Source organism: Theropithecus gelada, chromosome 5 (assembly GCF_003255815.1).
Source record: "Theropithecus gelada isolate Dixy chromosome 5, Tgel_1.0, whole genome shotgun sequence".
Taxonomy (NCBI): Eukaryota; Metazoa; Chordata; class Mammalia; order Primates; family Cercopithecidae; genus Theropithecus; species Theropithecus gelada.
In genome coordinates this window covers 74,245,188-74,304,693 of record NC_037672.1, presented here as the reverse complement: position 1 = coordinate 74,304,693, position 59,506 = coordinate 74,245,188, and the positions used below count along the sequence as shown (strand labels likewise).

At 38.1% G+C, this 59,506-nt stretch overlaps 1 protein-coding gene across 2 annotated transcripts; it reads left to right on the top strand.

The window, feature by feature from the left end:
• Positions 1–7,526: 7,526 nt before the first annotated feature.
• STAP1 (signal transducing adaptor family member 1) lies at positions 7,527–57,490 on the top strand. Of its 2 annotated transcripts, XM_025385983.1 has the most exons (10): positions 7,527–7,759; positions 20,561–20,632; positions 24,846–24,959; positions 26,656–26,712; positions 30,718–30,884; positions 32,977–33,105; positions 40,632–40,701; positions 43,023–43,119; positions 56,442–56,535; positions 57,344–57,486. In XM_025385983.1, the coding sequence occupies exons 1-9, from the start codon at positions 7,640–7,642 to the stop codon at positions 56,501–56,503; spliced, it is 888 nt and encodes a 295-aa protein (XP_025241768.1). In that variant the 5' UTR covers positions 7,527–7,639; the 3' UTR covers positions 56,504–56,535; positions 57,344–57,486. The 2 variants fall into 2 exon arrangements, with proteins under 2 accessions (XP_025241768.1, XP_025241767.1); XM_025385982.1 differs by having other exon boundaries at positions 56,442–57,490.
• The last annotated feature ends 2,016 nt before the right edge of the window (positions 57,491–59,506 follow it).

Genomic DNA, 59,506 nt, shown 5'->3' with positions numbered 1-59,506 from the left:
AAGGCAGCAGGATCACTTGAGGCCAGGAGTTCACAACCAGCCTGGGCAACACAGTGAGACCCAGTCTCAACAAAAAATCAAAAATTTAAAAATTTAGCTAGGTGTGATTGCATGTGACTAGTTTCAGCTACTCAGGAGGCTGAGGTGGGAGGATTGCTTGGGCCCAGGAGTTTGCACCATGGCACTCTGCCTAGGCAATAGAGCAAGACTCCTTCTCTTAAACTAACAATAAACATTTTAAAAGTGTTCATGTTGACACAATGGAACTAGATTATGTGGCAACTTCAATGTCAGGATAACTTTTCACTTATCCTATAGACTATGGGGAACTGTGGTCATCAGGGTTCAATTACATAGAAGAAAATTTGTAGCCAGGCGCGGTGGCTCACGCCTGTAATTCCAGCACTTTGGGAGGCCGAGACGGGCAGATCACCTGAGGTCGGGAGTTTGAGACCAGCCTGACCAACGTGGAGAAACCCCGTCTCTACTAAAAACACAAAAACAATTAGCCAGGCATGGTGGCATATGCCTGTAATTCCAGTTATTCAGGAGGTTGAGGCAGAAGAATCACCTGAACCTGGGAGACGGAGGCTGCAGTGAACCAAGATTGCACCACTGCACTCTAGACAAGGCAACAGAGTGAGATTCCATCTCAAAAAAAAAAAAAAGAGACAATTTGTGATGGCTAGTTTTGGCAAAAAGGGATCTGCTACCTGCATTTAACAGCTCATAAAATTCTTGAGAGGATGAAGAAACCATGTATTTTGGACTTTCAGGAATAATTCCCAAACGCACATTAAAGAACTAAGCCATTAAGAGGCAGCTGATGTTTCTACAGTCATAAAACAAATAGAAAAATTGAGAAGCTGACATTCATGCTTATGTCTCCAAGATCATACTGACATTATGCAATCAGGAAGCCACCACAATTACAAAGCTGCCATGTCATGGAAATCACTGTAAGAATTAAAGAAAGAGGAAAGAAACACAAAAAGTGACTTGACAGTCAAAGACAGGTTTATTTTAGAGAAAACCCAAGAGGGCTTCTGGCCAAGTTAGCTCAGAGGCACACTCTCTTACAGACTAAGGGTTTTGAAGGATTCAGGGTGGGAGAGTTTATCAGAGGCTTGTACTGCTTCTGTCTCTTTGCTGTGATTATCTGGGAGGAAGATTTGTGTGTCTTCCCATACATCTTTCTGTACTGCAGGTATACTCCCCAGAGTCTGCTTTTAGCTTCCCTATCTTAGTGCACCTGAAGGGAAAGGAATGTGCTTATTAAGGCCCACTGTTTTACTGGGCCTATTGTATGAGGGTGAAGTCTGGCAGTTACCCAAGAGACTTTCCCCCCACCTCCCTCTGTGCCCAAGCTGTCTTATCTGTTTTACTGTCTGCTCTTCCTGGCTGCTTGTAGTTAGAAGAGAAGTGATTTCCTTGAAATGCATGAGGCTAGAAAGGGAGCTGGAACTTAAAGTGGCAGTGTTTGAGATGACGGTATTCCTGCTCTATCAGTCACCACAAATAAGAATTATCCAATGAGTCCGGGTATGGCGACTCATGTTTAATTCCAGCACTTTGGGAGGCTGAGATAGGCAAATTTCTTGAGTCCAGGAGTTGGAGACCAGCCTGGCCAATATGGTGAAACCTCATCTCTACTAAAAATACAAAAATTAGCAAGGCAATCATTGTTACAGAAGTGATATTAGTAGCTCTGTCAGAACAGTTTAATTTGCTAACCCTTATAATTTTCAATACAAAGAGTTGTATCTGGGATGATAAGAGCCTTTCCTAGTTATGAATCTTCAAACTATTTCTGTAGTGGAAAATATCACTTCTGTTACTGAGAAGTAGTTTTTGGATGCCAGGTAAATACAGGACACTGGTTTTCATACTAGGTAACTCACAGAATAATGGTAGCTTGTTCTATACTTACACAGTAGTGGTGGCACACTATAATCCCAGCCACTCTGGTGGCTGAGGCATGAGACTCGAACTCAGGAGGCGGAGGTTACAGTGAGCCAAGATGGTGCCACTGCACTCCAGCCTGCAGGACCCAGCTAGACTTTGTCTCAAAAAAAAAAAAAAAAAGAATCCTCTCATGAGCAGAAAGCCTCCTTACTGCTTCTGGCTCCAGAGTCACACCTTACCTAAAATGATATGATGATATGCACCAGCCAACTGATGCCTGTGACTTGACTATCAATGACTTGACCCATGAAGTTAGTGATCAGACATTGGGACTTCTGATAACATTGCCACAGGAAAGTTAGATGCCTACAGGCCACACATACCTTTTTACTGGTTAGAAAACCAAAGGTTGCCTGGTGCAGTAGCTCACATCTGTTAATTCCAGCTACTCAGAAGGCTGAGGTGGGACAATCACTTAAGCCCGGGAGTTTGAGACCAGCCTGGGCAACATAGCCAGACTCCCTCTCAATGGAGTTTAAAAAACAAACAAACAAACAAAAACAAAGGCAGCATAACAATAAACACTGCCTCCCTTCTGCCTTGTCAATCATGTTGAATGCTTTTCAATCTTAGCTGCAAAGAAGTCTGAGAAATGTAGATTTTATCTTTTTAGCCTCTGCAATAAAGAAAAGCACACTAGAAGGGTTTGGAATGATGGTAAGCACCAATCCACCTTATTCCCTAAGGAAGCCATGAAGGATGAGAAATAAAAGAGAAAACATAGACTTAACCTTTGTATACATTGAGTTTGAAATGGTTAAAACTGAATTCATTATCCCTCTACCCCCCAAACTATCTCCCCACTCTGAATTTCTAGTTTCCATTAAAGTTACCATTATTCTGTGAGTTACCTAGTACGAAAACCAGTGTCCTGTATTTACCTGGCATCCAAAAACTACTTCTCAGTAATAAAAGTGATATTTTCCACTACAAAAGTAGTTTGAAAATACATAACTAGGAAAGGCTCTTATCATCCCAGTTGCAACTCTTTGCACTGAAAATTATAAGGGTTAGTAAATTAAACTGTTCTGACATCACTTCTGTAACAATGATTGCCCACCTTTTTTTTCTGTTTCAAAAGACTTAAGGGAAACATTTTCTGAGTAACAATGGCTCCCTATGTCTCAAGCAAAGGAGTAGGAAACTCCATATTGTATGTCTGATAATCTCTGGAGTTGTGGTATTACAGTGTGCATTTTCTCCACTGAAAATGCTGCTTGTCTGGGTGTGGTGGCTAATGCCTATAAATCCCAGCGCTTTGGGAGGCCAAGGCGGATGGATCATTTAAGGTCAGGAGTTCGAGACTAGCCTGCCTGACCAACATGGTGAAACCTCGTATCTACTAAAAATACAAAAAATTAGCCAGGTGTGGTGGTGAGCACCTGTAGTCCCAGCTACTCAGGAGCTGAGGCAGGAGAATGGTGTGAATCCGGGGGGCAGAGGTGGCAATGAGCTGAGATTGTGCCACTGCACTCCAGCCTGGGTGACAGAGCAAGACTCAGTCTCAAAAAAAGAAAAGAAAAGAAAAAGAAAATGTGGCTTAATTCTATCAATAGTAATAAAAAATTTACTCATAATAAAGATGGTATTGGATTCATACCAGCCATTGATAAGCTATAAGCATTTCATGCAGTGGTTAAAATTAAAGCTGTATTCTTCAGGTATGAGTTATAAAAATAAATGCATTCAATTAAAATATCTTCGAAATATACTAACGCAAATTATAATGCATATGGCAATAAATCATCAATAAATATTAAGTAAAACAAAGGTCAGAAATGTGGAAATACTAGAGCAGAGTTGGAGCCTCCTATTCAGACTTGATTGATTCAGTAGTAATAAATGGATAGAAAAGTATTTTAGAGATCCTCAATTATTGTAAAAAATGTGGATTTTTACTCAAATGACATTATAACATAGAGGACTCAATAGATCACTGACATTTTGGTTTATATGAGTTAACTGTTATACTTTACCCAAAGTCGTTAAGTTATATTTGCCATAAAACCTGATTTATAACAATCTTCTGTGACACAGATGCTACCGATGGCTGTAATATTGGGCTCCAATAGTTTAATAGTAACATGATTATTCTACAAGGCAACACAAGAATCATATGTCAACCAATAGTCACATATATCAGAAAAAAGGAAACTCCTGTCACGATGGAAGCTAATAATTCTCCAAACTAGAATCATATTTTTTATCTGGAAGCTATTCAGTAAATAAATGATATTGCAATCTACTTATAACCAACCCCTACTTCAACACAATCTTTCCCTTGGAAAAACTGTTTCTTATTGATACTGAATGTATACAAATAACTACAACAGGACAAATGCTATAAAAAAGAAATCATACAAAGTGCGTTGGGAAAGCAGAAATGAGAGTAATAACCTTTTTTTGTGTGTGGGGGGAGGGTGAAGAAAGATTCAGGAAATTAGGAAATCTTCAGAATTAAGGATAGATTCAGCCTGGGTCTTGAAGGATGAGTAGGACATTACCATATAAACAAAGGGAAGGAGGGGCATCTAAGCAGAGTACAGTGACTGAAAAGGCATGAGGAGATAGGGAAGATCATAGGGTATTCAGGCAACTGAGAATAAATGAAATTACCAGAGCAAAGGGTATTTTGAGGAGTTATTATTTAAAAGGGCCCTGCTATGAAGGACCAGTGTGCCATGCTGGAGCCCATTGTTGGTATTCAATAAATATTCAATGTTCAATGAAAAAATTTTAAAAAGAAATCTCAAAAGCAATGAAAATCCATTAAAGTCTTTTCAGTAGGGGAGTATCTTGATTAGGCTGAATTTTAAATGAATTGGAGAAGAAAAAGAGTGGAAACTAGGAGACCACTTAAAAGCCTTTTGCAGCTCTTCAGACAATAAGTCATGTAGTCCATCGCCTCATTGTATAGGTGAGGAAGCTATGATACTAGAGAAGTCAAGTGGTTTGTTCAAGGTCTCAAGAGCCAGTTAGTGCAAAATTAGCTTCAGCCCTATGTCCAAACATATTTTCTACTGTATTTCCTTACCTACAAATTTATTATTCACTGCCTAAGACTTGAGATATCTGTAAGAGGATTTCCATTGTAATGGTGCAGTGGTACAATGATACTAGTAATTGCAGACAAGACTAACCGGTTAATATTGTTTAAGAAAGATTTTTGCATTTTGTAGTCTTTTTTAGGGAGATTCTTGGTATATTAAAAATGAATTTGATGTATAAATCAGTAGACCAAAGTAACTTACCGCGTCTGATTAGCTGTTTTTAAATTGTTGCTTATTTTTTTAAAGGCAAAAAAACATAACCAAGTGTTTATTTGACAACAAGAAAAAAAACTCCTCTTTACATTTTTCTAGAGGTATTATTTTCTCTTGCCTATGAAACTTTCTGGCCATAAAGTCAGTATCTAATCACTGATGATCCCCAGCATTCTATCTTTCTCTGTCCTTGCTGCTTCTTTTCATTTTTCAATTCTTAATCCTTCCTTTCACTTCCCCCCTGTATTACAACAACTAACAGCTGCCAAGAAAGTGGATTAGATCATATATTCAATCAGGAGGTTTTCCCGTTACTCAAGTCACTTTCTTAGTATACTGAAACTAAAAAAATAGTTATGGTTTTTGTCTCAAAAAATTAAGTTGGACTTATATTTTATTATTTGAAGGTTGGGTAGCAAGAAGCAGGTCTAAACTTATAAAAGCAAAGCAGTAATTTTGGATCTTCAACTCCCTATGTCTGTCTCTAGCTGTTTTCATTTTGATAATACATCTGAACACTCTCCTCTAACTTACTGATAATCAGTCTGTATTGTTCTACCTTACTTTGTAGACAATTTGGCATCTCATATCCCACTGCAGGATCAGTGGGACCCACACTGGTGGAGAAAACCATGCAGTCTCTCCATTAGGAAAGGAGAATCAGACTGAAGACTCCTGGCTTGCTCTGATTTCTAATAATAGGCTGGTCTCACTGGGCCCAGGCTGTTCTAAATCTAGAGTAGTTCTGAAATACTGAGTGTGAAATAGGCAATGGTAGAAATTTGTAGGACCCCTGTAAGACAAATCAAAATTCCTTCTAATATTCTTTTCTCCCATCATTTCCTGCACTGTGCTAGGTCAAATCCAATCTCTTAAGGGCCATTTCCTACATGCAACCATTGAGTGCACTTTGACCCCAGTATAGCTTTATAAATCTCACTAGATAACTGTGGGAACTCCATCCATGAATCATAGTATCAATAGTATTCATGAACTCCATCCATGAATCAATGGTCTGCAGCTCAGAAAGCAAAAAGAACAAAATAAAAGTTTGAAAACTTACAGCTTTCTCTGCCAGATATTTTTTGCCAAATATCTTAGACTCCTTTGTGTTGCTGTAACAGAACACCCACAGACTGGTAACTTATAATGAACAGAAATGTATTTGGCTCATGGTTCTGGAGGCTGGAAGCCAACATCTGATGAGGACCTTCACGCGGCATCATTCCATGGCAGAAGATAGAAGAGCAAGAGAGGGTGATAGCATGCCAGAAAGTGCCAAACTTGATTTTATAAAAAACCCACTTCCAGGCCAGGTGCAATGGCTCACACCTGTAATCCCAGCACTTTGGGAGGCCACAGCAGGAGAATCGCTTGAGCCCAAGAGTTTGAGACCAACCTGGGCAACATAGGGAGATACTGTCTATACAAAAAATGAAAAAGTTAGCTAGGAGTGGTGGCACTTGCCCTGTAGTCCCAGCTACTTGGGAGGCTGATATGTGAGGATTGTTTGAGCCTGAGAGGTCAAGGCTGCAGTGAGCTGTGATTGCATCAGTGTATTCCAGCCTGGGCAACACAGCAAGACCCTGCCTCTGAAAAAAAGAGAAAGAAACCCACTCCCACAGCATTAATTCATTAATTCATTCATGAGGGCAGATGCCTCATGACTTAACCCCCTTCTAAAGGTCCTATTTCTAAACACTGTTGCATTGGGGATTAAGTTTCTAACACACAAACTTTGGAGGACACATTCAAAACATAGTACTAAATATTCATTGTGAACTCATGTACTTGGAATACCTACTGGCAAAAATAAAAAAAGAAAAAAATTCCATATTCCATGTTCCCATAACTGTGGTTTATATTTAGGGAAGCATCAAACGGGCATGAGATAGAACTATTTTTTTTTATTTACACAAAACTTGGCCCTGAAATATTTAACCAACAGAAATAGTACTAATAAAATTATTCTATGAAGCAATTTTTAATGAAGCAGAGTTTATTCAAGTCATGTCTTCTGCAAATAAAAATGGACAGCAATAAACAAAAACAAAGGTAGAAAGAATAACTATGTTCTTGATGTCTCCCCTAAAGTTCACAATCTCTACACCTGTTTCTTTCATCTTCGGTGATGTTAATCTTCTGTTTATTTTGCTGCTTTAAATCTGAGCACATGTAGATTACCCAGAGATTGCTCTCTAAAAGTCAGATTACACCTGTTCTTTCTTACCTCACAAAAAGTAATGGAAAAAAAAGTGTGTGTGTGTGTGTGTGTGTGTCTGTGTGTGTCCTGTTGGTGGTTAAAAAGCAATTTTGGACTTCCTCTTTGAACAGTTGCCTTTTCCTCTCACACAAGGAGGATTTCATTTTGTTTGAGACGAGAAACCAAACCACACACCAAAGAGAGGGGTATGATGGCTAAGAAGCCCCCAAAACCAGCCCCTCGCAGGATCTTCCAGGAAAGGTTAAAGATTACTGCTCTACCTTTGTACTTTGAAGGTTTTTTGTTAGTCAAGCGGTCAGGATACCGGGTGAGTCTATACATGATAATGTTAAACCTAAGACTTCTCTTTTAATTTAATATTTATTTCATGGTGATGTGATGTGTTGAGACCCCCTTGTTTCTGTTGAAATTAAATCATCTTCTCTTCTTTGAGCTCAGAAATGATTCCAATTTTTCATAATTTAAATACAATGTCTGGCTTAAACCTGTATGTCTATGAATATATAATATGTATAATAACACAGGTTGTAATATTAAGGCACTAATATAAAAAATTCAATAAGCTAAATTTACAAAGAATTCCAAAGAATTTAAATATCACAGAAGACTTTGGCTTGGGAGATAAAATGTTTCCTGTATTTTCTCCACAATTTATTGCTATGCTTCAATGATGAGATGTACCATTAAGATAAAATATCATTATTGAAATTAAACCTGCTCCTGTTCTCAGTCATTTGAAGTTTATAATGATCAAATTATTAAAAATGGCTTTTGTAAAAATTGTTAAAATGACAACGTTCGTACTGTTTAACATTATATAGTGTTATGTGTTCTAAAATACTATTCAAGATAGTGGCTTTTAATTTTTGGGGTACTACTGTGGATATTAAGTACACTAAGCTACACAAATACCTTTGCTCTAAGAAAATCCATGAAGCATTCTGTATTTTTAAATGTAATAATTAAAACTTATAGTTAGTTAAAATCATTACTTTTAAAATGGTAATTATGGATGACTTGAAATTAATTAGAGAAATGAGCCCAAAATTGCCTGTTATTAAAGAAAAAATCATTAACTTAGGTCAAATTTTATGAAATTGTATATTGACTAAAACTAGAAAAATTTTAAGGTTTTCAGAAATTCCATCAGAAATGTTTAATGACGATAAAACATATTTTCTGAGGATTTATGAATACTTATGGAAAAATTATATATATGAAAAATCTGTAATAGCATATTCATATTTCTTACATATATAATCAGACCATTTACTATTTGAGAGTAAGGACATGGTAATTTGTATTCTGTTATGGATGTTAAACATGCATAAATAATTATCTTTCAGTTATATTAGAATATTTTCAGGTTGTTCCTACATGCTTTTAATGTAAATTCAATCTTGTCACCACAGGTAAGCCACATAGTCACACTTTGCCAGGAAAGGGAAGTTGAGAAAAAAAAAAAAAAATTCTAATTTGTAATTTAAATTTGGTTGTTCACTGAATGTTTTCCAAGGTGTTTGTAATAACTGTTTATGATAGCAGTTCTTTAAAAAACGCTTAAAGAAGGCACGTCATTGGTATGGTTAGCAGAAAGAATAAGAATTTTAGAGTGTCTTTATCTGATGGTTTTGCCACTTACTGCTCGTTATCTTGTGCAAGTTGCTCAATCTCCTTGAGACTGTTTCTTCAACTATAAGACAGAGAGTACACTACTTGCTACTTGGCCTCCTAAGGCACATTCTGGGACACAGTAGGTGTTCAAGCAATTTATTCACTCAGCATTTATTGTGTGCCTTCTATGCACCAAGCATCACTTTTATTTCTGGAGAATATGAAAAAAACACAAAGATTTTATTTTCAAGAGGCTTAATATAGTAGGAATGATGTCTTCCTTACTGAATTTCTACTCTTTACCTTCTCTTAGAAAGCATTATTTGAAGCAGAATGAATAACCATAGGCATAAATATTTCCAATGAAATTAACTTGTGTTTCTATTTGAATTTATAATAAAGTACCTGTGTGTGTGTGTGTGTGTGTGTGTGTGTGTGTGGCAGTGTCTCCTCTGTTGCCCAAGCTGGAGTGCTGTGGTGCAATCACTAGTCATGCAGCCTCAACATCCCCGGCTCTGGTGATTCTCCTGCCTCAGCCTCCTGAGTACCTGGGACTACAAGTGCGTACCACACCCAGCTAATGTTGGTATTGTTTATAGAGGCAGGGTTTCATCACGTTGTTCAGGTTGGTCTCAAACTCCTGGACTCAAGCGACCTGCCCACCTTGGCCTCCCAACATGCTAGAATTACAGGTGTGGGCCACTGAGTTAGGCTACAAAGTACCTTTTACTTGTATGTCAGGGAGAAGAGAGCAAGAGGATGACAATAATGCCTACTTATGTTGTGGTTTCAGGGATAGCATATGTAAAACACCTGGCTCACACTAAAGGTTAGATTCATTCTCTTACCCTTTCATCACTTACCATATTCTTATTGATGTGCTAAAATTAGTTTGAGGTCTACAAGTAATATGGCTCAAAGGAGAGTGAGCATGGTGATAATTAGAGTACTTGGAAATAGTACCTATGAGAAAAATCTAAGGAAAATAAGTGGAATTTCCAAGCAATTGGCAGCAAAGTGCCAGGGAATCTTTGAACAGAAGGTGAGCCAAAGGTATATAGCCAAATAATTTTCGGAACTGACTGGCTGGAGGAAGTTGAGAGGCTCTGCAGAATGTAAAGTTGGGTCTCTGCCAAAGTCATTCAGAACATTTAAACTAGAAAAAATATAACTGAAGAGTAACCTGTTCTATAAAGGCATTAAATGTTGAGAGGTGTTTCTTAGCCATTTTTTTGTGGGGCACTTTTAAGTATTTAAAGAGCTTTTCCCCAGGAAAATGTACCAACGTATACCACTTTGCATGCAATTCTAGAAGGTTTCTAAATCTGAGGTCAAGAACCCATGAAAAACACATAATCTTTATGGAAAAGATAATGTGGGAAGATTTATTTAAACCACATCACTAGGATTCTGGATTAACCAGGAAGATGTATTTGATAATAAAAACTATTAAATGCCACAGTGGAATACCAATGGCCTCGCAGTTCTTACAAACGGGAAAATTGCTCATTTTTTTCTGGGACCGTTTGAAAATAAGAGAGAGTTTGGGTGGGCCAGGCGCCATGGCTCATGCCTGTAATCCCAGCACTCTGGTAGGCCCAGGTGGGCAGATCACGAGGTCAGGAGATCGTGACCAACCTGGTCAACATGGTGAAACCTCGTCTCTACTAAAAGTACAAAAATTAGCTGGCCGTGGCGGCACATGCCTGTGGTTCCAGCTACTAGGGAGGCTGAGGCAGGAGAATCACTTGAAACCCGGGAGGCAGAGGTTGCAGTGAGCCGAGATCGCACCACTGCACTCTAGTCTGGCAACAAAGCGAGACTCTATCTTTAAAAAAAAAAGAAAAAGAAAAGAAAGAAAAAAGAAAAAGAAAATAAGAGAGAGTTTGGGCAATGTCTCGTAATTCCTTCAATCTGTGATGTGCTAAAGTTAAAAAAAAAACTGTGTGTGTTGACCAGGCGCGGTGGCTCACGCCTGTAATCACAGCACTTTGGGAGGCTGAGGCGGGCGGATCACGAGGTCAGGAGACCGAGACCATCGTGGCTAACACGGTGAAACCCCATCTCTACTAAAAATCCAAAAAAAAAAAAAAAAAAAAAAAATTAGCTGGGCGTGGCGGTGGGAGCCTGTAGTCCCAGCTGCTGGGGAGGCTGAGGCAGGAGAATGGCGTGAACCTGGGAGGCGGAGCTTGCAGTAAGCCGAGATCGCGCCACTGCACTCCAGCCTGGACTACAGAGTGAGACTCCGTCACAAAACAACAACAAAGACAGCGTGTGTAATATGACTTATTAACCTGAACATAAGCATGGGATCATCATCACTATATCAAAATCGTATTCCTCTGATTAATCTTCTACTCACCTCTAATTCATTTAGTGAAACTCTGTCTCTACTAAAAACACAAAAATTAACTGGGCGTGGTGGCACACGCCTGTAATTCCAGCTATTGGGAAGGCTGAGGCAGGAGAATCGCTTGAACCCGGGAGGCAGAGGTTGCAGTGAGCCAAGATCGTGCCACTGCACTCCAGCCTGGGTGACAGAGCGAAACTCCGTCTGGAAAAAAAAAAGGAAATTTTTTAGGGCTGTCTAAGTTGTGCTCACACACAGTTCTCTATGGCAGTAATCTCCGAATTTTAAAATAACACACTCCTTTCAGGGAAATATTTTGAGCACAGATCCTTAACATAAGAATATTGATTCATTTAGAAATTATAAACACATATAGTCCCATACTATTACTCCATGTAAATTAAGATATATAAAAAATGAATTAAGAAACATAAAATATAATTAAATATTCTAAAATTTTCTCTCCCAATGAATCATCTTGCACACCTTTGGAATTTATGCATCCCATTTTGGAGACCACTACACAACGTTCTTCCTTAGGTAAATGTACTTTATTTGCTCACAAAAAAAGAAAGAATGAGAGCTTTTTATTGGGGAGAGGGGAAGAGAAACTTAACTGGAGCTTGCATTGTGATTCATTTTTGCTAGTTAATTCATTTTTGCTAGTTATATTAATGAGAAAAGAGCACTGGGGAGTCAAGAGATAAAAGTATCAGTCCAATTCTAGAATTTGGGCTATTCCTTCACATTTTAAAATCTGTTCCCTCCTTTCTGAAAAGAATAATTACTCTCTTGCATAGCTGAATAGGTTGCTCCAATGACTAAGTGGACTATATAATAATGAGTACAACCTTTTGAGGTATAACATACAATGGATACCATTCTAGGCTCTTAGTGTTCTGTCACTCTGATCCTTACAGTAACTCTTCTGGGTAGAAATTATTTTATTCACTTCACAAATGAGTGAGTAGGTGGGGCATGCTGGCTCATGCTTGTAATCCCAGCACTTATGAAGGCCAAGGCAGGAGGATTGCTTGAGGCCAGGAGTTGGAGATCAGCCTAGGCAACATAGCAAAACCCCATTTCTACAAAACCAAAAAATTAGCCAGGTGTGGTGGCACACCCTGTATTCCCAACTACTCGGGAGGCTGAAGTGGTAGGATCACTTGAGCCCTGGAGTTCGAGGCTGCAGTGAGCTATGATTGCACCACTGCACCCCAGCCTGAGCAACAGAGCGAGACCCTGTTTCTCTAAAACAACCCCAAATAAACAAATGAGTGAGTTCTGGCCACAGAGTTTATTCAAGGTTCCTCTTCCATTAAGGAGGCTAGCTTGGATTTGATTGTGATGCACTTGACTATGCTGCTTCTGAAACTCAAGTTCTAATTCCATTTGATTGTAGGTTTCCTAGTTAAGCTAGTGATAAATTCAGAAGCCTTATTTTAGTCTCTTTTCTTATGTCAGTAATTTAACACAAAACGATTGTTTAAAAAGTTTGTGCTTCATTCCAAAGATATGTCCTTCCAAATTAATTTTTTTAATTTTTAAGTATTTCTCTAGATATGAATAGGTACCTAGATGTTTTTTATTGAGATTGATATTTATAAATGACTCAGCTTATACGTGTATTTATTACATCTTATCAGAAATGAAATCAAGACTGTGACCTGTAAGTCTCTGCATACTGAATACCAGTTTGGTCTGTCCTTAGGTTTGCAGCTGTGTTTGCAGTTCACAGAGTCTAATGCTATTTGTAACCTTACTTTTCCTAAAGGGCTGTCATTGCTTTCAACTCAGTGCTTTTATACTTGTTTTTCCTCCCATTTAATAAATCCTTAATCCTTTCCACAACTATGTATGTTTGCTTACCCATAAAACTCCCATTTTTCCCTATTTAACTCTACCCAATTCATATTGTTCTTTTGAGATTGAACACCTCTACAATTTTTTTCAGTAGTACAATGGAGGTCTGCATGTACATACAGAGGGAATTCAATAAACCTTTACTGGTTATCAGTAATGCTAGTTTTTATACCTTATGGCAGGGTAATACTGTACTTATGAGGCTGATTAGGAAGATGAACAGAGTGGTACGCTTTGACTTCAGGGTTTTCTTTTGTATTTTTTTCCTCCAGGAATCATACAGTCCTGGAGGTGGACTAAACCTTAGAAGCCATACTTTAGTAAAATTACACAAATGACACTTTGGGAGGCTGAGGCGGGCAGATCATGTGAGGTCAGGAGTTCGAGACCAGCCTGGCTAACACGGTGAAATTGTCTCTATTAAAAACACAAAAATTAGCCAGGGATGGTGGTATGTGCCTGTAATCCCAGCTACTTGGGAGGCTGAGGTGGGAGAATGGCTTCAACCTGGGAGGCGGAGGTTTCAGTGAGCAGAGATCGAAATCACACCACTGCATTCCACCCTGGGCCACAGAAGACAGAAGGAGACTCCATCTCAAAACAAACAAACTACACAGATGATAAAGTTCTCGGAACAATATGCATTCTCTACATTCCCATCTCCTCCTGCACTCTTCCTCACCTGCTTCCTAGCTCCAAAAAACAGGATAGCCTTGATTTACTCCTTTCATTGCAGAGATTTACCATTAACGCAGGGTGGGGAAGCCTTAAAAAGAGTTGGTCTGATAAGCAAAGAAACAAACCAACTTGCAAGACAAATTTTAATTGTTTTGTTATGTAATTATAAGTCAGATCTGAGAAAGTTCAAGTATTTTTTAATAGAGTGAAACAAACTAGTCACTCCCGTATGGTTTTTACAGAACGGCTGTCTGATCATAGTGCTAGTATATATTAGCAACTTCTCAAGCCAGATTTCTCAATGGATTCTTAAATCTCTTTATTTGAGAAAACACGAAAGGGTGATTTTACATAGGAATGACAACAGGTTTCATTATTCTGGTTTACAAAATATTTCCTCCTTCTCATACATATTGTCATTGAAAGAGACCTATGTTAGAAATTTTTAGATACTGCTATCACACCCACACATACAAAGCACCACATGGAAGAAGTATTATGTGACTAATAAAAAATGCAAAGTTCTTGCCAATAATGTGAGTGTTGAGGCAATGCTCTTCTTTTTCTTTTCTTTTCTTTTTTTAAAGTGCCTAACATTTATTAAATACTTGCTATGTCTCAGGTGTTAGGTGCTTTACATACATACATTATTAGTCCATTCAATTATTTAACAACCCTATGGAGCAATAGCAGGAGGTGGGGTTGTGTTTATGGGGTACTCCTATTTTTGGTCCCTTAAAGTGAACTCTCATATAGGAGACACAATAATTATTATTATTATTCAGTGTCTTTTGATATATTCACAAACTTATACAACTATCACCAGTATCTAATTTCACAACATTTTCATAATTTTAAAAAGAAGCGCCATAGGCAGTCACACCCACTTTTCTTCCACCAACCCCAACTGCTTTTTTATTCTTTTTTTTTTTTTTTTCCGAGACAGAGTCTTGCTCTGTCGCCCAGGCTAGAGTGCCGTGGCGCGATCTCTGCTCACTGCAAACTCCACCTCCTGGGTTCAAGAGAGCCTCCTGTCTCAGCCTCCCGAGTAGCTAGGATTACAGGTGTCTACCACTACTCCGGCTAATTTTCATATTTTTATAGATACAGGGTTTCACCATGTTGGCAAGGCTGGCCTCAAACTCCTGACTTCAGGTGATCTGCCCGCCTCAACCTCCTAAAGTGCTGGGATGACAGGCATGAGCCACCGCACCTGGCTCTCTTTCCTCTCTTTCCATTTTTTATATACTCTTTTATTAGAATTTTTCTTCTCCCAAGTTTGAAGCCAGCCAGACACAGAAATCACACAAATGAAGATCAGTTAGTTACTTTTATTACTGACAAATTATCAATGTGTAGTTTAGAATTAAGGCCAAAGCTGTGCTAATATATTACTCCAGATTTGGGTATCCTTGAGCTACATCAAGTCACTGACTCAGATTAAGAACCACAAGCCTGAACCTCTTGGAGGCCCTTTACCACATGGCAGGGAACACAGCAGTATACTCTCTCTCTCCTGGTAGACGGAGTTGAGAGAGAACAGGAAGGGGCTGAGTTGAGCTTGCTGCCTCCCAAACACACCTATTACATACTCAGTCATACTCTCTGCAAAGGAGATAATTCACCCTGGCCGCACTGAGCAGAATAGATAAGAAAGTAGGCTGGACATGGTGGCTCATGCCTGTAATCCCAGCACTTTGGGAGTTTGAAGTGGGCAGATCACTTGAGGTCAGGTGTTAGAGACCAGCCTGCCCAACATGGTGAAACTCCATCTCTACTAAAAATATAAAAATTAGCCGGGCATGATGGCACATGCCTGTAGTCCTAGCTACTGGGGAGGCTGAGGTAGGAGAATTGCTTGAACCCAGAGGGGAGCAGGTTGCAGTGAGCCAAGATCATGTCACTGCACTCTAGCCTGGGCAACAGAGTAAGTGAGACTTCCATCAAAAAATAAAATGAAATAAAAATAGAGTAGATTAATGGATTAGAAAGTATAAGAAGGTGGTAGAAAGACAGGTAAAGGGATACTGTTTTAGCAATAACACTTTACATCCTATGTAAAAAGAAGGAAAGAAAAGACTTTGGATGGGGTTGAAATTAAGATGTGTTTTCTTGTCCTATTCAACTTCTTGGCTCTGAGATGTGTCAGGTATATATTGGGCATCTCAATTTCAGACAAGAGAGAGAATCCCGTTGCCTAGTTTTATAACTGCTTCTTTGAGGACCATTTATTGGCTGATCCTCCAATCATATGCCCTTTTGAACTGTTCTTTTCAATGGTAATTTGTTCGTGGTTCAAGAGGCATCAGCAGGTTCATTACATGTTATAAGCAGTTCTCAACCTGCGGGAGGACAGAGTGAAAACACAGCAGGGCTTGAACAAAGATATATTGTCCCAAATTCCAATGTGCCCCTGAGGTTGACTGCTGCAGTCACACTACCAATTTGTTCAAGTCTTAACCGTATGTACCTCTCTTTGAAATATGACTTTTCTGCTCATCCTACAAAGAGGCTGAATCTATTTCTCTAATCTTTATTCTATTTTTTAAAAATTGAACTTATAGCAAACAATAAATTTCTACCCTTTGAATCTGGATTGGGTTATGTGACATGTGTTGGTAAATGTGACACAAGCAGAGGCTTAGAATAAGCTTGCCCATTGGGTTCTGCTCTCTCTTTTTCCTGGGAATCCTTTTGCCAGCCTGTGTCAAGTCTAGGCTAGCTGACTGGATAAGAGAGCAGATAGAGTGAGACTCCAGTGGTCCGTCTCTTCCCCGTCATTCCTGCCTTCCCAGCTAAGACCCTAGACAAGTAAGTGAGGCCACCTTAGACCATTCAGCCATAGCCAAGCAAGCCCAGAGCAGAAAGGTCATCAGCCAACCATAGAATGATGAGAAAGAGAAATAATTTGCTTTATTTTAGTCCACTAAATTACAGGGTGACTTGTTACATGGGAGAAGCTAACTGATATACTATCTTATTAGCCATGAAGACAAAGAAAGAAAAGAATTCTACCAAAAACATAAGAAAAAAAAGGTGATTGTAGTTCAAAATGAATTTAATCTTGAGCTTCCTGGTAGCCAGGGAATTAAAAGCAAGATTGACTTATAGAGTTGTCACTATTTGAGAAAATAAGCATATAAATTCTGAAGAGCTGACAAACATACTGGTTAAAAAACATAAAGGATATGTCAATATTGAAGAAACACAAAATACCATAAAACAAAGTATCTTCACATGCACAATAAAAGAAAACCCTTCATATAACTTTCTTATATTAATCGCCAATATATGTCATGATGGTTCAATAAGTTGTAAAACATCAGCTTATCAAACCATAAAGGAAGGAATGATTAACATGTTTATTAAAATAATTGGAATTTTTAAAAACACGCTTTTGGAAAAAGTCGCATATGAAGGTAAATCTTTAGATGTGAAAGGATTTTATTTTTAAAACTTACTTGCCATTCTTTTGTAATATAGTCACTCTTTGTATTTATTTAAATAAATTCACTTGAATGAAATGGGAGTTTGACTAGGTTATTTACGTACTTTAAACTTCAAAAGTCATATTTCTGTAGAATCCAGAGTAATATGAATGTATTAATAATTAAATATTCACCACATGAATAAGATTTGGATTTTAAAGTTCAGCTTTGATGGTGTTAAATTATCAATTTCTCACATTTTCTTTATCTGTCAATAATATGTACTATTTATTGAACCCCAACTATGAGCCATGTACTCTGCTAAGTGCTTTACATGTATTAATTCATTAAATTCTTTCATCTGTCCTAGAAGGTAGATACTATATGCTTTTCCTATCCTGGGCCCTTCATTGGTCCATCTGACACGTGTAAGCTTCCACTGAAATTGCATAAAAAGTCCTAAATCAATGAGGAAAGTTTTAGAAAATGAACTATTTAAACACAAATCAAATTACAGTCATGAGTCACTTAACAATGGGGACACATTCTCAGAAATGCATTGTTAGGCGATTTCATCATTGTGTGAACATCACAGAGTATACTTATGCAACCATAGATGGTATAGCCTATTACACACCTAGGCTATATGATATAGCCTATTGCTTCTTGGCTACAAACCTGTATAGCATGCTATTGTATTAAATACTGTAGGCAGTTGTAAAATAAAGGTAAGTATTTGTTTATCTAAACATAGCAAAAGAGAGTAAAAATGTGGTATAAAAGAAAAAATGGTATACCTGTATAGGGCACTTACAACAAATGGAGCTTGCAGGACTGGTAGTCTCTCTGGGTAAGTCAGTGAGTGAGTGGTGAGTAAATGTGAAGGCCTAGAATATCACCAGGTACTACTGTAGACTTTATGAACACTATACACTCAAGCTACACTAAGTTTATAAAAAAGTTTTTCTTTCTTCATTAACAAATTCATCTTAGCTTACGGTAACTATTTTACTTTATAAACTTTTGTCACTTTTTGACTCTTTTGTAGTAACATTACCTTAAAACAAAAACACATTGTACAGCTCTACAAAAATATTTTCTTTCTTTATATCCGTACTCTATTAGCTTTTTATATTTTTAAAATTCTTTATTTTATTTTTTTACTTTTTAAGCTTTTTGTTTAAAACTAAGACACAAACACATACATTAGCCTAGGCCTACACAGGGTCAAGATTATCAATATCATTGTCTTCCACCTTCGTATATTATTCCTTTTTTTTTTTTTTTTTTTTTGTGATAGAGTCTCGCTCTGTCATCCAGGCTGGAGTGCAGTTGCATGATCTCGGCTCATTGCAACCTCTGCCTCCTGGGTTCAAGTGATTCTCCTGCCTCAGTCTCCTGAGTAGTTGGGATTACAGGTGCACATCACAATGCCTGGCTAATTTTTGTATTTTTAGATACAGACGGGGTTTTGCCATGTTGTTCAGGCTGGTCTGGAACTCCTGGCGTCAAGGGAGTCGCCCACCTCAGCCTCCCAAAGTGTTGGGATTATGGCGTGAGCCACCATGCCCAGCCCCAGTGGATGGCCTTTGGGGTAATAACACGTATGGAGCTGTCATCTCTATAATAGCAATGTCCTCTTTAGGAATACCTCCTGAAGAATGCACTTGAGGCTGCTTCATAGTTATGTTTTTTCAAAGTAGAAGTAGTACACTCTAAAACAATGATTAAAAGTATAGTGTAGTAAGTACCTAAACCAGTAATATAGTCATTTATTAATCATTAACAAGTATTATTTACTGTACATAATTATATGTCCTATATTTCTGTTTGACTGGAAATGCAGTAGGTTTGTTTGCCATCATCACCACAAACACCTGAGTCATGCATTGCGCTACAACATCATGACAATTGATAGGAATTTTTCAGTGCCATTGTATCTTATGGGACCACTGTCATATAGGCAATTTGTCATTGACTAAAAGATCTTTTTGTGGCACATGATTGTATATCCTTATCTGAAACTTTATACTAAAATAAATTTGAGAATGATTTAATCAAGTGGTGGCATGGGCCTGTAGTCCTAGCTACTCTGGAGGTTGTAGTGGGAGAATTGCTTGAGCCCAGGAGTTCAAGGCTGCAGTGAGCCATGATTGTACCACTACACTCCAGCGTGGGTGACAGAGCCAGACTCAGAAAAAAGAAAGAAAAGAAAAGAAAAAGAGAGGAAAGAAAGAAAGAAAGGAAAGAAAGAAAGAAAGAAAGGAAAGAAAGAAAGAAAGAAAGAAAGAAAGAAAGAAAGAAAGAAAGAAAGAGAAAGAAAGAAAGAAAGAAAGAAAGAGAAAGAAAGAAAGAAAGAAAGAAAGAAAGAAAGAAAGAAAGAAAGAAAGAAAGAAAGAAAGAAAGAGGAAAGAGGAAAAGAGAAAAAGGAAAGAAAGAAAGAAAGGAAAGGAAAGGAAAGGAAAGGAAAGGAAAGAAAAGGAAAGAAAAGAAAAGGAAGGAGGGAGGGAGGAAGGAAGGAAATTAAATGTTAAGCCTAAGCCAGGCATGGTGGCATATGCCTGTAGTCCCAGCTACTTGGAGGGGAAGCTGAGGTAGAAGAATTCCTTGAGCCCAGGAGTTGGAGAGTCCACCCTGGGTGACATATTGAGACCACAGAACCTACCTCAAAAAACGAGAAGAATTAAATGTAAAATTAAGCTATAAAAATTAGAATTATCCAGGATAAAGAAGTCGTCTTATATCACACAAGCAATTAAGAAAGTTACAAAGAGTAATATTATTATTATTATTATTATTATTATTATTATTTTTTTTTTTTTTGAGACGGAGTCTCACTGTGTCTCCCAGGCTGGAGTGCAGTGGCGCGATCTCGGCTCACTGCAAGCTCCGCCCCCCGGGTTCACGCCATTCTCCCGCCTCAGCCTCCCAAGTAGCTGGGACTACAGGCGCCCGCTACCGCGCCCGGCTAGTTTTTTGTATTTTTAGTAGAGACGGGGTTTCACCGTGTTAGCCAGGATAGTCTCGATCTCCTGACCTTGTGATCCACCCGCCTCGGCCTCCCAAAGTGCTGGGATTACAGGCTTGAGCCACCGCGCCCGGCCAAGAGTAATATTATTAGAAAAATAGTTGAATATACACTAATGAAATAAGGCTTATGATTTCTTTCCCACAGGAGTATGAGCATTACTGGACAGAGTTGAGAGGAACTACACTTTTCTTTTATACCGACAAAAAGAGTACAATAGTAAGTAAACACGTCAGTTGATTCCATTGTTTCCCAATACAACCTTGTCACATAGCATATTATTCATTTTGCATTTTCTGTCATCCAAGAATAAAGATGCTCTGGTAAAATTAATTCAAAAAAGAAAGTTTAAATCTGTGAAGGCCATCAATGATGACAGGAACAATGGCAAATTTTCCTGGGCAATTCAGAAGAAGATATTGACTCATGTTTTTTACTTTTCATTATTTTCTTTCTGATTCTGATAGCTAAACTTAGTTACAAAGTAAAAATTTTTAACAAGACATATGCACATATATTGCTTAATACCAAGTGATAGCTTCAATTTCTCCCATTTTTTATCTTGCTATAGCATGCATTTATAATTGGAAAGGAAGGAAACGATCTTCAGAGCATGCAAAGCCACTATTTAAGTTTTCTGAAAAGACAAAAACATATTTCACAAAGCAGGACTTCTAAGGGCTTAAACATGAGAATAACAATAAAGGGATTCTGAGATTTATTTATTCATATTAATTTCAAATTCTGATTGTATGTTTCAGTTCTTCCAGGAATAAGACATAGCATTTTAGTGGCAAATGCTTACCTACCTTGGAACACTATATTTATAAGAGATTTTCTGAGCCAGTAACTTGATTAAATATAAACATTCTGGATCTGGATATAGTAGCCCATACTTCTTAGAACATCATTATTAGAAGCCAACATCTAATGAAAGAGACAGAAAAATAACCCGTGTAATGTAGAATGTTTTCAAATGCCATAATAAATTTTACAAAATTAATTCCTCTTTTGTGCATTCCAATTTCCCACTGATGTCCGTAAATATAAAAAAGCTTTCATTCTAACCTTTTCTAATGCACAGTAAGTGAGAGAGCTAACAATTGTTGCTCACTTACTACATGGCAAGAGGCAGTAAAGCTTAGTAATCAAGAGCCTGGTCTCTTCCGACAGCCTGCCTGGGTGTTTGTCCTAGCCCTGCCACTGTTAACTGAAGAATCTTGGGCCAGTTACCGACCTCTCTGTGTCTCAGTGTTATCAGACAGGAAACTGGTAGAAAACAGAAGACATCTCAAATTGGGCAATTTGAAGAGAATTTAATAAAGTTTTAATAAATATGCAAAGCAGTGAGCAGGGTGTAGGAAAATTACAAAGATAGTACAAAACCCTGAGGCTAGCAACAGTGTCCATTACCACATCTAGGATTGAGAGCAAAGAGTGGGAAAGTAGTGAGAATTGTATGGAGATGACTGCCTTGAGGAGAGTATGATCTTTGATTGAGGGAGCAACTGCGCAGGGTAATAAATATCCACCCTCACTCTTCTGATCTCCTGCCACTGTTCTCCAGTGGTCCAACCCAATAGGAACTCAAAGGGTACGGAGCTCCTTGATGTTATCCATACAGGTCTCTCTCCAGATGCAGAGTGTTGGGTGGTGAAGGAATAAAAGTGAATCTAAAAGGGCAAACAAAAGATCTCCAACACAGTCTTCAAATCTCTAAAATTAGAATAAAAATAGTAGTCTATTTTATAAGGTTCTCAAAATAACTAAATGAGATAGCACATGTAAGGACCTAAGACAGTAGCTGGCACATAGTAAGCATTCAGGCATTTTACATGCATTGTCTAATTTAATCCTCACAACTCTGCAGAATGGGTGCTATTTTAATTCTGGCTTTATAGATGAGATTAGTGAAGTTTAAAGATTAAGAAATTGTACAAGGTCAGACAGGAAATATGAAAGGTACAGTCCAGGTCTTCTCCTAAGCCAGCCTTCTTCATCACCATGCCATGAAGAGATTGTTATAATGAAATGACTCAGAATTGCCCATCTACCAATTTTTGTTAAGAGTATACAGACCTTTTGGGAACTTCTTAAAGTGATAGTCTCAGAAGAAAGCACTGGGATAGACAAGGTTAGAAGTGTAGATTTTTATCTTACAAAAGGGAAGAATTTAAAGCTGCCTTTAAATATTTGAAAGGCTGTCAGGAAGTCGTGTGAAAGGGTCACTGAATTTGTTTCATGTTACTCCAGAAAGAAGAGATTAGGAGCAATGGATGAAAATTGGAGGAAAGCTGTGGCTTAATACAAGAAAAAACTGGCTAGTAGCCAGAGGTGCTCAGGAGGCATGAGTTCCATGTTAGAGATGTTTGAACACAGACTGGATGACTAATAAAAGGATACCCTGGCAGAGATGCCATCAGATGTCAGTGAGGTTAGACAGATGACGTTTAAGCCTCTTCACAAGATACAAATAACAACAAAAAGATATGACTTCCTTTCTTCTAATCAATGGATCAGGCTACCGCACTCCATCTAACTGCTTCCTCTTCCTCTGTTGCTTCCTCCTTCGTTGCAGCAAAACTCACTGAGTTTGATCTAGACAATCCCTCAGAAAAAATATTTGTTTAATTTTAGATTCTTTCTTCCCTTGTGCCACTCCTTCCATATTTTAAAAATTTATTTATTTTTAAAATTGGCATATAAAATTGTTTATTATGTACAACATGATGTTTTAAAGTATATATACATTGTGGAATGGTTAAATTGAAAATAACTAGGCCAACTCAAACTTACTCTCAACCTCATCAATATAGAAATAGCTTTGGAAAAAAATTACATATCTATTTTTATGTCCTACTTCACTCAGAAAAGTAAGACTTACAAATATACAGTAAAATAAGTTATATTGGGCACAGTTGAAAGAAATGTAAAAAGATAAAAAGAACTCAAGAATGAGGCTAATTTAGTAAAAATATATATATCATAAAAACCCTACTATACTTACTACAGGTGGTTCTTTCTACTACTAGAAGGCAAGCCTGTTGCATATAGAGAATGGAAATTGACCAGTTTCTCAGAACAAATATTTTTATTATCTTGGATAGGATAGGAATTTCTTAATAGGAATGCCATAATCAGTGGTGTGTAGTAAATGTTGAATAGTTTTCTGGAAAACAGTATGAATATATGTACATAAACTTGTTATAAATATTACTGATATGAACAATGTATAGTACACAATTAGAAAAATACACAATAGTCTTTACTGTAATGTCCATACAGACAATTCATTCTCACAGAATGCTTTCCTTGATTTTTGCCTAACTTTTGCATTGGTAAGCAACTGTCAATGTAATTCAATCATAATTTGACATACGGAGATTTAAATGGTATTTAAAATCTATTTCCATAATAAATGCATTATGATATTTGACATGAATATTGTCTAATATTTTCATTTACATTAAAGAATAAAAAGAAAGTAAAACAATAATGTATGTTAAAACATCATGCATTTATTAAAATAAATAAATGTGAGCAATTTCTTTGCTGAATTGGAAGAATATTTTGTCAATTTTTGTTCTATTTACAGTGAAACAGATTCAGACACAGCAAACCTATCTCATCTGCGTATTAACATTTTTTCCTTTACTTTTTAAAGCCTACCCCAGGGGCCAATAATCTGGATGATGGGCCAAATCTGGCCTATGGCCTGATTTTGTTCAGTCTTTGAGCTAAGAATGTCTTTATATGTTTAAAGTGCTTCTAAAGAAAAAAACAAAAACAAAGAATGTGCAACAGGCTGTATGTATGCCTGAAGTAGGTACTGTTTGGCCTTTTGCAGAAAAAAAGTGCTGCCCCTGGACATCAACAAAATAATAAATCAAGCTTGATTTGTAAGGTTTACCAATTTCCATGGTGTAAAATACTCCTACCATGGCTGATTTCAACCTATCACTATGACCTCACTGAACATGTAGTTGGGAAGAAAAGCACAGTAGCACAGTATTATATGGTATTTTCACCATACAGAAATGAAGATGTAAATAACCTTAAGAACATACAGAACAGTAAAATATAGAAACACAATTAGAATGTAACAAATTTTGTTTTAATTACTTTTGCTTTGAATGTAATTTATTTACTGGTATGTTTATATAATTCAATTTTTTAAAATAATGGCTGTGTTTAACAACCTGCTTACAAAATTCCTGAAAATTTAACAATTGGCTTTTGCAAACCTATGTGAGCCAGGTTCAGCACACCACCACATAATACATTTCCACATGTCCTCTGGGATTAGGAAAACCAGGGTATCATACAAAGTACTAATCAGTTGAAAGGAAGCTATTACTTATTTTGCTTCCTGCTAGAACTAATATGTATTACCCATGAAATAATGTAATGTGATCTTCCTTTATCTTTGCAGTATATTGACAAATTAGACATAATAGATCTCACATGCCTTACTGAGCAGAATTCAACTGAAAAGAATTGTGCGAAATTCACCCTTGTTTTGCCCAAAGAGGAAGTACAACTGAAGGTGAGTGAGGAGAAACAGTAGTCTGTAAAGGGTTGTGGTTATAAATAACATTCTTCACATCCAGTGGCCAAAGTAAAGAGAAACTGTAAGACAGGCTAAGTCTTATACTTTGTTAATATTTTTTGCTTGCGTCTGGCCAAGAGCTAGTTTTCTGAATTGGAATATAAAAAGACATGGTCACTTGTTTAGCATACAAGCACCACGAAACCAGACACTCCTGCGCTCTGACAAAGTCAGGGATCCCACCTGGTGTTTGTTAAGGTTGTTCTTGAATCAGCATTCAAAATGAGCCAATAAAAGTCAACCAGTAACTACAGTAATAACATAAAGAGAACAACATGTATTAAATAAGATATACTCTGAGACTTTTCCTGGGAGATTACTGATTGACCTTGAAAAGCACTGGTCTAAACTTTCGTGTAATAGGAATCGCCTGTACTAAGGAAATAGGACCCCCATTCCCCAACCCAAAACCTATATTTTAAGCAAGCTCCCAGATGATTTGCAGATATGATGGTGAAGAGCACAGGACTGGTGTTGGATACTTGGGTCTGAATTTGGGCTGTTTTATTCATTCATTGTCATTATAGGCAAGTCACTTACCCTTTTTGTGTCTTTGTTTCTTCACTCAGAAGTAAGTCTTTGCCCAGATGAAACCCTCTCATCAAGGCCTACCTGGACCACTTTATTACAGTGGCAACCTTTTCCCCCTCTCCTACCCTCTAGTTGCACTCCTAATCTCTCTTACCCTTCTGTACCTTTAATTTTTCTCATTTCTTTCTTTTTGACACTATAAAATTTACTATTATGTTTATTATTTATTGTTCCTTGCTAGACCCTAAACTCCATGAGTACAAGGATTTTTGTTTCGTTCCCTGATATAAACCAGTGCGTAGAATAGTGCTTAGCACTTAAAGGTACTTAGTAAATATATGTTAAATGAATAAATCTGTAAAACCATCAAACAAGCAAAAATAATAGGACCTTTTGCCAAGTTGTCTTGAAGGTTAAATCAAGTAATACCTGTGAAGTGCTTAAAATAGTAGCTACCACTAAAAGTGCTCAAAACATGTTGGCTGCAGTCTTGACCTTCCAGGTTCAAGCAACTTTCCCACCTTAGCCTCTCAAGTACCTGACACCACCACACCAGGCTAATTTTTTGTATTTTTTGTAGAGACGGGGTTTCACCATGTTGCCCAGGCTGGTCTCAAACCCCTGAGCTCAAGTGATCCTCCCACCTCAGCCTCCCAAATCGCTGAGACTACACACATGAGCTACCAACCCTGGCCTGGTATTGTTACTGGTAATAACAAGTAATAGTACTTACAGCTAAGAATTGGAAGTTTCTACTTCCAAATTTGGTTGTCCTGAATTTAAATCCAGTCCATTTTAACTGCTAATGGAGAGAGTCACTGTGAATTGGCATACTGCAAAAGTAAGTTTTCTAACATTTAATTTTTTTGAGTAAATTCGTACATGTTCATTTGTTTTAAGTAAGCAAACAGATTACAGCTATACATCTTCTGACAAAAGAAAATAGTATTGAAATATTTCATAAAAAATACACATTAGTAATTCTAAGCCAAAAAAAGAAAATGAATTATTTATTTTAGGCTCAGCCATAATTATTTATTTTATGCTCAGTCACTCATGTGTTTTCTTCTTTGGCTTTATCTGTTTTTGTCTTCAACTTTAGACAGAGAACACAGAAAGTGGGGAAGAATGGAGAGGCTTCATTCTTACAGTAACAGAGGTAGGAAGCTCACTGCTTTTGATTGATTCTTTTTTTTTTTTCCCAACAAATATCTGCCGAACACCCTATGAACCATGCAGAGTGAAAGTGGCTGAAGATATAGCAATTGAAAAAGATAGACCTAAACTCTTGCACTTACTTATGAATGTTATATTTTCATCAGGTGGTGGAGAGGGAGAAAGTAAACAAGTAAACAGATGATCATTTCACATTGTGATAATTGTTATGAAGAAAATAAGGCAATTCGCTAGGGAGTAACAGGTGGTAAAGGAGATCTACTTTTTGGTCTTATCCGTTTGACTCATTGGTCCTTTGTATATTCTGATATTTGTAGCTAATACAGCATGTTTGAAAATATTTTCCAACTTCTTTTTTTGTTTGTTTTTTTTGAGATGGGGTCTCACTATGTCCCCCAGGCTAGAGTGCAGTGGTATAATTTGGTTCACTGCAACCTCCACCTCCAGAGTTCAAATGATTCTCCTGCTTCAGCCTCTCAAGTAGCTGGGATTACAGGCATGCACCATCATGCCCAGCCAATTTCTGTATTTTTAGTAGAGACGAGGTTTCATCATGTTGGCTGGGTTGGTTTGGAACTCCTGGCCTCAAGTGATCTGCCCACCTCGGCCTCCCAAAGTACTGGGATTACAGGTGTGAGCCACTGCGCCCAGCCTCCGATTTCTTTTTTATTTATTTAATACATATTTATAGAATAGTAGACAAGATGAATTTTATAAATAACATAGACAATGTAACAGGGAGAGACCAGAAAAATGAAAACTCACCTTTAAACGTTTCTTTAGTGAGTCTTAAAGCAACAGGATACTTACCTGTTCAATTCTGTGGTGTTTTATCAGAGGCAAATAGTAAGATCTACTGCTTAGAGTTAACTCTTGCAGTCAGATAATGTCCGTTATTTTAAATAAAGCCACTGTAGCAATTGCCTTGGAAATATGAGGTTCTTTGATAACCAGCCTCCCAAGGAGCACCACGTTCTCTAGTAATTTAAAAGGATATAAAAACTGTGTGTGTCAGAGTCAGTTAAACACAGATTCTATCCAAAGCTAGTTTCTAAGTAAGCCATCGCAGTCATCTGAAATAAGCAGTGCACTTTACCAAGTTGATGAATGGAAGTTCTTTACTTCAGCCAGTAAAAGGTAAAAGTTAGAGGTTCAACTACTGTGTAGGGAAGATATATGAGGCTAGAAAAGTGGACCAGTTAAAGATGTGAAGAACATGTTGACTTCTGAGAGGGAGAGGAAGAAATCCTGGGGAATTGGACTCTTTCCCTCTGTTGTTGAAAGTATCACTGTGTGGTATGGTGCTTCCAATACCGGGTATAACTATCCCAAGGGTATATGTGACTAAGTGTCAAGGAGTACACTAAAAACACTGGCAAAAACTTGTTGCATCTTCCTGGTACACTAAGTACGTATAAAGTTTTGGCTAAACATTTTGTTTTTAGTTTCTTTCCTGGAGTAAGAATAAAAAGCATTATTTTTATATTAAAACACACACATAAATAAGTAACTGAATATAAGATAAAATTTATGATAATTTTTTTTTTTTTTTTGAGATAAAGTCTCATGCTATCACCCAGGCTGGAGTGCAGTGGTGAAAGCTTGGCTCACCGTAACCTCCACCTCCTGAGTTCAAGCAATTCTCCTGCCTTAGCCTCCCGGGTAGCTGGGATTACAGGTACCTACCACCATGCCCGGCTAAGTTTTTTAAAAAATGTTTTTAGTAGAGATGGGGTTTCACCATGTTGGCCATGCTGGTCTCAAACTCCTGACCTCAAGTGATGCTCCTGCCTCGGCCTCCCAAAGTGCTGGGATTACAGGTGTGAGCCACCATGCCCAGCCTATGTGAATTTTTAAGAGAAGACAAGTTGCCTCAATTTTGTACTCTGTAAATGTTGTTTTGTGTTATGATTCCAGATCACGGCATATGAACAATTTACAGTATGTTGTTATTAGGATAACTTTAGTAGAGAAATGAGAGCAGCTCAGACTGTATGTAGTTGAAAGCATGGAGACATTGCTTTTGAATCAAATAAACCCCATTTTGGGTCCTGGTTCCATAACTTACTAGCTATGTGACTCTGGATTAGTTATTTAATCTTTCTGAGCTTGATTTTTTTTTCTATTTGTATTAGGCCATTCTTGCATTGTCATAAAGAAATACCTAAGACTGGGTAATTTATAAAGAAAAGAGGTTTAATTGGCTCATGGTTCTGCAGGCTGTACAGGAAGCATGGTGCCAGCATCTGCTCAGCTTCTGGGAAGGGCCTCAAGGAGCTTTTACTCATGGCACAAGGTGAAGGGGGAGCAGACATGTCACATGGCGAGAGTAGGAAAGACAGAGAGTGGGGAGGAGGTACCACACACTTTTAAATGACTAGATCTCACAAGAATTCACCCACTAACATAAGAAAAGCACCAAGCCATGAGAGACTCATCCCCATGACCTAAACACCTCCCACCAGGCCCCACCTCCAACACTGGGGCTAATTCAACATGAGCTTTGGTGGGAACACATATCCAAACTATATCACCATTTGTAAATTGGGGATAACAATACCATTTTTTTTTTTTTTGAGATGGAGTCTTGCTCTGTCGCCCAGGCTGAAGTGCAGTGACTTGATCTCGGCTCACTGCAACCTCCGCCTCCCAGGTTCAAGCAGTCCTCCTGCCTCAGCCTCCCAAGTACCTGGGATTACAGGCACATGTCACCCAAAATTTTTGTATTTTTAGTAGAGACGGGTTTCACAATGTTGGCCAGCTGATCTTGAACTCTTGACTTCAAGTGATCCACCTGCCTTGCCCTCCCAAAGTGTTGGGATTACAGGCATGAGCCACTGCGCCCTCCCGTGTAACAGTACTTTGTAGCATTTCTGTGAGGAGTTGCAATACAACATGTACAATGCTTGAGCTATAATAGCCAATTAATAAAGATATGTGCTTCATTAGGTATTTTTCCCCATTATTTTATTTTTTCTGGTATATATGGCAATTGTTTTACTGGTTATTAGCTTAGTTATCTAAAAATGTCTCTAAGCCCTTTTTATTGTATATCCCTATTAGTAAATGTTTATGTAAATTTTATATGTACTTGTACACATATTAAAACATATATAATAATACAAATTAGTGAAATAGTAACTTAATAGAAAGTGAAGTTATAATGTTTTCTTCCCATACTCTAATGAACTTTCTTGTATACCTGCTGGAAAGCATGCACCCTTCTCTGAAGATAAAGGTGATAATCACATAAGGCTGCCTCCAAATACAGACTTGCTAGTGTTACGTACAAAAAATATCCTACCATTCAAACTACACCTTTCAAGAGCACAGAAGTGGTCATAATAAGGTCAAAATTGGAGGTATGAATATAAATCAGAAGGACATATATAGGTGAGTCAATATGAAATACATCTCTAGGAAAGGTAACAACCACCACAAAACCAACGAATAAGTAGAAATATCATAATTCTAACACGTGAATGAATGTTTGAAACACACCACAGACACAAAATAGAGACCTCTGACTGCCGCTCTTCAGTCATCTAATGAACAGTTCCATTTGAATCCCATGTTGCCAGATAGCTGGGGGAAATCATTTCAGATTACTTATGAGAGAGTAAGGTACCTTGAAGGTGTTCTGGAACTTCCCTGGCATTGATGAACTAGTGAGCTCAGAATGAAAAATCTGAGGTTTGTTGTTACTTGAATTAGCTTTTAGTGCAAGGTGGGGTATTCTTTGCTTTGGGGCCAAACCAAAAGATTCCTTGGAAGAAGGGTAGGCACTCTGTGCAGATTGTAGTTGGTGCAGAGGCAGTTCTGAGACACCCACCCTAGACTAAAATCCTGTTTCTTATTACCTTATTCCCTACTCACTCACCTCTGTCAGGTAACTGCAGTCCTGTAGGATCAGAACAGGTTCATCTTTACTAAAGTTGTAAGTTATTAAGCTGTTTTCTTGCCTGCCTACTCTTTTAATTGGTTTCAGCTGTCAGTTCCCCAAAATGTGTCACTCCTACCTGGGCAAGTAATTAAACTACATGAAGTCCTAGAGAGAGAAAAGAAAAGGAGGATTGAGACAGAGCAGAGTACATCTGTGGAAAAAGAGAAGGAACCAACTGAAGATTATGTGGATGTACTGAACCCTATGCCAGCGTAAGTGCACAATGAACTGCAGTTTGTTCATTCAATTGTTAAAACTAATTTCTAATTATCAAGGAGACTTAGCCACTTGCTCTTGCTAAGCCAGGGACAATATGCAGTCTTGGGGATAAACTGTATATCTCTGAGTACATGCCACATTTCCTCTTCTGTGTCATGATGAACAAAATGCAGATTTGAACTAACCATCTTACCACACAGGAAATCCTCTCCACCCACATCTTTAGAACAAATAGATACTCTTTCCAGAGCTCACACCTAAATAAAAACTCCTATGAAGAAGGCAGGAAAAGATACTTTTTCACTATGCAAACTCTATGATTGACTGATTTTCTATGATAAAATTATACCAATAAATTTTCAATATCTAGAATGTTCTATCCAACTGACCAATTAGTGAGTAGTCATCGAGCTTGTACTTTGTCAAAGACCTTGTATAAAATGTTTAAGGTACTGGAAAAATAAAGAGGTGCAGAAAATGCTAAATTCACCAACGTCCTACATTTATTTTTTATATTATTGAAAAGATTCTGAGCTCTTTCCTCCAGGAATCTTGGTGTTGTTGTCAGTAAAACTTGTCCTGGTACCCTGTTTGACATCAGGTTCTGTTGCATACTCTATCTGTGCTACAATCACTGAAACCTGACAACCATCATTTTTACCTGAAACCACTGGCAACTGATAGATTGACTAAAAGTCACACGGACTGCTAATTTTTCTTTTTTCTCAATAAAACAAGTAATATATGTTTATTACATATAAAAGATTAAAATCATTCCTTGTTCCACCACTCAGAGATATTTGCTATTAACATTTTCGGGTTTTTTTTTTTTTTTTTTTTTTGAGACAGCGTCTCATTCTGTTATCCAGGCTGGAGTGCAGCAGCGCGATCTCAGCTCACTGCAATCTCCACCTCTGGGTCTCAAACGATTCCCATGCCTTGGCCTCCTGAGTAGCTGGGACCACAGGCGCCTGCCACTGCACCTGGCTAATTTTTGTATTTTTGCAGAGATAGAGTTTTGCCATGTTGCCCAGGCTGGTCTTGAACTCTTGAGCTCAAGTGATCCACCCGCCTTGGCCTACCAAAGTCCTGGGATTACAGGTGTGAGCCACCATGCCCAGCCTTCTACCAGATCTTTTCTATGAGTTTTTTTTTCTATGAATATAACTATATATTTTCTTGACTACGATGTACAGGTGGTCTGTATAAGCTGAACAATGGTTAAATGACTTTTTAACTTTAAGATGATGCCAATGCAATATGCATTCAGTATAAACTCTACTTTTTGAGTACCCATACACCATTCTGTTTTTCACTTTCAGTACAGTATTCAATAAACTGCAGGAGACATTCAACATTTTATTATAAATAAGCTATGCGTTAGATGATTTTGCTCATCGATAGGCTAATGTAAGTGTTCTAAGCATTTTTAAGGTAGGCTAGGCTAAGCTATGATGTTTAGCAGGTTATGTGTATTAAATGCATTTTCAGCTTATGATATTTTCAACTTAGAGTGGGTTTACCGGGATATAATCCTATCATAATTCAAGGAGCATGTGTATATTATAAAAATGAGAAGTGCTTTTTTTATTTTGCACATAAAAATAACAACAATGCCATAGAAAGACATATTACACCAAAAGAAGTGAGTGCAAACATATTTAAATATCAGTTGTTTAAAACTTAGACCATACAAGAGAAACATTTACAGATGTTTTGTATCCCTGAAAGGAAACTCCCAATAAATATTTATCCAAGAACCTACTTATCAACTGAGACTGGGAATACATTGTTAATTCTTGTTGGTAATGATGATCATATACTGATCAGTAGATAACTTTTCAGGTTCTCTTTGTATAAAAAGGCTTTGGAAGAATTAAGGAAGGAAGACCTTAACGTTAGCATACACAGAGTGACACAGGCTTGTAATAATAGATCATTGTAATTACATAATTGGAATAATCAAACCAGAAGTTTTAAGAAAAGTTAACAACTGCAGCTCTCAAAGTTATTTTGGTAGTATTTTTTCAAGTAATTATCTTTGTCAGTTAAAAAAAAATTCTGTTTTTTATCTTACCTCTGTAGATGTTTTTATACAGTGTCCCGGAAAGAGGCAACTGAGATGCTCCAGAAGAACCCTTCTTTGGGAAATATGATCCTGAGGCCTGGTAGTGACAGTAGAAACTACTCCATCACTATCCGGCAGGAGACAGAGTATGTTTAATTTTTTTTTTTAATGTATGGAATTTTTAAAAGCATGGTATCACTTAATACAAGTCCAGATCAGCACCTGCTATGTGTTTCATTGGGGCTAAAAATATGAACATAAGTGGCCAGGCATAGTGGCTCACGCCTGTAATCCCAGCACTTTGGGAGGCTGAGGCAGATGGATCACGAGGTCAGGAGATCGAGACCATCCTGGGTAACACAGTGAAACCCCGTCTCTACTAAAAATACAAACAAGTAGCCAGGCGTGGTGGCACGTGCCTATAGTCCCAGCTACCCGGGAGGCTGAGGCAGAAGAATTGCTTGAACCCAGGAGGCGGAGGTTGGTGAACTGAGATCACGCCACTGCACTCCAGCCTGGGCGACAGAGCAAGACTCCGTCTCAAACAAACAAACAAACAAACAAACAAAAAAACAAACAAAAAAAACCACAAGAATAGGAGGGAATGTCATAAAAGCAATGCTAAAGACTGAGCCAATGCTAACATTGGCAGGGAAGAAGAAAGAATAACACATTATTTTGGTCCTGGGTATAGTTGTATTGTTCATTCATTCAAGTCAACAAACATTTATTAAGCACCTGCTATATGCCAAGCAATACTCTAGGCACTGAGAATACAGCAGTGAAAAAAACAAACATCTCTGTTTCGGTTTGAGTTGCCTAGCAATAAAAATATAAAAAGGAAAACATCCCTGGCTTCAATCTTCCATGAGTTTACAATTTTGTAGGGAGACAAAGACTTAAACACATAACTAAAAATATGTAGCAATAAGGTCTATAGAGTAAAATAAAGCAGGATGAGAGAGACGGGAACCCTCAGGGGTGATAAACGGAGCACATTTTTATGGTTGCGGTTGTTTTAATATAGAGTGGTCAAGGAAGACCTACTTTATTAACTGATTTAAGCAGAGCGCTGAAGGAAGTGAGAGAATAAACCCTACCTATATCTGGGGCAAAAGTGCTCCAGGCAGCAAGTGCATATGCTTTGAGACAGAAGGATGTTTGACTTGTTCAAGAAAAGAAGAAGGCTGCTGTGACTGCAATGCAATGACCACAGAGAAAAGTCTTAGGAGAGGAGATTCCAGAGGTGGGGGTAGGGACACATCACTCAGTGCCCTACAGATCATCGTAGGGACAAGGGTTTTACTTTGAATGACATGAGAGGCCACTGAACTGTTGTCATAATCTGACTTATTTATTAAAAAAGGGCCACTTAGGAGCCTCTTTGTCAAGGTTACTAATTTCTTTCTGGTAAAATGGTCTAACTTTGATAAAGTCAGTAACACTTAAATCCAAGTTATTTTTCTGTGTAGTTAGGGTACTTAGATCTTTTAATAGACTCCAGCTTTCTTTTTTTTTTTTTTTTTTTTTTTTTTTTTTTGAGACGGAGTCTCGCTCTGTCGCCTGGGCTGGAGTGCAGTGGCCGGATCTCAGCTCACTGCAAGCTCCGCCTCCCGGGTTTACGCCATTCTCCTGCCTCAGCCTCCCGAGTAGCTGGGACTACAGGCGCCCGCCACCTCGCCCGGCTAGTTTTTTTTTTTTTTTTTGTATTTTTAGTAGAGACGGGGTTTCACCATGTTAGCCAGGATGGTCTCGATCTCCTGACCTTGTGATCCGCCCGTCTCGGCCTCCCAAAGTGCTGGGATTACAGGCTTGAGCCACCGCGCCCGGCCAGACTCCAGCTTTCAAAGTCTATGAGAACTTGCACTTCATTGGGGACTCTGGCTTAGTTAATACTTCCACAACTGATAATATAATTTAAATATCGAGGTTTTGTCCTACATAAAAATATTCAATAAGCTGGGTGCGGTGGCTCACGCCTGTAATCCCAGCACTTTGGGAGGCCGAGGTGGGCGGCCCATGAGGTCAGGAGATCAAGCCCACCCTGGCTAACACGGTGAAACCCTGTCTCTACTAAAAATACAAAAAATTAGCTGGGCGTGGTGGCGGGCGCCTGTAGTCCCAGCTACTTGGGAGGCTGAGGCAGGAGAATGGCGTGAACCCGGGAGGCGGAGCTTGCAGTGAGTCGAAATTGCGCCATTGCACTCCAATCTGGGTGACAGAGCAAGAGTCCATCTCAAAAAAAAAAAAAAAAAAAGAAAATATTCAATAAATGACTTTCTTTAATAAACATGCATAAACAGAAATTTGACTTTTGAATTTGCTATTCCTTATGGGGATAATATTATTTTATTAAATTTTATACTATAACATATCTATCAAGGAATCTATCTACTAATCTGCCCCATAAATATCTATAATTCTAAATATGAAGACACGTATGGTGAATAATGGTAGTTAAAAAGAAACAAGTTCCAGAGACAAATTTAAAACATGGCATTATGGCTACATTGCTAGTGTGAGCCACAGCCCAGTAAGATTTATTCATTTGCCAGTAAACAGATCCTTGTCTTACACACTAGTCATGGGCACTTTAACAGATGGCAAGAATGTTAGATGGTAAATCAGATCATGGTTCTTTGTGTAAGGAAATGTGTGTGTGTATATCTCTGTGTGTATATTTCTACAATGAATGTCTGTCAACTTAAACTTGTGGTTTCATTATTTTTTGTTTATTATAAACTAACATTTTAAGTTAATGAATTTTCAACTCTATTGAAATATGGTAAAAAATAATAGATTTTTCAGTTACAACCTGATTTGATTTATAATTTACTTGACTATCTTGATACAAATCCAAAAGAAATCATTTTTCTTATTGTCATGATTGCCATTAAATATCAGTGAACTGAGAATAATTTGTAGGAGAAAAGTGGATTTTTCTCTTTAGTGTATCCTGGTCAAGAAGTTTGTCCTTTTTCAGGATTTAGGAAATTGTGTATCACATAAACTACAGCATATCCTTAACTGTTTACTTCCACTTTTAAAAATGAGAGGATGTAACACTGAATTAAAAATTAAGAGATAGCAGATTTTTAATAGAAACATAATCTAACTGCTTAAAAGTAAAATTAGATCACCAAAGAGAGTGATTTTTTTCTTTTCCTTAATGTCATTCCTTTCTTGGTCAGATTAAGTGGTTGATCCATTAACACGTGACCTCTGTCTTACTATTCTGCATGAAATGAACAAAATCTCAAGACTTGATAGCTCCTTAAAGACTGCATATTTCAGCCAGGCATGGTGGCTCACGCCTGTAATCCCGGCATTTTGGGAGGCCGAGGCAGGCGGATCAAGAGGTCAGGAGTTTGAGACCAGCCTGACTAACATGGTGAAACCCTGTCTCTACTAAAAATACAGAAATTAGCTGGGTGTGGTGGCACGTGCCTGTAATCCCAGCTACTCAGGAGGCTGAGGCAGGAGAATCGCTTGAACCTGGGAGGTGGAGGTTGCAGTGAGCTGAGATCTTGCCACTGTACTCCAGCCTGGGCAAGAGAGCAAGACTGTCTCAAAAACAAACAAAAAAACTGCATATTTCTTGCACAATAGCAGCCTGATCCCTTTTAAGGTGGTCTAGATTAGTACAACACTTTCATTACATTTTCTATACAATTAACTATGAGAAATAACTGTTTTCTGCTACAGACGTGGTCTGTGACTAAACACAGTGATTATCTGTACTTAGGATTTGAATATAGTGTCACAGTTTTCACTCACAATTGCATTGTATTTAAGTTATATGTTAAGCTCATAAGAGAGTACGGAAAAGGAGTTCATATCAAAGTTGCATAATTCTAAATGTAATAAGCTCACTTTCAGTTTGAATTCATACAGAAATTCATGCTTTTGTTAGCTGATGGTCATCAAAACTTACATTTTATAAAACTAATCACTCTCCCCCTACAAAAGTTCATATTTGGAAAGCAAGAAGTATGGTTAAACTAAAGCATTCTAACACTAGAGTCAGTATGCACTTATTTAGGCTTTGAGAAATAGTTTATACCTGGAAGTGGATAAGAAAAAATCAACTGTATTACACAAATTTTCTTTACATGCCAAATCCATCTATGATGTCAAAGTTTGTTAAATGTATTCTCTACTGCCTCAAAACAGGTGTTTCAGAGTACCTGAATTTAATACCTTCCATGTAACAGGTCACTTAATTTTAAAGGATAACAGTTGTAGAGAGTATTAGAATTTTAGCTTGTTATATGGTACAACTTAATGTAAAGAATTTGGTAGAAACCTCGGCTACTGGGAAACACTTGTATTACTCACAAAACCAATTCATTCTCTTACAGGTTATGGGAGAAAGTTCAGTCATGCAAGTTAGATGACTGTGTCTGGTAAAACATTCGCTGAAAAGTACAAGTTGGTTTACAAAGCAGTACATGAAAATAAAATTATCTCTATCTGTTAACAGAGCAGCTGTGGGAGGGAAGACTTGTTCTCAGGAATAAACAAAAGCCATTCAATGCCAAATTACCAGATGACTCTTGTCTCAGTGTAGACTATCATCCACCTTTACCCAGCCCAGTGGTGCGTGAATTCATAAGACATAAAACTGTTCTTATAACAGAACTTCATGGCTTGGTTTGGTTTTCTTGAAAATGTTATGACTAGGTACCAAGCTAGTAGTATGGAAACTTTGGAAAGCCATTAGCTAACGAAGCAGTAGGAAACATTTACCCAAAATGTATTTATTTGCAAAAATTGAGGTCAGAAGCTAAGAACATTTAAGGGAACACCTTTTGTTTAAAAAAAAAAAAAAAAAAAAAGACTTGCTACTTCTGTTTTGAGGTCAGCATAAGGAAACCTTAATATAGCAAATTCTATCAATCTTGTTTTTTTCATCTCTTTTTATTTCTTTGGAAAAGCAGAACAAAACAGAATAAGAAAGGAAAGCACAATATCTAAAAAGAGAGTCAAAACCTAAGCAACTTCAATGGAGTTTTTTTCCCACCTCTTTCTGTTCCAGAATTTCAATGTATTAGTCAAAAGTTCCAAGATGCCTTGTTGACCTTTGCCACTTTTCCTTCCACGGCTTTGCCATGGATGATGATGATGATGATGATAAGACGGCGGTTTTTTTTTTTTTTTTTTTTTTTTTGAGACGGGGCCTCAGTCTGTCTCATAGGCTGGAAGTCCAGTGGCGCCATCTCGGCTCACTGCAAGCTCAGCCTCCCGGGTTCACTCCATTCTCCTGCCTCCGCCTCCCGAGTAGCTGGGACTACAGGTGCCTGCCATCACGCCCTGCTAATTTTTTGTATTTTTAGTAGAGACAGGGTTTCACCGTGTTAGCCAGGGTGGTCGCGATCTCCTGACCTCGTGATCCACCCGCCTTGGTCTCCCAAAGTGCTGGAATTGCAGGCGTGAACCACTGCGCCCGGCTGATATGATGGCTTTTAATAACAGCAATTGTTGTTCTCCTTATAGGTTACCATTTGTTGGTCCTATGCTGAGTACTGGCGAACATTTCCTTCAGGCAAAATAAAAACTTTGAGACAGATAGTATTTTCCATGTTTTACAAATGAAGAGGATGAGACTCACAGAAACTACAACATTAAAACAATACATTTAAGAAGTAGTAAAAATGATTATAATTTACCGAGTGGTTAAATGTGCCAGACACTGTACTAAGGGCTTTGCAAACATTAACTCACAGCAGCCCCGTTAGGCAAGGCACCATCTCCATTTTACAGACGAAGAAAATGAGGATCAGAGAATCCACATGACAGAATCGGAATTTGAACCAAGTTTTCTATCAGTCTTCCAACGAACAGCAATCCCTTATTTAATGGGAATACAGGAATTCTAATTGAAATTGTAGAGTTTTCAAAAGTAACTGTCTGATTACGAAGATCTTATTATGATGTGATAAAGATAAAGCCAGATACAACCACTCTGAAAGGGTACTATATAATAACCTTCTGTGTCCAAAAATGCTTCCTTTACCAACTTGCAACTGATTCCTGAAATTTCAGCATTAAGGAATGCTGAATGCCTTTTAGGAAGGGAAAGGGTTGGTTGGGTTTTATCCCATGTTTTGAAAGTAGGTTATTGGAATTTATGAGCTGTTTTCCATTGTGATATCCAATTGAGAGGTGATTTGGATACAATGGTGGATGAGAAGAGTTCCCTTAATAGAAGACTTCAGTTTCAGTCCTAACTGAAAATGAAAGGAGAAGCGATTTTTAAAAAGGTGGAAAGACCCTGTGCCTAGCTTAACCTGATGAACACTTTTGTTTTAGACAGCTTCTATTGTACATAGGACAAATGCTTAATTAGCGTGTCATTCAATCAAATGACAAAGTAATAAATGCTGTTAACCTGTCCACACTAGAAAAAGTTTTCATCCTAACATGCTTGTCATACAAATCAAGGGAATTCAAGACAAATATACGCTAGTTCAAAACTAACTGACAAGGATACTGACTTCTGATCTCAGTATAAATTTGCTTAGTTCTAGCAGATAACATTACCAGATGGGGGATCCTATTTTTTTTTTTTTTTTTTTTTGAGACAGGGTCTCACTCTGTTGCCCAGGCTACAGTGCAGTGGCGCAATCATAGCTCACTGCAGCCTCAACCTCCTGGGCGCAAGGGTTTTGCTCACCTAACACCTGAGTAGCTGGGACCACATATACATGCCACCATGCCTGGCTAATTTTTTTATTTTATTTTATTTTTATTTTTAGAGATGGGGTCTCACTATGTTGCCCAGTCTTTTTCTAACTCCTGGGCTCAAGTGATCCTCCTGCCTTGGCCTTTCAAAAGTGCTGGGATTACGGGCATGAGCCATCCCACTCATCCAGCTCCTAATATTTTAAAAACTCAATTTTATAAATACCCATTCTGTGCCTAATGCTAGAATACAGAGATGCATAGGATATGCCTCTTGTTCATAAACATTTCATAATCAATAAAATACCCTGTATTTGAGTGGTAATAATTTTGAGTGCTATGTGACTATAGAAGAGGAAGACATTACAATTCGTGTAATGTACTTACGTTATCATCTATATGTTCATATAGTGCCTAAGACCCAGTGTTTTCCATATCTCTAAGTCAGCCCCAAAGTTAGTGGATATCCAGGGTGGTATATGAGCTAACATGAATAACAGCTTTCTGGGCTTTCTGGTTGGGCTTTCTGGTTGGACTGGTGATAATGTAGAGTAGAAAGCAATGTACTTTTAATAATTCTTTCTACTTCTCTCTTAATATGGAGAATATATATTTGATTTTATATATCTAAATAGAATTTTATTATGTTTTTTACTTTCTAGGTTACTGACATTAAAAAAAAATATTTCTGCCTGAAAGATTTTTAATTCTTGATTTCTTTTTTCCCTGTTTATTCTTTCTAATTTACTCACTCAGTGACTCAGATTACCTATATCCCTAGTGAGTAGCACCCATAAAAAGACATTCTGCAAACCAGGTAAACAGAAAAACAAAAACCACCAAGGCTTTTTTTTTTTTTTTTTTTTTTTTGCCAAACTATAGTCATGACAACATAGGTTGATTATACAGCTGATATTTTATATTTACTTTAGTTTGCATTTACCCAATGGTATAATAAAATGGAGACTAACCATTTGTTTCATTGTAGCATGCCAAGAATCAAGCACTACAAAGTGATGAGTGTAGGACAAAACTACACTATTGAACTGGAAAAACCTGTAAGTAGCTAATTTTGTTGTTGTTGATGAACTTCCTCCCGATTCCTTATAGCCTCCTAGTGCTGGCAAAAAGCAGGCAAGTTAAGGGCCCCTGAATGTGGCAGATATACAAGGTGAAAGTGAGATTCAGGAACAGGTGGGTGAGGCAGAGTAAAAGGTAATTTGCTTCTAAAAATTCTTTCCACTTTTCTTTCTCTGCAAGTCTCTCAAGGTTTGCAGGGAAAGAAAAGTGGAAAGAATTCAGGGAAAGAAAGATATTTTTGTTAAACATTCACCAATTATACATCTTCAAATATGTTTATTTCTAATGGGAAGAAATCTATAAATGCCTAATCCTTTTAATACCTCTAATGCTGAAGTTCAGAAATCCTCTCTTAATAGCAACATAGTAGTGAAGAAAGGATTTCTATTTGTCTTCAACTTTTCTCCCACCCTAGCTGACGTATCATGGGGCTAATGATATAGCTAAGCACTTGACATATATCATCCAATGTAACTGTTATCATTACCCTGAGGTAGATATTGTTATGCCTTTTATACAGGTGAGATAATTGGTATTTACACTGTTCTGAAACAATGAGAATGTGGTGATGTGGCCTACATTCCAGGATGCTGAAAAAGAGAATATAGCTCTGTGATTTTAGGCTGCAGTAGTGGGAAGATTGAGTCAGGAAAGATGTCTCCAGATATCACTTAAATAGAACTGGTGGGTCTTGAAGATATTTATATTTACCTAGTTCCTCTGCTTCTCCAGGCCCATTGTGTTGATCAAATAGAAAAAGGAACAGTGTGGTTGAATTTCTTATATTTGGTCATAATTCTTAGAGAGTAAGGTAGCTGCTGATTCATAGAGCACACTTCCATCGTTGCCATAAGTGCCTCCCAAAGCTTCTCAGTTATCAGATCCATTCCCAACTAGACTTTTAAAATGAAATTCAATAAAGAAGGCAGATAACTAGATTGCTAAAGGATAATCCAAATAACTAAGTGACTACAAGCAATGGACAAGGAAGAATAATGTGACATCTTTGTAACTGGGTGAACTGGGGCTCATTTCTGTCATTAGCTCATACAGTCTACAGTGTAAGGAAAACTAATAGCCTGGATTATTCTTTCATTTTTCACCATCCCCAACCCCTCAACCCCTCAATGAGGTTGTATTTTTGTGATTTTTTTTTTTTTTTTTTTTTAGAGACAGGAGTCTAGTTATGTTGCCCAGGCTTGAGCACAGTGGCTGTTCACAGGAGCAATCATAGTGCCAGCCTGAAACTCCTGGGCTCAAGTGATCCTCCTACTTCAGCCTCCCGAGTAGCGGGAACTACAGGTGCATGCTACTGCGCCTGGCTCAGGAATTCTTTTTCCTCTTCAAGGTTATCTGGCATATTCTGGTATATTTATTCTGACTTCACTTGTATAAAAATATTAGTTTAGGGGTAGAGACATATTTTATCTACTCCTAGACCAGCAAATTATCCTGTTACAATAAAATACTAAAATGCTTAAATTCTCTGGTTTTAAAGGTTATTTGCTTTAAAGCAGAAGAAACCAACTACAGCTAACTTAAGAAAAAATAAATTTATTATAAGAACATAGAATGACTGGAAGGGTAGCAAACCTTCAAAGACTAGGAAGCAGTTACTTGTGCTAAGAACTATCTGATAAGGAAACTGGGTATCCTTCTTTGTTCTTCAAGTTCGAATTTCAGAAAGAAAGCATTTTCTGGCCTAACTTCAGTCACATTCTTTTGCTCCCCCCATTTTTTTAGGGACAGGGTCTTACCCTGTCACTCAGGCTGGGGTACAGTAGGACTATCATAACCCATGCAGCCTCGAACTTCTGGACTCAAGGAATCCTCCTGCCTCAGCCTCCTGAGCAGCTGGCGCTACAGGTGTGAGCTACCACACCTAGCTAATTTTTTCAATTTTTGTAGAGACAGGATCTCACTACGTTGCTCAGGCTGGTCTGAAACTCCTGGTCTCAAGTGATCCTCCCACCTGGACTTCCCAAAGTGCTGGGATTACAGGTGTAAGCCACCACACTTGGCTTACATTCTTATGCTTTAATTGAGGGAGAGCAAGCCACCTAACTATTGTCTACCAGATTGTGTTCAATGGGAAAGGTGGTAATTCCTCAACAGGGAATGGACACATGGTCAATTAAAAAGGAGAAATAAGACACAGGGATAGGTAAAACTATGGTCATACAGTATGCCATTGAAGTGAAGTAATGACAGTAATCTCCATTAGATTCCAATTGAGCCTTCTCTTACTCTACCTTTATCCATGTGACGCTGAGTTTTCTCTCACTCTCTATTAATATAGGTAACACTCCCAAACCTTTTCAGCGTCATTGATTATTTTGTGAAGGAGACTCGAGGAAATTTAAGACCATTTATATGTTCAACTGATGAAAACACTGGTATGTTTTTCACTTCATTGCTCTGTTAAGGGAAACAAAACAAAACAAAACTCCCAAAACTCTGCATATGATTTATAGTACCAGCCAGGCAGGAACTGTAGTTCAGTCTTTAAATTTATCCATTTGGAAATCATTTTGTCACTCAGTCTGTGAAAATAGGAAAGTACCAATATGTATTATGAACAGAGTATGGGTGCATTCTAGGGAATGGAAAACCCTGAGGAAAGTATTATTACTATTAATTTCATTCTATCATTCTACTCGGCTTTATCTAACAAATTCAGAGGTAAGAGAAAACCATAATCATACAAGTTAATGGAAACAAAATGGTATTTAAAGGGAGAGTCTGTCAACAATGTTAGATGCGTAATACGGGATAAAATGAATGAAGATTAAGAAGAGACGATGGGAACTGGTGATTAGCCAATACATGACTTGAGAGAGAGAAGTTTTATTCCAGTGTGAAGACAGAAGTCAGATTGCAAAATAACAAGGAATGAGTGGGTGGTGAGGAATTACAGATAAAGACTGTAGCTAGGAACAGCTACATAATTTGCCAGCCCTTGTTCATAAATTAAGAATTTCAAAAACAGTTATAGCAAACAGTTTACACACCCCTGAAACTGGCTCTCTTTGCAGTCCAATTTCTGGCAGAGCAAGCCAGGCTGAATGTAATAGTAGTCTCTCTCTATCTTATGGAACAGTTCCTGGTACACATGGTCACTGGCAAACTGTAAGCAGGAGAGAGAAAGTACCTCCAGCTTGTTTGGATTTTAGTTATCAAAACAAGTCTCTTTTTTGACAGATTATGGGGGAAAGCAACCTTACTTGGCTACCGGCATCAAGGGCATATCTGGATAGTCTTATTAATTAAAAGGATAGCAAGTTTAAAAGTCCAAGTTCTTAAAACATGATTATGAATCTCGTGATGCCAAACAACAGTAACCAAAACCACAGAATCTCAGGATTTGAAGGAACTTTAGAAAATTATAGTATCTTATATGTTTAGAACTCACCTGCACATTCAGTACAGGAAATATCTCTAAGATATGATCCCTTCAGCTTGTCTGTAAATTGTGAATGTAAGGGGGCTTAAATTTGATTTTTGAAGCAGCACAGTTCATTTCTGGACAGTTCTCATATTAGAGAATTCTTCCTTGATATTGAATCTGAAGCATTCCCTCAACTTCTACATATTAATCCAATGTCTGCCTTTGAAACATTATGACTTAAAAGCCCGTCAAATTTTTAAAAATGTCTACAATGTTTCCCCTCAGTTTTTTACTCTGTCATCTAAATTATTGGTTCCTGAATTTCTCTCTCATCTTTGATGTTCTTTTTACATTGTCTAATTTTTAAACTTGTCACTTAAAATATAACCCTACTGAATAATAATGTTGAGCATCTTTTTATGTGTTATTTGCCATTATATATTTGGGAAAGTATGTGTTTGAATCTTTTGCCCATATTTTTATTGGGTTGTTTTTCTTTCATACTTGTTTTAAGAGCTCTTAACCGATACAAGCTTTTTTTTTTCTTTTTTTTTTTTTTGTATGATTGGGAAGTATTTTCTCAGTCTGTGATTTGTCTTTTCATTCTTTTAACAGTGTCTTTGGGAGAGCAGAAGTTTTAAATTTTGCTTCTGTAGATTATACTTTGGTGTTATACCTGAGAACTCTGCCTAACCTAAAATCACAAAGACTATTTTCCTGTTTTCTTTTAGAAGTGTTGTAAATTTATGTTTCACATTTAGATCTATGATACATTTTGGATTTTTAAACTGGGAGGGATGGGTCAAGATTCATTTAGTTGCATTTAGATGTGTAATTGTTCCAGCCCCATTTGTTTAAAAAGATTATCCCACTGAACAGGGCAGCCCACACCTATAATCCCAGCACTTTGAGAGGACAAGGCAGGAAGATCACTTTGAGAGCATTGTGGGCAACAGAGGGAGACTTCATCTCTACCAAAAAAAAAAAAAAAAAATGCTGGGTATGGTAGCCCATGCCTGTAGTCCTAGCTACTTTGGAGGGTGAGGCAGCCAGAAGTTCAAGGTTGCAGTGCACTGACTGTGCCAATGCACAATTTGAAAGGGCAAGAGTGAGACCCTTTCTCTAAAAAGTAAAAATAAAAATAAATACTTCTCCATTGAATTGTCTTTGCAACATCTGTAAAAATCTATTGACCATTTTTGCATGGATTAATTTCCAATGATATATGTTCCTACCATTTTGCCACATTTACTATAACTTCATAGTAATTCTTGAAATCAGGAGGAATATTTTGTTCTTTGCTCTTTTCTTTTTCAAAATTGTTTAGACTAGTCTAGTTTCTTTGCCTTTCATTATAAATTTTAGAATCAGCTTGTTGCTATCCAGAGAACAATTCTCCTGAGACTTTGACTGGATTGTGTCGAATCTGTTGATCAGTTCAGGAAGAACTGACATCATAATACTGAGTCTTCCAGTCGAGGAATGCAATATATTGGTACATTTTGGCTGTCCTTGATTTCTTTCATAGAGCTTTGTTTCAGCATACAGCATCGGCACATATTTTGTTTGATTTATAGGTATTTAAATTTTTGTTGCTGGTAAATGATATTCTGTAAAATTTGAATTCCATTGTTCATTGGTAGTGATATGGTTTGGCTATTTTCCCACCTGAATCTCATCTCAAATTATAATCCCCAAATGTTGAGGTAGGGACCTGGTATGAGGTGATTGGATCATGGAGTTGGTTTGCCCCCATGCTGTTCTCCTGATAGTGAGGGAGTTCTCACGAGATCTGATGGTTTGAAAGTGGCCATTTCCCCTGTGCTCTCTCTTTCCTGCCACCTTGTGAAGACGTGTCTTGCTTCCCCTTTGCCTTCTGTCATGATTGTAAGTTTCCTGAGGCTTCTGTAGCCATGCACAACTGTGATTCAGTTAAACCTCTTTCTTTGATAAATTACCTAGTCTCAGGTAGTATCTTTATAGCAGTGTGAAAATAGACTAATACGAGAATTGGTATTGGCGGAGTCGGGTCCTACTATAAAGTGACTTTGGAACTGGGTAACAGGCAGAGGATGGAACAGGTTGTAGGGCTCAGAAGAAGACAGAAATATGTGAGTATAAGTTTGGAAGTTTCTAGAGACTTACTGAATAGTTTTGACCAAAATGCTGATAGTGATAAGGACAATGAAGTCCAGGCTGAGGTGGTCTCAGACAGAGATGAGGAACTTGTTGAGAACTGCAGTAAGAGTCATTCATGCTATGCTTTAGCAAAGAGACTTGTGGCATTTTGCCCCTACCCTAGAGATCTATGGAACTTTGAACTTGAGAGAGATAATTTAGGGTATCTGGCAGAAGAAATTTCTAAGCAGCAAAGTGTTCAAGATGTGTCCTGGCTTTTTCTAAAAGCATACAGTCATATGCATTCACAATGAGATGGTCTGAAATTGGAACTTATGTGTAAAAAGGAAGCAGACCATAGAGGTTTGGAAAATTTGCAGCCTGACCATGTGGTAGAAAAGAAAACCCATTTTCTGGGACAAATTCAAGCTGGCTGCAGAAATTTGCATAAGAGGCAAGAAGCCAAATGTTAGTCACCAAGACAATGGGGAAAATGTCTCCAGGGCATGTCAGAGATTTACAAGGCAGCCCCTCTTATCACAGGTCTGGAGGTCTAGAAGCAAAAAATGGTTTCACGGGCTGGACCCAGGGCCCCACTGCTCTGTGCAGCCTCAAGACATGGTGCATGTCCCAGCTGTGCCAGCTCCGGCGGTGGCTAAAAGGGGTTGAGGTACAGTTCAGGTTGGTGCTTCAGAACGTGCAAGCCCCAAGCCTTGGTGGCTTCCATGAGGTGTTGGGCCTGCAGGTGTGCAGAAGACAAGAATTGAGGTTTGCTCTGCCTAGATTTTGGAGGATGTATGAAAATGCCTGGATGTCCAGCCAGAAGTCTGCTGTAGGGGTGGAGCCCTAATGGAGAACCTCAACTAGGGCAGTGCAGAGGGGAAATGTAGGGTTAGAGCCCCCACACAGAGTTCCCACTGGCACTGCCTAGTGAAGCTGTGAGAAGAGAACCACTGTCCTCCAGAACCCAGAATGGTAGATCCACCCACAGCTTGCACCATGTGTCTGGAAATGCCATAGGCACTTAATGCCAGCCCATGAAAGCAGCCGTGGGGGCTGTACCCTGCAGAGCCACAGGGATGGGGCTGTCCATGGCCCTGGGAGCCCACCCCTTGCATCTGCGTGCCCTGGATGTGAGACATGGAGTCAAAAAAGAATATTTTGGAGCTTTAAGATTTAATAACTGCCCTGTTGGCTTTCAAACTTGCATGGATCCTGTAGCCCCTTCGTTTTGGCCAATTTCTCCCATTTTGAATGGCTGTATTTACCCAATGCCTGTACCCCCATTGTATCTTGGAAGTAACTAACTTGTCTTTGATTTTACAGGCTCACAGGCAGAAGGGACTTGCCTTGTCTCATATGAGACTTTGCACTTGGAGTTTTGGGTTAATGCTGAAATGAGTTAAGACTTTGAGGGACTGTTGGCAAGATGTGATAGGTTTTGAAATGTGTAATGGACGTGAGATTTGGGAGGGACCAGGAATGGAATGATATGGTTTTGCTCTGTGTCCCCACCCAAATCTCAGCTCAAACTGTAATTCCCAGGTGTTGAGGGAGGGATCTGGTGAGAGGTGATTGGATCATGCGGACAGTTTCTCCCATGCTGTTCTCATGATAATGAGTTCTCACAAGATCTGATGGTTTTAAAGTGGCAGTTTCCCTTGCACTCTCTTTTTCTCTTGGCTATTGTGAATAGTGTTGTTATGAACACAGGCGTGCAAACATCTCTTCAGTACACCGATTTCCTTTCTTTGGGGTATATACCTAGCAATGGGATTGCTGGGTCATATGGTAGTTCTATTTTTCTTTCTTTGAGGAGCCTTCATACTGTTCTCTGTAGTTGCTCTACTAATTTACATTCCCACTAACAGTGTATGAAGCTTCCCTTTTCTCTACATCCTTGCCAGCTTGGTTATTGCCTGTCTTTTGAATATAAGCCATTTTAAATGGGGTGAGATATCACATTGCCATTTTGATTTGCATTTCTCTGATGATCAATGATGTTGAGCACATTTTCATATACCTGTTTGCCATTTGTATGTCTTCTTTTGAGCAATGTCTATTTGTATGTCTTCTTTTGAGCATTGCTTTTTGAGCAATGTCAGATATTTTGCCCATTTTTAGTTGTTTTATTAGATATACTTCCTATTGAGTTATTGAACTCCTTATAAATTCTGTCTATGAATTCCTTGTCAGATGTGTAGTTTGCAAATATTTTCTCCCATTCTGTGGGTTGTCTCTTCACTTTAATGATTGTTTCCTTTGTTGTGCAGAAGCTTTTTAACTTAATATGATCCCATTTGTTTATTTTTGCTTTAGTTGCCTGTGCTTGTCGTGTCTTATACTCAAAACATTTCTGTCTAGACCAACATCCTGGAGAGTTTTCCCAATGTTTTCTTGGAGTAGTTCCATAGTTTCATAGTTTCAGGTAATAAAGGGATGTTGAATTTTATCAAATGCTTTTTCAGAATCAATTGAAATGATCATATACTTTTTGTTCTTCATTCTGTTGATACAATGTATTACACTGATTGATTTACATATGTTGAGTCATCCTTGTATCCCAGGGATGATAAATTCCACCTGATCATGTTGGATAATCTTTTTAATGTGTTGTTGAATTTAGTTTACTAGTATTTTGTTGAGGAGTTTTACATCAATGTTCATCAGAGATATTGGCCTGTAGTTTTTTAAAATGTGTCTTTGTCTAGTTTTATCATCAAGGTAATACTAGCACTGCAGAATGACTTTGGAAGTATTCCCTCCTCCTCTATTTTTTGAATCATCTTAGTAGGACTAGTATTAGTCCTTCTTTAAACATTTGATGGAATTCAGCAGTAAGCCATTGGGTCCCAGGCTCTTCTTTGCTGGGAGACTTTATTATGGCTTTAAACTCATTATTTATTATTGGCCTATTCAGGTTTTGGATTTTTTCATGGTTTCATCTTGGTAGGTTGTATGTGTCTAGAAATTTATCTATTTCTTCTCAATATTCGAATTTATTGGCATATAGTTGCTCATAGTAGTCTCTAATTATCCTAATTTAATTTTAATTTCTGTGGTATCAGTTGTAATGTCTCCTTTTTCATCTCTGATAGTATATATTTGGGTCTTCTTTTTTTCTTAGTCTGAGTAAAGATTTGTTGATTTTCTTTTTTTTTTTTTTATTTTTATTTTTTATTTTCTTTTTTGAGACAGAGTCTCACTTTGTCACCCAGACTGGAGTGCAGTGGCACAATCTCAGCTCACTGCAACCTCCACCCCCTGGGTTCAAGTGATTCTGCCTCAGCCTCCCAAGTACCTAGGATTACAGGTGTGTGCCACCACAGCTGGCTCATTTTTGTATTTTTAGTAGAGATGGGGTTTCGCCATGTTGGCCAGGTTGGTCTCGAACTCCTGACCTCAAGTGATCCACTTGCCTTGGCCTCTCAAAATATTGGGATTACAGGTGTGAGCCACCATGCCCAGCTTATTTTTTCAAAAACGTTTTGTTTCAATAATCTTTTGTATTTTTTTAAATTTAAATTTCATTTATTTCTGCTGTGACTTTTATTGTTTCTTTTTTCTACTAATTTTGGGTTTGGTTTGTTCTTGCTTTTGTGGTTCTTTATGATGCATCATTAGGTTGTTTATTTAAAACTTTTCTACTTTTCTGATGTAGATGCTTATTGGTATAAACTTTCCTGTTAGTACTGCTTTTGCTGTATCTCATAGATTTTGGTCTGTTGAATTGCCATTTTGATTTGTTTCAAGAAAACTTTAAATTTCCTTTTAAATTTATTCATTGACCCACTGGTCATTCAGGAGCATTTTGTTTAATTTCCATGTGTTCATATAGTTTCTAAAGTTCCTCTTGTTACTGATTTCTAGTTTTATTCCATTGTGGTTGGAGACAATGCTTGATATTACTTCAATTTTTCTTTGAATGTTTTAAAGAGTTGTTTTGTGGCCTTACATATGGTCTATCCTTGAAAATAATCCATGTTCTGAAGACAAAAATGTGTATTCTGTAGATGCTGAATGAAATGTTCTGTAAATTTCTATTAGGTTCATTAGGTCTATAGTGCAGATTATGTCTGATGTTTGTTGATTTTTCTGTCTGGCTGAAAATGGGGTGTTGATGTTTCTAGCTATTATGCTACTGGGGTCTATTTCTCTCTTTAGCTGTAATAATATTTGCTTTACATATATGGGTGCCCCAGCATTGGGTGCATATATATGATACATATTTACAATTATATCTTCTTGCTGAATTGACCCTTTCATTATATAATGACGTTTCTTTTTATAATATTTGACTTGAAATCTATTTTGTCTGATATAACTACTTCTGATTTTAGATTTCTATTTGCGGAATATCTGTTTCCATCTCTTTAGTTTCAGTCTATGTGTGTCTTTATACGTGAAGTATGTTTCTTGTAGGCAAGAGATCGGTGAGTCTTGTTTTTTATCTTTTCAGCCACTCTGTATGTTTTGATTGATGAGTTTAGTCCATTTATATTCAATGTATTATTCATAAGGACTTACTACTGCCATTTTGTTACTTGTTTTCTCATTGTTTTGTGGTCTTCTCTTCCTTCCTATCTTATTTCTTGTCTTTTTTGTGAAGGTGATTTTCTCTGGTGGTATCTTTAATTTCCTGCTTTTTATTTTTTGTGTATGTTGTAGGTTTTTAAAATTTGAAATGAAGTTTTCAAATAACATCTTATAATCCATTATCTTAAACTGATGACAACTTAACATTGACTGCAAAAACAAGCAAACAGAAACTAGTAATAGTGCTATACTTTAACTTTGTACCCACACTTTTAAATTTGTTATTTCTATCTTCTTATACTGTCTACGTCCTGAAAAGTTGTAGCTATTTTTGATTGGTTCATCTTTTAGTCTATTTAAGATATAAGTAGTTTACACACCACAATTATGGTGTTATAATATTTTGTTTTGTCTGTGTATTATTACCAGTGAGTTTTGTCCCAAAGAAATAAGATGATTTTTTATAGCTCATTAATGTCCTTTTCTATCAGATTGAAGAACTCTCTTTAGCATTTCTTGTAGGACAGGTCTGGTATTGATGAAATCCCCCAGCTTTTGTTTGTCTAGGAAAAGAATGTCTCCTTCATGTTTGAAGGATATTTTCACAGGATATACTATTCTAGGAGGCAAGTTTTTTGCCTTCTGCACATCAAATATGTCATGCTCTCCTGGCCTATAAGGTTTCCACTGAGAAGTCTGCTGGCAAATGTATTGGAGCTCCTTTGTATTTTATTTGTCACTTTTCTCTTGCTGCTTTTAGGATGATTTCTTTATCCCATCCTTGGGAGTTAGAATATTAAGTGCCTTGAAGTAGTCTTCTTTGAGTTAAAGTTGCGTGGTGTTCTATAACCTTTTGTACTTGAATATTTATATCTTTCTCCAGATTTGGAAAGTTCTCTGTTGTTCCTTTGAATAAACTTTCTACCTTGATATGTCTCTCTACCTTCTCTTTAAGATCAGTCACTCTTAGGTTTGCTCTTTGGAGGCTTCTTCTCAATATATTGTAGGTGTGCTTCATTCCTTTTTATTCCTTTTTTTTGTCTCCTCTGACTGTGTATCTTCAAATAGCCTGTCTTCAAGCTCACCAATCCTTTCTTCTGCTTGATCAATTCTGCTATTGAGAGATTCTGATATATCCTTCAGAATGTCAATTTTTCAGGTCCAGAATTTCTGCTTGACTTTAAAAAAATGATTTCAATCTTTGTTAAATTATGTGATAGGATTCTGAATTCCTTCTCTGTGTTTTCTTGATTTTCATTGAGCTTCCTAGAAATGGCTATTTGGAATTCACTGTCTGAAAGTTTACACACTTTTGTCACTCCAGAATTGGTCACTGGTGCTTTATTTAGTTCATTTGGTAAGGTCACATTTGCCTGTATGGTCCTGATGCTTGTGTTTGTTGATGTCTGGGCATTAAAGAGTTAGGTACTTAATCTAGTCTTCACAGTATGTGCTTGTTTGTACCCATCCTTCTTGGAAAGGTTTTCCCAGTCTTCAAAAAGAATTGACTATTCTGATCTAAGTCTTTGGTCACTGCAGCCATATGTACATTGTGGGCATGTGGGCCCAGGAACATTGTGACTCTTGCAGACTTGTAGAGTAGTGCCCTGATGGTCTTGGGTAAGATCTAAAAGAATGTCTTGGATTACCAGGTGGATACTCTTGTTCTCTTCCCTTACTTTCCCCCCAACAAATGGAGTCTCTCTCTCTCTCTCTGTGCTGAGCTTCCTGGAGCTGGGGGAGGGGTAGACATAAGCATTCCTGTGACACCACCACTATGACTGTGCTGGGTCATACCTGGAGCCAGCACAGCACTGAGTCTTGGCCAATGCCAGTGGTGACCATTGTCTGTGTACCGCTGATGTTCACTCAAGGCTCAAGGGCTCATGGTTTGGCAAGTGGCTAATCCAGCCAAGCTTGTATCCTTCCCTTCAGATTGGAGAGCTCCAAGCCAGACCAGAGGGAATCAAGAAATGCAATCCAGGAGCCAGAGCCTGGAGTTAGGAACCTTAGCAATCTATTTGGTGCTCTATCCTACTGCAGCTGAGCCAGCGCCCAAGGTGTGAGACAAAGTCTTTCCCATTCATTCCTCAAGCAGGAGTCTCTCCCCGTGACTACCACCACTCTAGGCCTGTGGCGAGTACTGCCTGACTACCACTGATGTTCACTCAAGGCCCAAGGGCTCGTCAATCAGTTTGTAGTGAATACTGCCAGGCCTGGGTCTCTCCATTTAGGGTAAGGGGCTCCCCTCTGACCCAAGGTGGGTCCAGAAATGCCATCCAGGAACCAAGGTCTAGAATTGGGAACCACAAGGCCCTGCTTGGTGTTCTACCCCACTGTGGCCTAACTGGTTCCCAAGCTGGAAGGCAAAGTCTCCTTTACTCTTCCCTTTCCTTTCCTTAAGCAAAAGTCTCTCCCTATGGCCACCACAACTAGGAATGTGCTGGGTCATACCTGAAGCCAGCATAGCTCTGGGTCTCACCCAAGGCCCACAGCAAGTACTGCTTGGCTACTGTTGATGTTTATTCAAGGCTCAAGGGTGCTTTAGGCAGTAGGCGATGAATACTGCCAGGACCGAGTCCTTCCCTTCAAAGCAGTAGATTCCCTTCTGGCCCAGGGCGTGTCTAGAAATGCCCAGAAGCTAGGGCCTGAAATGGAGTTCTCACGACTCTGCCTGATGCTCTGTTTACTGTGGGTGAGCTATTTTCCAATTGAGTTGCTTTCCAAGTTTACGTTCCCCTCTTCTCTACTCAAGCAGAAAGGAAGAGTCTCTCCTGGAGCTATGCTGCCTGAGATTGGGGGAGGGGTGACACAAGCACTCCCCTGGTCACCCTAGCTGGTGTCTCACTAGGTCATATGCACTCCATGTCCACTGGCTCCAAGCCTAGCACAGAACAGGACTTGCCCAGGACCCTGTGTCTGTGGCCTAAACTGCCTTTCAAATTTATTTAGAACCCCAGATCACTTTAGCCTGTGATGTTGAGACTAGTCAGAGCTCAGATTCTGACCACTGGAATGGATGATTCCTCTCTGGCAAGAGCTGGTCTAAATGCTCCCCTTTGTGGTCCTGGCTGAATTCTGCCCTGTGATGCTTTCTACTGTGACAAGTAGCACTGAGTTCCAATGCAAAGTGCCACAGCCACTGTCCACTTTTTTTCCTAAGCACACAGATTCTCTCTCTGCGCCAGCAGCCACTGCTGGGAGATGGGGGAAGAGACCAGGTTGGCAATTCAAGACTATTTTTCCTACCCTCTTCAGTGTCTCTTTCCTTGCTATGATGTTAAAACCAAGTACTGTAATTGCTCACATGATTTTTGGTTCTTATTAAGGTGCTTTCTAGTGTAGACAGTTGTTTAATTTGGTGTTTCTGTGGGGGGCGGGGTGATAGCTGGAGGGTTCTATTTGGCCATCTTGCTCCACCTCCTCTCTCCGTTGGTTTTTATAGCTTTACTTTGTTGAGAACATCTATCTTTATATTCATTTCAATATTCATGGTGTTTATGACCACCTCATGAAGCATAGCTGCTTTAAAGTCTTCATCTGATAATTTCAACATCTTGGTTATCTTAGTGTTGGCATTAATTGTCTTTTCCCTTGAAAACTGGGGAATTAGTCACATTCCTCTTTTTGTATATTATGTAATTCCTGGGTTTTCATATATCAAGTAATTCTGTATTGTGTCTTGGACATTTTGAATATTATGTTACGAGCCTCTGGGTCCTGTTAAAATTCTCTGGAGCATTTTTTAAAAGCAGGCAACCATCTTGATTAGATTGAACCAGTTCTCTCTCATTTTCTGTGGGAAGCCATTCCAATATTGGTTCAGTTTTCAAAGCTTCTGTTATGCTGTTTTGGGTCTGTATCTCAGGAATCAACAGCCTGGGACTTGGTCATGGTTTATACCTTAGTTTAGTAGTCAAAGACTTTGCCATCTGTTTTGTATCTGGTTCTGTGCATGCACAATTCAGAGGTAAGCCTGGAATTTGTGTCACTTCACACACAGAACTAGGAGATAACTCTTTTCCAGCTGTCACCTCTCTGGGATTTCTCCATACTCTTGAGCCGCCAAGGGTCCTTTTTTTTTTTTTTTTTTTTTTTAAATTTTTGTGAGACGGAGTCTCGCTCTGTCGCCCAGGCTGGAGTGCAGTGGTGCGATCTCAGCTCACTGCAAGCTCCACCTCCCGGGTTTACGCCATTCTTCTGCCTCAGCTTCCCGAGTAGCTGGGACTACAGGAGCCCGCCACTTCACCCCGCTAGTTGTTTGTATTTTTTAGTAGAGACGGGGTTTCACCGTGTTAGCCAGGATGGTCTCGATCTCCTGACCTTGTGATCCGCCTGTCTCGGCCTCCCAAAGTGCTGGGATTACAGGCTTGAGCCACCGCACCCGGCCCCAAAGGTCCTTTTTTTTTTTGGTGTTCTAACTAGAATGATGGAGCTTATTAATGACACCTGTGCTGTAATTGCAGTTCTGTGAGACTGCAGTTGACCAATCTCTCCGAGACAGAGACAAGAAAGAGAAAAATGTAATTCCAATTCTCCTCTCTGCCCATTTTTCCTGATTTCTCTGGCTGGAAGGATAAATTTTCTCTTGGGGTTTTAGGTGCCCACGCTGTAACTGCCAAAATGCTGCCGCACCTTGACTAGGGGCCCCACCCTCAGGGCAGGGCCAGGGAAGCAAAAATAGACAACAGAAATACTGAAACAAAAACAACAACAACAACAAAAAATAAAAATTAAAAAAAAAAAAAGCACTATTGATGTAAAATGTTAGACAACCAGATTGCTTTTGGTAACTTGTTCAGTTTGCCTGAACTTGTTCAGTTTGCTTTGTGATCAGGAACAAACTACTCAGCCTCCTCCTGCATTTCAGATGCCTTTGTTATAGGGACTGGGGAATGACGTAAGAATAGATGGAATTAGAGGGGCCTGTGAAGAAAGACTTTAAATAATTAGAATATTATCTGTAGAGTAACGTATTTTCTTTCAAAAGCAGAAAAATGATGGAAAAATACATGACAATGAAAATAGGACTTCCTAAGAAAAGCTACACAAAGATCAAAACTTATCTTGACAAATAATGCCAATGTTTTAAGAAAACTTTGTGGCACCCTAACATTGCTTCAGGAATTTGAACTCATAGCTGGCTGTGGCACAGTGAGACTGCTAGTACATCAAACTTCAATTTACCTTGAGTTGGGAAATGGGAGTTGTAGAGCAGGTAAGGGTTCCAATCTGGAGATTTGGAAAAAGTTAATATGTAATAAAATATTATCTAAAAGAAAATAAGATTTTCTTTGATCCCTGTTAACCCATGTCAGCATTTGGCTCTCTCTTACACCAGAAGGCAAGAGCAATAATGGAACAAGAATGGTCAAAGATATTTCCCAACTCTAGAAATTAGCAGTTTAAACTAAAAGCCGCTTCAAAATATAAGGCAGGTAACTCATATTAAGCTAAAGAGGAAGAAAAAAATTATTAGGAACGAAATTACAGGTCCAGGATAAAATAAAATTTAAAAAAGCATCTGAATATTCAGTATTTATTTTCCTAACATTTACTAAACACACCAGCAATGTTCCACACAAGAGCAGGAAAATCAAGTCACTGAAAATAAAGAACCATCGTTTTCTACAATATTGGTTCACTAATTAAGTTTTTTCTACCCACAATTTCTAGGTCAAGAACCCAATATGGAAGGGAAAAGTGAAAAGTTGAAGAAAAATCCACACATTGCATGAAATACAATGTGAAAGCTCCTTTGTGTATCTTGGTAATTTATATTTTCAAAATGAAGTTCTTACTTTTAAAGAGAATTATCTATATTCTACTGATCCTGTTTACCAAGTCATTCACCTGAACACCAGAATTAGAATTAAACATTGTACCATACAATTTCATTATCTTATCAGAATGAAACCAATTCACAGGGAAACTAGAGACTATGGCTGTGGTGGTAACCTGCAGATATACACATTCCCATGCACTGACATAAGCCGAAAACACATACTACTTTCTAGATGGAATTTTTTTCTTTAGGCCTCAATGAAATACATTTCCCCTATATAATTCCCACAGCAGTTTCTCTAGTTCTAAATCCTACCAATTCCCAGAAAACCTAAGTTTTGTTGAAATCTGATTTGACCAATTTATCAAATATGTCATTTTAATTACCTAGCTGGAAGTCAGAGACATGAAATGTACTAGAGAAGCCCTTTTCCAATGGAAGTATTATATACCACATTTTTTGTTAATGGAAATAAATGTATCCATTCCCATGTTTCTTGTTGGTGTCATCTTTTTGCCACTCAAAATCAGCCCATTATTTCCTTACAAAGATGGTGAAAGGCTGTATCATCATCTTGTGTCATAAGTACGATGAGCCTGATTATAAGTACCCAGAGTTCTTAAAAATATGGAACCATCAGCCCCAGACTACATCTACTGAATCAAAATAACACGGATATTTTTTCATAATTTTTTTCTTCAAAAGCAAATTTCTAAATTGATTTTGATGATTAAGTCAATTTGGGAATTACACAATCAACTAACAATGAAAAGATATGGTCTATATTCTACAGAGGAAAGACTATGTGAGACAGAGGGAGAAAACAGCCATTGACAACCCAAGGAGAGAGGCCTCAGGGGGGAAAAAAATCAACCTGGCCAAAACCTTGAACATTTAGCTTCTTGAATGGTGAGAAAATAAATTTATGTTCTTTAATCCACATGGTCTGTGGTATTTGTTACAACAATCCTAGCAAACTAATTTAGTGAGCTCCCTGGGATGCCTGAAAATATGCAGAGTTCTCTCAGACTTACTGAATTATAATTTCGGGGGTCGGGGGGGCGGCGCTGAGGCAGGTCCAGAAATCTGCCTTTTAAGCACACACCACAGGTAACTGCTATACATGACAAATTTGAGAACCAATTCTTTAAGATATAACAAATTTGAGAACCAGTTCTTTAAGATATATTATAATATGAAGATAAATAATCTGTGTAGCAATATATGCAAAATCAAGTAAGCCTTTCTTTTAAATGGAGAGGCAGTGACAATAAGGAATCATAAATATAAGAGTTGGGACATAAAGCCTGAGCATTAATATAAGTATTTATTGAAATGTATTATTTATATAAATCACTGTTAATTGATGTGAAAATTACAAAAGAAGCACATATGTATTATTCTCAAGGGTTTTACAATTGAATTGGTCAAAATATAGGTAGATGAGACTAAAGAGCTCTAATTTCTTATCATTTCAAAATGTTGAGTGAATTCTTGCATTCTATAAGAAATTAGGGTGCTTAATATGAAAAACTTTTAAAAAGTAGATTCCTAAAGTTGGTGACACATTGTAGTTGAACGCAATAAATGGAAAAGTAACTGACAAGGGAAACAGAAATCAAAGGCCAGGGGCTGACCAATGTGGAGAGTCTCACAGGAGACCAGCAATGCATTTAGCTAGAAGAAACAACAGAAACAGGGTCACAGACATTTCAGAAACTGAAACCCGCAGACAAAGACAATACAACAGCCCTCATAGTTTAAAGAACAGTCATATTAGAAAATATCTGTAGGGAATAAAAAACTATAAAAGTGATCTAGCAGGTTTAAAAAAGAGAACCAAACAGAACTTTTAGGACTGAAAAATAAAACCACCACCACCACCACAAAATAGATGGCTATAAGTAGGTAAGAAACACATGAAGAGGTAAGTAAACTGGAATATGGGTTAAAAGAAATTATACAGAATAAAGCATGACAAGAAAGAACAATTGGAAAATACAGAAGAGAGGGTGTTAAAAAGTGAAGACAGAACACTGAAGGTCTATCATGTTTAATGAGAATCTCCACAGAAAAAAAAGAGAATGAGGAAGAGGTTATATGTGAAGGAGTAGTATCTGAGAACTTCTCCAGAACTAATAATCAAAGACACAAATCCAGATTTAAAGATCTCAACAAATCTTAAGCAGGATTAGTAAAAATAAATCCATACTCAGAAACATATTAATTAAATTTCATAAAACCAAAGCAGATAAAAAAAGAGAGTTTCTTTTTTTTTTAAGACGGAGTTTCGCTCTTGTTGCCCAGGCTGAAGTGCAATGGCACGATCTCGGCTCACTGTAACTCTGCCCCCTGGGTTCAAGCGATTCTCCTGCCTTAGCCTTCCAAATAGCTGGGATTACAGGCGCCCACCAAAATGCCCAGCTAATTTTGCATTTTTAGTAGATACGGGGTTTCTCATGTTGGTCAGGCTGGTCACGAACTCCCGACCTCAAGTGATCCGCCCACCTCGGCCTCCCAAAGTGTTGGGATTACAGGCTTGAGCCACTGCTCCTGGCCAAAAATTAAATTTCTTTAAAGGTGTAAGTATTAGCCTGACAGCTGACTCAAGAGCAACAGAGGAAGTCATGAGAAAATGAAAAAATATCTCCAATGCCAATGTGCTGAACGACAATAGAGGCCAAATTAGGCATCTATATTCAGCAAAAATATCTTTGCAGAATGAGGAAAAATACAGATATATTCAGAAAACAAATCATGAGCAAGTATGCCATCAGCAGACTCTCACAAAATGAAATTTTAAAGCAAGTATTTCAGATAAAAATTTATCCCAGATGGTGTTTTAGTCCATTCAAGCTACAGTAACAAAACATGATAAACTGGCTTATAGGTGACAAAAATTTATTTCTAGGGATTGGGAAGTCTAAGATCAAGGCACTGGTTCAGGCAGAGTCTC

What these genes read in the sequence shown, in the direction of transcription:
- STAP1 (XM_025385982.1), top strand. Translation starts at nt 7,640, where the DNA reads ATGATGGCTAAGAAGCCCCCAAAACCAGCCCCTCGCAGGATCTTCCAG. An exon ending in TCAAGCGGTCAGGATACCGG is followed by an intron (nt 7,760 to 20,560) that starts GTGAGTCTATAC and finishes TCTTTCCCACAG; the next exon opens with GAGTATGAGCATTACTGGAC. An exon ending in CCGACAAAAAGAGTACAATA is followed by an intron (nt 20,633 to 24,845) that starts GTAAGTAAACAC and finishes TTATCTTTGCAG; the next exon opens with TATATTGACAAATTAGACAT.